We start from the raw sequence: 72,089 nt of genomic DNA, 5'->3' as shown, positions 1-72,089 counted from the left end.
ATTAAAGCTTGAGAAAGAGAGAGAGAGAGAGTCTTCTTCCTTCACACATGAGCCTATGTGAGTGTGTAAGTGATAATGCCTTTTCCAATCAGCCCCCTCTCTCATCTTGGTCGACCCCTCCTGCTAATTCCTCCTCATGGCTTCCCATTGGACCTTTCCAAGCTTAGCCAATAGGAATTAAGAGGCATAAGTGATAGCCTTCTGACATGTGTTCCCCTTTACCCTTTTATGAGAGCTTTAGGTGATTCATTAATGCAACTAAACTCTCATTGGACCCCTTTTTCTCCTGGAAAATAGGAATCAGGCAAGCCATTGGGCTGCTGAATGCTCATTGGACCCCTTGGGAGACTGTCCAATAGTCTTCTAGAGAGCTTAATTCTTATTGGTTCTTTTATTAAGTGTTTTTAAATGTACTAAACTAAAAGTACTCTAACCTAATTCTCATTGGTCCACCTCTATGGCCATCCAATAGGATTTGAGTGCACCTTGGGAGCAACTGGGCTAAGGAGTTGACATGTGTCCCTTATTCGCTTTGTGTAAAGGGGCTTGCATGAGTGTGTGTGTGTGTGTGTGTGTGTGTGTGTGTGTGTGTGTGTGTGTGTGTGTGTGTGTGTGTGTGTGTGTATGTGTGTGTGTTTCTCTCTCATCCTCTACTAAAAGGGCTCGCCCCCATCAATCTAGTACCACTTGAAGACTTTTTGTACACTCATAAAGCATCCAATTCCGCTAAGCTTGACCATTTGGACTTACTTTTAATTGTTGGAACCTTACTTTTAATTGTTGGCACCTTAGCATTTTGGAAGTCTTAATGGGCTGAACCCTAAGGTCTTTGGAGTCCATTGTTGCACATTGCTCTTTTGCAGATGCCCCCCCCTTTGGATCCCTATTTTCATTCCTTTGGATCCCTACTATGGCCGGTCTCCCAGCTTCACCAATATTCTAGCTTTTTCTCCCCTGGCACTTTCCCATATTAAATGATCAGTTTAACATGAGAAAATCATTTAGGAGAATTAGATATTAGTTATTATGACATTACCTCTCTCTTGAAATCATAGTCGTCCTCGACTATGGGGTAGAGAAGATAAAGCCTATTCATTAGTCCTTTTTCTAGAGGGTAGAGGATCCCTATCTTACCCTAGAACATCATTCCAGAATGGATGACTAATCCATTCTTGAACGAGAGCCTAAGCTGCCGCAAGCATGTCTGCACATTAGTCCTATCAATCTTCCATAGTAGAGTGACAAGCTCTACTTGGTGCTTGCGGCTTGAGAGCCTAAGCTGCCGCAAGCATGTCTGCACATTAGTCCTATCAATCTTCCATAGTAGAGTGACAAGCTCTACTTGGTGTTTGGAAGACGTCATCTCCACAAACTTGATTCTAAGCATGCATACTACTTAACATTTGGGCACAATAAAGAAAAAGAGTCTTATAAGACAAAAACTTTGTTCTTTTTAAACATTTGTACATTTGCTTACTCTAGGGAAGCATTGTAAGCATTGACAAGGTTTAGGTTATCCTTTAATTGTATGCCTTGCATCCATCTAGCATCTTCAAAAGGATAATTCTTAAACTTAATAAGATATCATCGAATAGTCTTGCCGCCTCTTAATACCTTGTCTTCATGTTGGAGAATGGACTTGGGCTGCAGCACCTCTTCCTGGTCCTCAATCTCCAGTGGGTCTTCAATAGTTGGTTCTTGAGGTGGCTCTTCTTTGTAAGGCTTTGATAGGCTCACATGGAAAGCATTATGTATAAGCCAATGGCTGGGCAACTTGAGTTGATAGGCCATCTCATTGATTGGTCTAAGAATTGGAAGCGACCATAGTACCTTTTTGCTAACTTAGCATAGTACTTTTGGTGTCCCGTAGGATTCTTGCCCGTCGTATGCCTTAATCAAGCCTTGGGAAATTTAAGTAAGACCCAATAATTTTCTTTAAAGGCTTGGGCTCTTCTGTGCTTATCAGCAGTAGCCTTTTGCCTTTGCTGTGAGATAGAGATAACATCCTTAATCTTTTGGAAATATTCTTTTAAATCTTGGCTATACTCATCTGCACGAAGATCTTCCCGTGTACCTTAAGTAGCAGGGGACTTTTTGATCTTCCCTCAATTAGCTCAAAAGGTGCTTTTCCCATGGAAGTATGTACAGTGTTATTGTAGGCATACTCCACTAAGGGTAAGTACTTCTCCCATTGGGACCTTTGATCTACTTCCATTACATAGGCTTTTAGTAGATCAAGAATTGTTAGGTTAGCTATTTCACTTTGGCCATCCGTTTGTGGGTGATAGGCCGAAGAGAAGTTTAGCCTTGTCCCTAAATTCTCAAAGAGACCCTTCCAGAAATTACTGGTCATTCTAAGATCTCTATCCGACACTATGGACATCGGCAAGCCATGGTACTTGAAGATTTGTGATATGAAGAGGGTTGCCATTTGATGGGCTTCGATAGTCTTTTTGACAGGTATAAAATGAGCTTGTTTACTGAACCTGTCTACTATCGTCCATATTCCCGTATTCCCATGGATAGATTTAGGCAATCCAAAGATAAAATCCATGGATATCCTCTTCCGTGGTGAATTAGGGATTGGCACTGGTTGAAGCAATCCAGGTTGCTTCCCTTTATCACACTTCGTCTTTTGGCATACCACACATTTAGAAACATACTTTTGTATCTTTTCTTTCATGGTAGTCCAATAGAAATATGTTTCAATCCCTTTTAGGGTAGACTGAATCCCTATATGCCCTTCATAAGGAGGAGCATGAGATTCATACATTGCTTTCTCATGTAGTGAGTTAGTAATGTATAGTCTATTGTCATAGAGAAGATAACCATCTTGTAAAGTAAATGGTTCCTCTTTCTTCCCTAATGCAAGGACTGAAATCACATCTCTAAAATCGGGATCAATAGCATACTCATCTATCATAGAAGATAGATCATTGTGAGTTTCTATGGAAACCGCATTCACTCTTGGTCGTCTTGAGAGTGCATCGGCTACTTGATTATGCTTGCTAGCAATGTGAGCAATATGAAAATGAAATTGCGAAAGAAAATTTTCCCACCTCATTTGTTTGTAAGAGAGCTTGGTCTACGTCATGGAGTACTTAAGACTTTGGTGATCCGTCCGCCGCAGAATGAAATGAGTCCCCAGTAAATAGTGCTTCCATGGGTCTAATGCATGTAGAAATGCGAGGAGTTCCTTTTCATATATGCCTTGAGCTTGCTCAACAGGGTCGAGCCTTCAACTTTCATAGGCTATGGCGTGCCCTTCTTGGAGCAAAACAGCTCCAAGTCAATCACCACAAGCATCACATTGGACCTCAAATGGCTTTGACAGATCCGGCAATGTAAGCATAGGTTGAGAGATAAGCTTTTCAAAATCATTGTTCTCCTTGGCAGACCATGTATACCTAACATTTTTCTTTATTAGGTCATGTAATAGTCCCACAATTTGTGAGAACTTTTCTATGAAGCGTCTATAGTATGCACACATACCTATAAAACTTCTTAGTTCATGAAGATTCCTTGGTTTAGGCCATCCTTTTATTACCTCTAACTTTGATGGATCCATTTGGATGCCATCTTGAGAGATAAGGTGATCTAAATATTGAATCTCTTGCAAGAAAAACTCACTTTTCTTTCAATTAACAGAAAGTTTATTCTCTCTTAAGACTTGAAATATTACTTGGAGGTGCTGCTTGTGTTCGTCTAGTGAATTAGAGTAGATGATAATATCATCAAAGAACACTCCAATAAAGGTTCGGTGAGGCCTGAATAGCTTCTACATCAAGCGGTTGAATGTGGCTGGTGCATTGGTCAAACCAAAAGGCATGGCAATGTATTCATAAAGACCAAATGTAGTGCGAAATGTGGTATTTACAATGTCTTGATCAACTATCCTTATTTGATGGTAGCCACTTTTAAGGTCAATTCTACTGAAGTAGGTGGACCCTTGTAGCTTATCAAATAGGTCTTCTACCCGTGGAACGGGAAACTAATTTTTGATAGTGATCCTATTTAGTGCTCTATAGTCGACACACATACAATATGTGCCGTCTTTCTTTTGCACTAATAACACAGGTGAGCAAAATGGAGATGAGCTAGGCCTAACCATGCCCTTCTCAACTAACTCATGCACTTGCCACATAATCTCCTCTTGTTGAGCTTGAGAAACTTTATAAGGAGGTTTATTAGGCGGTGAACTTCCTGGAAAAAGTTCAGTTGCATGGTCATCATTGCCTCGTTTAGGAGGTAGTTCACAAGGGATGTCATCAATAAAGACATCTTGAAACCCCTTGAGAAAATTGGATAGCTCTAATTCTTTGTGATTGTTTATATTTTCTTTTGCTAAAGCCTTAGGTTCCTTTTGAGAATCTTTAACAAAAATCATGTACATGGAAATAAAGCTCTTTATTGAATTATTGAAATCTTGTGTATGTACAATGGGTACGGTGTTACCCATCTCCTTAGCGTCTATGTACATATCTTTTTCCCTGAACCTAAAGTAGATTCTCCTTTCAGGGAATTTAACATTGGCAGCCATGCGATCAAACCATGGTGCCCCTAGGATTACATCCTCATGCTTGAGAGGAGAGATAAATAAGTCCTCTTTGTCCACATAGCTTTGGACATGAAGCCTCAATTTCCCAATTAAGGGACTAACTGAAGCTTCTTGCCCCTTGAAAGCACCATATGCAGGTAGGACATCTCCCATCTCATAGGCTTGGATGCCTAGCTTGGTGGCCAACTCTGTGGATATGAAATTGTGAGTAGAACCAAGGTCAAAGAGAATAAAAGCATCATGTTCTCTTACCTTTTCCCAAGCATGGCATAGAGGAGATCCTTTGTGGTGAGCTTCCTCTTCTTGAATTTTGACCAAGGTAGCTCTAGGAGGCTCATGGCGGTACGCATGCCCTTGCTCGCCGCACTTGAAACAGCGGTTACCCTTGCGATAACGCTCAAGCTCTTCAGGAGAGAGTTTATTTTTGCATTTGTAAACTCCCTTCTCCTTAGCTTTGTTGTTATTGGAATTGCCCTTAGGAGACTTTTGGATATTGTCCTTCCCCTTAGGCTCATTAGAACCCTTGTTTTCCGTGGGCTTAGAATTTCTCTTAGCCCCCTGTTTGGAAATTGATTCAAGAAGCCACCATAGTATGGTGTATAACCGTAGATATGGTGCGTGGCCTTTGGGAGTTTACATACTCCGCTATTTCTTCAGTTAAGCTTGCACAAAATTGTTGTTTTTGCTCTCCAAAGTCCATCTTTGTGAAGACAGTGGCTTTGAGATGTAAGCCCCAAAACTTGTCTACATATTTATGAATGGATTCGTAGGGAGAGAGCTTCAAGCTTCGCAATTCAGTGAGTACTTTGTCTTTGGCATTGGTGGCCAAAAATTGCTTCATGATGGAAGCTCTTAAAGCTTTCCATGTTCGTGGAGCTTCACCATTTGCCCATAGGCTAGACCACCATTGTCTGACGGACTTTTGAAAGTGCATAGCTACATATGGCATAGCTTAGAGGACTCCGTGAAGCCCTCATCTCCAAATGCCACATTGAATTGTTGGATAAAGGCCAAGACTTTGTCCGTAGCACCAAAGGTGCCATCGTAGATAATGAAAGAGATGCTCTTTCATCCCTCTTTGAACTTCTTGAGCTTGGATGACCTCTTCCAAGCGGCATAGGATTTCCTATGGCCTCTTCTTTTTTATGGTTCAAAAGTTGCACCATCGCTTTCTTCAGAAGATGAAGAATTTGAGGAAGATGGAGAAGAGGGTGACCTATTTCACGCCTTTCTCTTGCCTTGGTTCTCTTTGTCCGCACCATCCCTCTTTGAATTATGGTGTGGAGAAGTGTGCAATGGTCTTCTCCGTTTAGGAGGTGATGGAGAGCGTTTTGCCTGCCGTCTTCGTGGAGCCATCTCCGCCGAGGTGGCATGAGACTCACTTCTTTCTCGTTCCTTCGGTGGGGGCTCTTGAGTTCTCATTTGTAAAGGAGATGCGTCATCAAGAAGCAAATTTTTGAGCCCTTCGTATGGATCCTCTTCTTCTTACCGAATTGGAGAGAGGCCTCTTTTGGAAGTCTCATAAGGAGGCTTCCTACGTACGCTCTCTTCATGGTGGGGAGCTTGCAGAATCCCATGAGCACGTAGCTGCTGTTGCACTTCACTTTGGAGGGTTGGATTTCCCATGGCCTGTTGAAGCCTAGAAACACGGTAGTTAACAAGCATAGGGGCATCATTAGTAGCCTGCTCTCATTAGCAATATCAAAGCTATCAATATTAATTTCACTCTCTTTACTATTGTCAGCCATTCTAACAACTTTTCGGTATAAAATTTTTTAGGTGTACTTTGGCACTTCAAACCCTAGACGCTACTCCTCTTTACCCCTTTAGAAAAGCACTCAAGCTATTGTACCCATGGCTCGAATACCATTAATTGCAAGGAATAGAAGAGAGGGTCTTTCAACACCAAAATAGCACCGGCTCCTATCAAGCTTCTAATAGCTCAATAGTGGTAAGCCGTAGGCAAGCCCCATAGGACTCCACTATTAAGACCATAGCTCTCGACGGTGATGCCCCGTTATCTGCACGAAGACAGGCGCACTGCAAGGCTGAAAAAATCCCTATTCTACTTACTCAATTGCAATTAATAATACCAACCATTTATATCTAGCTTGAGGGCCTCCCTTCTTGAGCAACAAAAGAGAAACCTTGTGCTCTGATACCAATGTAACATTTAATGGCCTAGTAACTTGTGTGTAGCGGAAAATAACATGAACATAGTGAGCATTTTATTAGAATAGATTCCTAATGAGCATAACAAGAGTGCTTGGGTGGAGAGAGCTACAAAAAGCATAACACGTAGTTAGATAGGCATGAACAATACTTCAAAAGAGAGAGAAATTAAGCTATTGACAACAGTTGAGGACCGAATTTACATGGAGCCGGTCCTCCCTCCAAAAGGCTTTGTATTATAGGTTTCCCCCATCAAGGGAGACATTTTACAATACAATTCTTTGTGTTCCTTCAATAACTAGCCAGTGCAATGAAGATGGAAACTTCAAGCACTAAGCAAACACTTATAAAACACAACATCAATTACCTCACGGTCTCAGGCCCAAGACCTCACACACCTTTGAAGATGGTGAGAGCTAGCGGGGTATGAGAGTAGATTGAGAGGGAGAAGGAGTAGTCTTACGAGAAAGAAATATATTTCCTCACATAATCACTCATAAAAGCTTAGCATAGCTTAGTAATTAGCATGGTAGAGGAGATGAGCATGCATTGAAGCTTGGCTCTTGGTTGGATTTGCATCACAAAGCCAAGAGTTGTTGGTGTAGGTGTCCCTTCTCACAAGCTTGGAGTAGATGATGAGCTTTCCATTAAAGCTTGAGAAAGAGAGAGAGAGAGAGTCTTCTTCCTTCACACATGAGCCTATGTGAGTGTGTAAGTGATAATGCCTTTTCCAATCAGCCCCCTCTCTCATCTTGGTCGACCCCTCCTGCTAATTCCTCCTACTGGCTTCCCATTAGACCTTTCCAAGCTTAGCCCTTGGACCACTTGAAGACCTTAATGGGCTGAACCCTCAGGTCTTTGGAGCCCATTGTTGCACATTGCTCTTTTGTAGATTAAATGATCAGTTTAACATGAGAAAATTATTTAGGAGAATTAGATATTAGCTATTATGACCCCGGTGGATGGAAGTCATTGGCCGGTGGCTGGTGGTGGAATTCAGTGTGGTCGGTGGCCGAGAATTCAAGACGGGCTTGTTTTCTCAAGGGCGGCCACACATGGGCACATTGGAGAGTCCAACTTGGACTTGTTTACACAAGGGCGGCTACACACGGCTGCCTCTCATGAGATAGGGAAGTTCTTTTGGCCTATAAAAGGAGGTCTTTTCTACACACATTTTGTATTGTGAAGTTGATGCAACAAGGTGGGTGTGAGGTGGTGAGAGTGAAGCAAGGCGGGAGCTCTATTAAGGGAATAATCCCTTTGTAACCTACTTCTTGTTTGAAGTATTAAAGCCATTGAGTGGCTGCTTTCCCGTGGATGTAGCCCACATTGGGTGAACCACGTATATCGTGCTCTCTCTCTCTCTCTCTCTCTCTCTCTCTCTCTCTCTCTCTCTCTCTCTCTCTCTCTCTATAATCTCTCGTGTGTGACAAATTATCTCTCTCAATTAAGTAAGCTACTCTACTATCTATTCAGCTATGTCCTATTTCCTAACAAGAGAGAGGATAGAGAGAGAGAGAGAATACAAAATAGGTTTGAACTTCAAAATCTTTCAATTTTAGGCCAAAATTTAAAGCACTGGATGGGATTACACTTAAACTTGTTAAAAATTTTCAATTTTCTTCAAGGCAAGCTAAGAATCTAGCTGAGATTTTGCAATTTTGAGCCAATTCAAAATACATTTCATTCTGTCTTTTGCAAACATTGCATGAGACCTCACCTTGTTATGTTTTAGAGTGCCAACGTGAGTCTTCACTTTGTTAGAATGTTTTTCTTAGTTTGTAAAATATCTTTCGTGCAAAAGCCTCATAACTTTCGTTTCAACGTTTTGTTGGCACTACCGTTAAGGTAGGGTATATGGGGAGAAATTTTGCAAGTATGGCCATAGGGGCTTCGGCCAATGAAGATTTGTTGTGGAATGGTCTAGAGGGTAGATTTTGGGTGTGAAGATTTAAAAATATGTTTTTGTGTTGTAGTTTTTGCACGGCTTTCTCTCAGTATTGTTGTGGGTGCTCTCTCTCTCTCTCTCTCTCTCTCTCTCTCTCTCTCTCTCTCTCTCTCTCTCTCTCTGGATTTTTGTTGCTTATTTGAGCAAGATACACAGTAGGAGGTATGTGGGTATCGTCCAAGCTTCATCATGGGTTCAACACTAGGAACAGGAGGGTGAGCTGCCCTTTGTTGCATGTTTTCACTCAGGGGGGACATAAACTCTGGTAGCAATTTGTTTATTTGCTTCCTCTCTCTCTCTCTCTCTTCTTGATAGAACATAAAACTCTCGTAGCAATTCATTTGTTTGATCTCTCTCTCTCTCTCTCTCTCTCTCTCTCTCTCTCTCTCTCTCTCAACATATGGTTTGGGGTCTTCTTTAATAGCTGAATTTTTTGTGACACTATTCTCCTACTAACATAAGCCTTGGGAAGAGGACTACCATAGCAAGCAGAAGCAAGCCCTTGAAGGAATTCCACCAAAGCTGGTACTAGAGTTGCAATAGATGAGAAACCTTGGAAGTTGATGATGATGACCATTCAAGTTTACCCCGGGATGAGATGTTCTTGAATAAAGAAAGCTTATGAAGAGGCCACACATCATGTTGTTACTAAGGTTTGAGCTAGCAAGATAGGCAATACTAATGCACCTCTACAAGATGCTTTTTTACATCAAAAATCATTGTTTACGCCATTGAAACTGATAAAAAAGAGTTATGTCTCTTTGTAGTTAATCTTCATGATTGATCTTTTGTTGTCATCAAGTCAAGGCCTACGCACACTACGCACGTGCACGTGTGTGTGTGTGTGTGTGTGTGTGTGTGTGTGTGAGAGAGAGAGAGAGAGAGAGAGGTACTATTACAATTTGGAAGACCAAATCTCATGCCAAGAATCTATACCCGAAACGATGAGCTTCCTCCTCAACCGTGGACTCCAAGGTGAGAGTTCATCAAAGCGCTGAGAGTAAAATTTTAACCTTTTGTATGTGCTTTGAATAAGCGCATTCACTTTCAAGTAAATGTGTTGATGAAAGAATTCATTCAAAAGTATCCTAAATGTTCAAAAACAAAAATGTTGGCTTAAGGAAAGTTTTGTGTTTTTATCTCTATCAAGTATATGGGGTACCCAATCATATTAAATGTAAAAATAATGAGAATATGAGTTGATCCTTCTGGCAATGATGACAGCAAGGCTTGAGGCAACAAACACGAGGGGTCGCTCACAAGGGAGCCAAGAACACTCGTGCAAGACGAAAGTGTCACAAGCAGGTGGCAGGAATTGGCAGCAGACGAACGGGAGCCTGGAGGGGTCGTTGGAATGCTTCGCTCTTTTTTTTAATAGTTAGAGAGAAGCCATCACCATCACCGAATTGGGAGCACTGCAGTGGTGTACGACAACTGAACATTGATCAAAATTCTGTACTGACTGGGTTCGACTCTCACTCAAATGATTTTTAGAAGCCCTAAGCCTTCAACTAAGGCTATCACGTGTTGGGAGTGACAGCATCTCGCTATTGAATGAATAAAATTGGAACGAGCCAGTATGTATGTAGTATTATCAAGTATGTTGTAAAATGTTGTCTTTTGCTTAATACTTTTTTTTTTGCAATGCTCACATTAAGTGAGCTATTTGTAAATTAAAAACCAAAAAAGAAATCATGGTTGCGCATGGGCTCGGTGTAATTGTTGAATACTAACAACCTTCATCTTGCTCGGGGCTCTCTCTTTCGTTTTCAAGGTTCATCTATGCATGTCGAATATATCCCTTTATTGAACCAATTTCTCTGGGTTGTCTTGCATTTCACTTTAGATGTGTTTACGGCATGATAATGACCATGCTACCTCTTCATTTTACAATGACAAGACAAACGTGCATCCTTGGAAAACATAAATTCAACACTTCAATTGTTAAAATTTTCACAAAAAATGATGCTTTTTTATGACACGATAATGACCATGCTTCCTCTCTTATAAAGTGACATGATAAACATGCTTTTGTGGAAAACATGAAATCCAATACTTCTATTTCTAAAACCTTCACAAAAAAATTCCACGTAATGGGATTTTGAGGGCGCTTTGGCAATGACTTAAAGGGGCTTATCAGAGAATTTGCCTATGATAACTTGACAACTTAAATGTTGCGTCAAAAAGTATTTGTGTAGTGTGGACAAGAGGTTTAGGGATGCTAGATGACGATGGATCTCCTAGAGGTAGTACAAAGTGGAGGAGTGAGTGTGTCTACTAACTATATATCAAGGTGGTATACATGATGAATGCAATATGAACCATCCTAGAGGTGCATAGTGAAATGTAATGTATCCTCAATTCATATTGAAAAGTATGTGTCTCCTCTCCTGTGTTGCCCTAGAGGAGCCTACATAGACTACAATGCTTGTGAAGTGTATGCAACAACTCTGAAGATATAGCAATCAAGGTAGTAGATGCAAAGGAAGGCTATGAGCACACCAATCCTTCCACATACTACACTGCAAACCTACCGGGGGTGTCCACCTAAAATCTGTCAGTGTAGCACAAGGAAGGAGTTTTATAAATTTTGAAGAGTTACTATAATACATTTATAAGAGGGGTTTAAAAATAGAAAAGTGAAGAAAAGTTACGGGTTTATGAAGAAAGAGGGACCTTTTAATTCATGTTGAAGTATGTGTATAGAGAGGCTTTATAAATAGCTCTTGAAGGCCGTGCTATAGGTATTTTTGAACCCCTTGGGATTGCAAAAGGTACCAAATTGGAGGAAAGATTGTAACCCATGCATGGAGACCAAATTGATGCATAAAATATGGGTCTATTGCGCTTGCATTAATTAATTACTTTGTGAGATTCCTCTACCCGGCTACGTCAAAATCAAGCCTTTCGTCTTTGCCCGCGTTCCTGCGGGGCAGTCATCCTTACCCTTCCTGGTCCTCCCACTAGCGTTCGCCCTCTGCCTTCCTTTGCGCAACCTTGCTCCGACTATGCCCTCCCACCTAGCTCGACAGACACCGAATCTGTGCAAGACAACGACAGTACTCAAGACACAGCAACTCTCTACGCTCAATCGCTTGCAATAACCACGCTGAGTCCATATGGGCAATAGAGGAAGGCCATCGACTCTCTCTCTCTCTCTCTCTCTCTCTCTCTCTCTCTCTCTCTCTCTCTCTCTCTCTCTCTCTCTCTCTCCTTCTCGGTCTCTACCTCCCTCTCTGTTAGTGCATCCACTGATGCTCCTCACACGGGTTGGACCATCTGTAGCTGCACACAAGCCCTCTGCGATGCACGGAGACACGCCGCGTCCACCTGCGGCTCTATCCCATGAGGCAGACAAAACTACCCGCCTGCGCCACGCGTGCAAAAAAAAAATCCCTGCCTCTCAACGAGCTGCTGACACGCGGCGTTCCTCCCTTTTTTTTTTCCTCTCGCTTTGTCTCCACGTCGCTCCACTTTTGAGGGTATATCATCAGATACCCTCTAATTTGACGTGCTTGCAAAATCGTAGCAACATACTGGATAAAAGCCCAAAGCCATAAACATGAAGACCAAATCCCTCATACACTATATGTGACCTTGAAATTCGAAATAGAAATGCAATCACCCACCAAGTCACAAACCCATGATGTTGCCCGATTCTCATAAGTAAACAACACACCACACCCCAAATACGTTGTGCATAAGGACACATCAAAGGTCTAGAAACAATCTTCAATAGAAGTTATGGAAGCGTGAGGGTTTAGACAACACACCACACCCCAAATACGTTGTGCATAAGGACACATCAAAGGTCTAGAAACAATCTTCAATAGAAGTTATGGAAGCGTGAGGGTTTAGATTTATGGATGTGCCCCTCCGCCCAACCACCTTAGTTCATCACTACTTGTTTTTTGGGATAGAACCATAAGAATCATTATATATTCTTACTTAGAATACACAACTACCAATATTCTCTAATCCAGTTACTTTTGCTGGTCAAAGTTTAGTATTTTCCTAAACCACACCTTATATTATTTGTTATTTTCGAGACCACCAAGCATGAATTACATCTATCTGATTTCTCGCAGGTATAGTTCAATAATATTTATGACCATCAATTCCAATTTTTAATCAAAGGCATTGCCCTTGTCTATTGTATATGACCTTGTTGGCACTACCTACTTTTGCAAGAAGTGATAGAGGCGTGGTGCCTATCAAATCTTGTACACGTTTTTTAGGCTTCGTAATAAAAATAGCCAGGTAAAAAAGGGTTTGCCGATCTTTCTCTCTCTCTCATCTGCAATGCCGTTCAAAGCTCTCTCTCTCTCTCTCTCTCTCTCTCTCTCTCTCTCTCTCAACAGGTCTTGAGTTCAACTCTCCTCGTGGGCTAGATCTTTAAGGTCTCTTGGGATAGTTTCCTACGACGTTAAAAATCTCTTCTTCTTAGGTGTGTGTGTGTGTGCGCGCGCGCTAATAAAAAGAGGAAAATGGTATAACCTTTCTATCACCCAAGTGTGGTAGATTGGTTATGCCATTTCCCTCTTGAATAACAGGTCTTGAGTTCAACTGTCCTCGTCGGCTAGATCTTTAGGTCTCTTGGGATAGTTTCCTACGACATTAAAACTCTCTTCTTCTCGTGTGTGTGTGTGTGTGTGCGCGCGCGCTAATAAAAAGAGGAAAATGGTATAACCTTTCTATCACCCAAGTGTGGTAGATTGGTTATGCCATTTCCCTCTTGAATAACAAGTCTTGAGTTCAATCTCCTTGTCGGCTAGATCTTTAAGGTCTCTGGGATAGTTTCCTATGACGTTAAAACTCTCTTCTTCTCGTGTGTGTATGTGTGTGCGCGCACGCTAATAAAAAGAGGAAAATGGTATAACCTTTGTATCACCCAAGTATGGTAGATTGGTTATGCCATTTCCCTCTTGAATAATAGGTCTTGAGTTCAACTCTCCTCGTCAGCTAGATCTTTAATGTCTCTTGAGATAGTTTCCTACGACGTTAGAATTCTCTTCTTCTCGGGTGTGCGTGTGGGTCTGGGTGTGTGTGTGCTAATAAAAATAGGAAAATGGTATAACCTTTCTATCACCCAAGTGTGGTAGATTGGTTATGCCATTTCCCTCTTGAATAACAGGTCTTGAGTTCAACTCTCCTCGTCGGCTAGATCTTTAGGTCTCTTTACTTGGCGAGCCCAAGGCTCTTTTTCCGTGATCTGAACGCAGCAGCCACCACGTGGCATTAGATTTAAATTTTAAAAAAACATCGCTGCCAAACTTTGTCGTGAAAAGCTACCACGTGAATAAAATAAAAAGCCCACTCTGCGTTGTAGTTGTGTTGCAGTCGCAAATCATCAAGCTAAAGGGTACGTTGGATGCTTGCCAACGTGATGAGCCCTCATATATTTCATGCGATCAACCCATGGCCGAGGTCTCTGTTCTAGTGCTACTAAAACATAAGATATCATATTTCAATCAATGATCAATTGGACTAATCTGGAGTCGAATCACCAACACTCATTGCCTTCCCAAGCCCGTTCACCACATTTTTCTACTGATGCTATCAAGCTATTTGCGATGCAAACGGCAAAGGCAGAAGAAATGGAACGAGTAAACATCAAAGTGGACACGAGATCAGAAAAGCATAGCAGGATTGATCACACCAAAGCTTCTGATGGTTATCCTCAAGTAATTATAAGCCAATGGCTTTAGTGCTAGCTGCTTGCACTTTTAGCAGAGTGTGTGAGGGGATTAGTGGCAGACAACTCAATGTCGAGGGAAAGGCATTGGGGAATATTGCCACTAGTGCAAGTCATGGTCTGATGAGACGTTGGCTTCAATTACACTCCTCGTGCAACTCTGTTGATAGCCTATTTGAAATTTTGATGAGGCAAGCATTTTGAAACAATCTGCACAGCAGACAAACAGAAACATCTCTCATGACCAATTCTACACAGAATATGGTGTGTGCTGGAGTTGGTTAATGTGTAGCTCCAAGGAGATGCAACATCATTGCAGTGGAAGTCAAGTAGTAAATCATGTGGGTGCCTACGCTACTGATCATGATCAAAAGAATAGTCAAAGAGCAGAAGCAAAAGCTAATTCTTTTTTCCACACAAAGAGATTTGATGTTGGAGAAGCTGACGAACACGGACTGCGGAGTAATGGCATTTCTGGAGACAAGCATACCAATATGTCAATACCTATTAGCCTCCAGGAGCAGTTCATTGCTGTCCATTCAACAACTCGGTGGGATAACAGAAACTCTCTAAACAATATGGCCAATATTGCGGTATGTAATAACCATGATTCGGTGGTGGATCCTACGAGCAAAGGTCCATGTACGCAGAAGCTATCGAATTAAGTTCACATGGCTGCAGATGACAGACATTAGTTTAGCCAACACAAACCCTCATTTTTCCCAGTGATAATCTATTCACATCTTCTCAAAGGTCTTTTGTGCAACAGGCGGTTGAGGTAGAAACCACATATACCAAGCGCGACTCCAGATCGACAACACTGCAAGGTTTGTTATCTGCATCCAATTTTCCACGCGCATGCATTTGCTTGGCGCAATACATAAATGCTACGGGGCAAGGCATGGCTTCCATTTCTTATAATTTTTTGGAGAGGCCACAATACCAACTCTCCACCATACTTTCGTATGGCACCCCTAGATGACGTGCACTGTATACTTTGCACTTTCAATCTATGACATTTCATTGCAAGACGATATGTGTAACTATTCACATTTCTTTTTTGTAGCTCGACTCCAAAATCGGCCTATAGATTGGACAATCGAAAAGCAGCATTACAACATTGTAGGTTAGTAAAGCACCTCATTTATTGTTGCAGGTCATTTATGCTTTATCTATATTTGCTTGTTTAAAAAAAATTGCATTGAAAAAAGGCATATATTATAATTATAGAGGAGATATCCATGTTATAAAGGCACATATTATAATTATAGAGGAGCTATCCATGTTAATCCAAACAACATTTTACCTTATCGTAAGACAAAATGTTAACGTAACAAGGAATACATTGGCAGATCCCTTCAACAACAAATGTGTTCTCTTTCTCGGTGATCTTGCCCAACTACCCCTAGTTTGTAGTCACGCACAAGAGCTTTGTAACACATGCCATATCACAAGCTCGGTCCACTTTCTACTGCCAAATTTCTATAGGATGTCATGCTTTGTAAGACATGCAACAGACCCTGAATTGCTTTAGTTCTTGACCATTATTCGTGAAAGAAAACCAGTTGTAGATGAGATCAATTATACCTTGGGTATATGTATTATAGATGAAGCACATATGGATGACTGCATCAACAACTCTGCTCCGATAATTTGTACTCACATATGAGACTTCCAATACTATAAAAACCTGGCCTTGAATAAGTTGTACAATCAAACTGACATTACAAAAGTTGAAATAAAGACAAACGGGGGTAACATAGATGTCCTTTAGTAGTGGCTCCTAGAGCCTAAGTTCAATGAGCTAGATTTGACCGCAATTGGCATGTGCTGCATGATCACTGAAAACATTGACTTGACAATCAGTGTGGCAAACGGTGCAGCATGCGTTGTCGATGCCATAGCACAAAACAAAGAAGGTGAGGTTACATGTATCGCTGTCCTCATTCATTTGTACTCATAATAACTACAAAAGAAGAAAGGTAAAACACAAATAACTACAAAAGATGGAAGGCAAAACAGAGTCAACATCCACCTTCTATGCTACCAACCATTTGATGAAAATTTTCTTTTTGAAATATTTTTCGTTTGCAAGAATTTACATGTAGCACGTATGCTAGAAAAAAACATTCATCAGTAGACAACCTCACTTGGATATAATCTCAACTGTAATTATCCCTATAATCTCGAATAATTGATGCACTTAACTTTGTCTCCTCCCATAAGCATTATTTCAAATGTATATCCCTTTCACGCAGTGGTGCCCTTGCCAAATCAGTCATGCTCTTGTTTCCTTCAATGCTAGATACTAAGTGTCAATTTGCATATGTCCTGTGTATTCTATAGATGTTATATAGCAAGGCCCACCAAGCAAGACTAGTTCCTACGACGATAAAACTCTCTTCTTCTTCTTCTTCTCTCTCTTCTTCATTCTCCCTCTTTGGAATATATGGAGAATGACCTATCTATGGTCTTGCTGGACTCAGAGAATTCAAACCATTTTCAATGGCAAAAAGGAGGACAACACCTCAGAGTTTGTCTATCAGATGAAGAAAATTTATACCTCTTGTCTGGACCAAATGAAGAATGTGGGTAATGGTCCTCTGTATCTCATTTAGAGAGAACACAGATGGCAATCATGGAAAGACATTATGTTGAGAACCTATTCTAAGGAAAGGTTTGTTATGGCCTTTTCCTCTTTTGATTTGTAATTTTTCTTTTTGGGCCTCTCTCCCCACCTGTGAGGCAATGTTGTAGTTTCTTTTCTTAATACATTTCCTGTTCTATTAAAAAAAAAAACAACAGGCAGTGCTGGCGTCTGCGCATTATTGACGGCTTTGTTTGAAAATGCCAATCAATGGTCATCGTTAAAATAGGCAAAATACCCCCGGGGACCGGACCACCTTGATCCGATTGTTCCCTCGGAGCGGTAGGTTGAACTCGTACGTAAATCGCAGCAGCGTAGTACTAATTACCAGGAAAAGCGGACGGCATTCGCCGCGAATACTGACAAAGCTATGGCGAGCTTCTGCCCTGTCGTGCAATGCCCGCAATCACTTTCTGTGCCCACCTCCGCAACTAGCTTCTCATCGGCAATCTCTCTGTACGGAAGCGTCTTCACCCCAGGCGTCCACTCACCTTAACCACCTGGTAGACCCAGGTTCTTTCTCTCTTTCTCTAGACACACGCGCGCGGATCAGCCTCTCTCTCTCTCTCTCTCTCTCTCTCTCTCTCTCTAATTCTATTGTTTTCTGTTCTCTTGATCAGCTCCTCACGCTTGGCAGCTCGTCTATGAGGCCTTGAGCAGGTCTTGTTGGGTTTTGCTTACGTTTGTAGCTCTGTGGAAGTACGCATGGCTATCTATGAGCCTGACTTTCAATGTGTTTCTCTCTCAGTTCAAGGATACGGGAGCATGATTTTGTAAGGCCATTCAGCTGCAGGTATTGCTGACGACAGGCTCGAGTTTGTATCATTTTAAGTACATTTTCTGTGTTTTACTTGAGAGAAGAGGGGCTACAAGGCCTAATACAAACAAGGGTCTTTGGTGGTTTTGGGGGGGGGGGGGGGGATAAGCATGTTGCTTCCTCAATAATCATGTATCGGTCGATGAATGACGTGAGCATTCTCATTCAGTCCTAGATCTATGCAAATGGACATGGCTAGACAGATTCATCTCCGTTGTAATGAGGCCTCAAAGGCTCGATTGGCTGCACATATGATACCGGTTACTTGAGGGGGCTCATGCCATTATTGTGATCCATTAGATACGAAGCAGCTTTTTTGAATAACTGGACTAGCAACTTCTGTACTTCGCCATGTTTTCACAGTTGTCTCATTTTAGAGGCAATCATTAGTCTTCACATTTGGCTGTGATATGTCTCTCTTTGCTATTGTTGATATGTATACTTGGCACTCTCTAAACGCGCATAGACATTACATCCTTCACATTTACATTCCACAACAGCATACTGGCTTCAAGGTTCCTGATTTTATTAGCATGTAGCTTTTGGGAGGTTTCCGTCTATCTTTTGGTGCTCCTTGTTGGATAGTTTCAGGTTTTGGTTTTAGACATCGGACCAGGCTAGTCTATCTCTTGGGATGGAATCCCCTAGACTTTAGAGAGCTCACAGTCCATTTGTACAAATCGAGACAAGGGATAGATCTTGCTAGCTTGGGCGAGGGACTTGCTGTCACAGTCAGATTGCAAGGTTCACCACTAGAGTTCCAACTAAATATCTCAAGAGATTGGTAGTAGTTAGGGCGTGGTGTTGAGTAAAGGTTGATCACTGTCTGATGGTGCTCTTCTGGTTATTCTTTACCACTCTGTCGTGAAGAATTGACCTTGCTTTATCTCTTTCTCTCTTTCTTTCTCTACGATCCATGGAGGGGATAGTCTTCTTCACTGGGCTTCAAGGTCATTGCTTTATTTTTTATAAGAGCTGGGCACATGGCAGTTGGATGTACACAACGTGTGGATAGCAGACGTGTCCAAGAGACACATGACTCCAGAGGTAATCGGAGATTAGAGGCAGAGAGAGCTACAAGGAGGGAAGCAAAGAAAGTAGACAAAGGCGACAGAGGAAGGTAGAGGTTCCTCAGATTACAAAAGTTTACACGAGCGAGGACCCTATTGTTTCCTCCTCTTTGGCAGCTGTACTATGTGTTTCTGTAGTGCCTAACAAGGCTCCTGAGGATATTGCTCCTTCATGCAGTTCAAATAGAGAGGAGATTCCTCTTGCCATACTCATGGAAGAGTATGAGGAGAATTTTCCACCTCTTCAAGTTTATAAAAAAGGAGGTCCGAAAAATTGAGATCCAAGAATAGTCTTGGTATTTGGATTGTATGTTTTATGGATTATGGGAATGGGCTTACTGCCCTCAAGATGTCTATTCAATGGAAGATACTTTTCTTGGGGAAAAAAGAAGGTGTTCTGTGAGATACAGATGGGTATTTGCGTATGTGCCTGGATTCTATCTTGGTTATGGCTACGGACTACTGTTTTGTCTACACCGATGCCAATCACAGAGGATGTGCTGTGTGCGTGGGAGGAGATCTGGGACCCACCAGTTATTCCTCTCCTGAGCAATATGCTGATGGCACCTTTCACTATACAAGAGATGCATGATGCTCATGTTGGTATTGATGCTACTTCTTGTCCTGGAGATGGCCTGCTTAGACAGTTCGTTCTTGAGGATTGGGATGTATACATGCCTCTGTTGCAGGGTTTCCAGCATGTATTTGACACTGGCCATATGCCATCTTCGCTTACATCTTGCTTGATTACTTGTATATTGAAGAGGAAAGACTGCTTCCTCATTGGCGACCTATTACTTTCCCTCTCCTCCGCGTATAAGATTCTGGCTAGGACGATCAGTGCTCGATTAAAACGTTCTTGCCAGATTTGATACATGCTTCTTAGATAGGTTCGGTCCATCCTCGTGGCTTGTGGGGGAAAGATACCCTCACTTCTTTACACACGAGACAGGCAGTGGTGGAGCTCCACCCCGAGAGAGAGCAGTGGGCCCAAACGTTGGCGCCCCTTTCGGTATTTCTTTATATTGTTTGAACTCAATACAACTCCCATGGCTCTGCTCTGGCAATTCAAATAACAAGAGATAGACGACACACGAGACGGGGAGTGGCGGAGTTCCACCTTGAGAGAGAGCACTGGCCCCAAACGTTGGCGCCCCTTTCGGTATTTCTTTATATTGCTTGAACTCAGTACAACTCCCATGGCTCTGCTTTGCATCTCTCGTGGGTAGATTGCCAGAGAGAGAGCACATGGGTCATATTTGAAGGGGCCCTTGGGCCTTGGCCTCTAAAAGCAGTTTACATGAAAAGCAATCAAACTCAAAAGCTTCTGGTCCAAAAGCAAGTGTCCAAAAGTAGCCAACGCCAGTTGCAGAAATCCGTATAGTTGCCACGTCAACACATGCAACGTAAAATGCGGAAGCCATGTCATCAGCTTCTATGCAAGAGATTGTGTGCGCGTGTGATCCTGCTTTATTTTAATGCCTTTAGGTCACTTGGGCCCCATCGGACAGGGTCCCATAAGTTGGCGGGAACTTCTCTTTAGAAATAGGCCACTCGACAAGACTTAACTTATTTTGTTGCTTTTGCTTCTTCTATTGCTTTTTCTAGGGTCTAGGCCTCTCGGTTGGGATGTGCAAGTTGGCTCTGTTCTTCAATGGCTTGACACGTCAGCAGTTTGTGATAGGGACCCAATACAAACTCACTTCCTAAAGCCCCTCGACCCATATAATGGGAAACTTCAAGAAAATGGCAAAAACTAGGGCACCCAACAAAAAGGGCCTAGGATTTGGCTGGATAAAATATGGGAAAAAACCCCACATGCCTAGAACCTGGAAAATCTTACAAGACCGGGCACAGCCACAGAGAAGTCCTCCCTTAGAAGATCTAGTTGGGGAAACTCAAGAGACGACCTCCAAAACTCTAGCATCCCCTCTCAAATTTTGGGTACACAACAAGACTAGGGCTTTGAGTGAAGAAGGAATCTACAAGTCTAGTCTATTATTGCATGAAGAAAACCTCTCTATAGACTATCATAGTGCCGAGGATAGATAATCCTATCCACCAATGGTAATAATTGCTACCAGCAGCCACCGACGTCTTCTAGGTCCATGAAACTTGTGTTGGTTGTCACGTGACACATCCCAACCCTATGTGTCTGTGGACAAGCTACACCATAGCAGGGTTTCCGTCAGTCAAGTCAGTTTAGATTAGCAGCGATCTGGCACTTTCGTGAGCCTATTCGTAGACCGTGCATGCCCAGTCACTTAGCATAGATGCATGCCCAGTCACTTAGCATAGATGCATATCCTCCGGTTGCACACAACATGATGGTCGGAATTCCCATCAGAATCCATTAGCATCAGTTAGGGGAATTTTCTAGTGCATTTAGCCTATTTTCCTATTTATTGGTATTTTCTCTTATTATTTTTAAGTGACTTTCCAACAAAAGTAGGTAGGGCAATTTTGCTAAGCTAATATATAAGCAAACCCAAGTTAGCACTTTCTGGCAGAAGAGGCAGCAGGAGCTTCCCGCTCAACAGGCAACTTCTCAGCAGTACCCCCTGAGACCACCCCTGGCGTTTTTGCATCTTCAACCATCCCCTGGCGTTTTTGCATCTCACCCCAGCCTGGCGTTTTCCTTCTCTAGCAGCAGATCCATCACCTTGGCGCTTCCCCACATCAGCCTATCGCCCTCAAGCATCTCAGATTTGCTAGCGTTTTTGTCTCTACAGCCCAGCGTTTCGGCAAAGGGAAAAGCAGCTCTAGCGTTAGTGAATTTCAGCCCAAACCGCATCAGTTCCAGCCAGCAGAACCTCAGCCTTTGCAGCGTTTTCAGCAGGTGCAAATCTGCCCAAAAACGCAGCCTCACAGGTACAGAACATCAGCGTTTTCATCTTCAGCAGTAACCCCGACAAGAGCCATCATTTTCAGCCATAAGCACAGCAGTCAAGCAATCCATTTCAGCCCCGAAAACAGTCCACGAATTTCAGCCAAAGAAGATCACAGATTCAGCCAATGTCGTCGTCGTCGTCATCGTCGTCGTAGTCATCGGTATAGTCCCATTGCATCAGTCCATTGCATTCGCATTGTACACCTTTGTGCAATCAAAGTAGACCACTCTCGCCGACGAGAGTGGGGCCTTCGAAGGAGGGTTTTACAACCTCTCGGTGTCGTATCTCTTCTCTCAGTCTCATTCACTTGCACGCACAATATCCACTCACTTTGTTCGTGATCATAGCACTCTCCATAAGACGGAAAGCTCTCTCTTTCCCTAAGAACTAAAAGGAACCTTGAGCAATAAAGATCACTAATCTTGAGAAATATAACATTCATTCCGCTGCACCTTACATTGGTATCAGAGCTTTGGAAGTGTTATGCATTACTCAAGAAAAGAACCACAAGAACCACAAGAATGTTTTTTTGCTTGTTGCAATCGCACGAACCCAAGTTTACTTGGGCGTGGCGATTCCTAATCGTGTTTTGAAGAGTGACAGGAATCCCAAGAAAGAAGGGCTTGTCCAGCCTCCCCTTGTGTCTCTTTTCACTCATTGAGAGCGGACCGTGCACTTAGCGGCCGGCCAATCGACGTGAGGTGGGAAAAAGCAACCTTGGTGTGAGCGCAAGGCCGCCAAGGGGTGCGCCTGTAGAAAAAGGTAGAACTCGGGTGAAGAGAAGATCCTTCTCCAACGTGATTTGCAAGCAAAAGAAACCCTCAAGAACCTCAAGATCCTCAAGAACCCAAGAACTCAAGAACCTCAAGAACCAAGTTCCTCGTGAACTTAAGAACCAAAGATCCTAGTGCATGGTCGTCACCCGAAGCGGCATGGATACTTCGCATTCAGGTGATGAGCATGAGAGAGGCGACCAAGGATTCTCTCCACCAGGAGATTTTTCCAACCCTTCCCCTTCGCCATCTACGCCACGAGTTGTCCTCACTCCTATGGAGATGATGGTCAAGTCGATGTTGGATATGATGGCACAACAACAAGAAACGAATCGAGTTGCATTGGCACAACTCGCAAGCAAAGCAGAAGAACAAGCAGCAAAGGACCGTGCACAAGAAGCCAAGGACCGCGAGCGCGATGAAAGAAACGCCACACTTGCCGCAAAACAAGAAGAAAATCGCCTTGCTCAGAAACGTGAGCGCATTGCTCTTGCCGCAAAACAAGAAGAAAATCGGCTTGCTTTCGAACGCGAGCGCGATGAACGAGAGGCTCAAAGGGAGATTCGTCATCAAGAATTTATTTCCCACATCCTAGCCTCGAAGACCGAACCACCCAAAGATCATGGGAGTTCGTCAAGTGGCGCAAGCCACGACGCGGATTCCAATCATCTAGTCACAGAAAAGTTGACTTTCAGTAAGTATGACGGAAAGATGGATGCGACAGTTATTCATTCATTCTTGGTTGCATCAATTTAATGCTTATTTTGCGACAGCTAAGAAGACAGGAAATAGAAAAGTTTTGACGACAGCTATGTACCTTGCCGGTGATGCCGTTAATTGGTACCACGCATGGCAAGAGGCACAACTAGCCGCGTACCTAGAGGCAGCCGACGATTTCACGCCCCTCTCTTTTAGTTGGGCTGATTTCCAAGACAAGCTCAAGGCGCGGTTTATGCCACCTCAGTACCTTGCACGATTGAAGGACGATTGGCGAGCTCTCAAGCAAAATGGTATGCCGGTTATGTCTTTTTCTAATCGTGTTTTGCAGCTAGGTACCCAATTACGCATGTCGGATGATGAGCGCAAAGAGGCTTTTCTCTTTGGATTGGACGAGTATGTCAAGTACGATGTCGAGGTATTCGATCCAATCGATCTCAACAAGGCAGTAGCGATTGCTCTCGCACAAGAGATGAAGCACAACAAGGGAAAGCCTAAGGAGAACAAGACTTCCCGAAGTACCTCGCAGACTTCTCAGAAACGGTAAGAACGGTAAGAATGGTAAGAATGATAACTCTTCTAACCAATCTTCCAACAGTCTCTCATCAAAGAATTCTTCCAATGAATCTAAGGGTAAGGCTAACACAACTGCTAAACCTAAGATGAAAAGGTAGCACAAGGAATTGTAGGAGGATATATCACGTCGGAAGAACAAAGCACGTATTTTAAGGAAGGTCGTTGTTTTCATTGTCACATTAAGGGTCACATAAAACGAACATGTCCTAAGCTTAAATCGAATGATCTAAAAAACCCACATCACCCACTACATCTGTCAATGCAATGAATGATAACACGATTGTGCCCAAAGTTTCTCACGACCCTCCCATTGATGATTCTCTCATTAAATATTATGGTCGCACGTCGGGGCACCGTTTTGTCATATTGTTTAACCTAGGTAGTATGCATGATGTGATTAGTTCCTCTCTTGTTGAGAGAGTCTGCCTCGAAGTTAGTCCGAGATTTCCTATCGAGGTCTCTGGCTTTCGTCTTGGTATGGACGCTCTCATCACCGAGGAATGCCTTGATGTGTTGTTTGCAATCCAACAGACTGCCTTCAATAGGAGAATCACTGTCAATGTCGACAGTGATTCTCCTATTGTCATTCATGGAGAGGACATTGCTCCTTCTCCATCTCTCCTTGCTAATATGCAGGACAAGGTTGAAAGGATTTGGGATAAGGAGATTCTCTCAATCTCTTTTTCTCCACAACATGACACACAGGACTTGCATGATTATGCGAAGCATGATGATTTGAATGATAATGATTTGCATGATGATTTGGATGAAAAAGACAAGCATGATGAATTGCATGAAGAAGATGTGATTGTTCACAAGGATGATGTGTTAGTGGATGCTTTTCCTAGCGAAGCTAACCTCGTTGTAGATTCGATCAATTACCAAGAATCGATCTTGGCTTTCGAGTCAAGGTCCACAGATCCCCCACAAGAAGATTCGATAGATCTCGAAGAACCGATCTTGGCTCTCGAGCCTTGGTCCAAAGAACCCTCACAGGAAGTATTGTGTGTTCGCATGATTGATACGCACGTATTGTTCGAGTGTTTCATTCGTGAAGGTTTCCTGTATTTTAGTCAGCATTGTTATGTGATCCCTTTTCCTAGTCATGACATATTGTATGTTGAGCACGTTTCTATCATGGATGAGCACGAATGTATGTGGATTGTTCATGAAAAGCTGAAAAGTTTGTATGTAAGGAAGTCACATTCCATGTCTCTTCCTTGGCATGACACAGTTTCCGAAAGAGCACATGATAGTATGAGCACCAAGCATGGGCATTTCCATTGTGATCTGCCACAGTTGATTGATTTCGATCAAACAGAAAAGATACAAGCGCATTGTTTGCATTTGTTTGATGAACGGTTTGTCACTCCGTCTATATGTTCATCTACATTGCATACACAGTCTTTAGAGAAGATAAGATTTTTTTCCTTCACTTTACATGGAATGGGTATGTTCATGGTTTTGTGTTGGAGATGGTTTCATGAATTTTCAGCCATGGAGATTCTTGAAGATGAAGGAAGCAGGACTCTCAACGAAGTTGAACCAAGGAAGGAGCCACAGAAGACTTTGTGTCGCTTTCGGCGCGGCCCAAAGAAGCAAGCGTTGCAGACTTTTATGAAGTTCAAGTACCGCACGACCCACACAGCAGAGTGGGCCGGCGAAGAGTCCCTTCCAGGCGATCTCCCTCGACGCCATACAGTTCGGTACCAGTACATCACTTTGAAAAGGAGGGGATGTCATGTGACACATCCCAACCCTATGTGTCCGTGGACAAGCTACACCATAGCAGGGTTCCCGTCAATCAAGTCAGTTTAGATTAGCAGTGATCTGGCACTTTTGTGAGTCTATTCGTAGACCGTGCATGCCCAGTCACTTAGCATAGATGCATATCCTCCGGTTGCACACAGCATGATCATCGGAATTCCCATCAGAATCCATTAGCATCAGTTAGGGGAATTTTCCAGTGCATTTAGCCTATTTTCCTATTTATTGGTATTTTCACTTATTATTTTTAAGTGACTTTCCAACAAAAGTAGGTAGGGCAATTTTGCTAAGTTAATATATAAGCAAACCCAAGTTAGCACTTTTTGGCAGAAGAGGCAGCAGGAGCTTCCTGCTCAACAGGCAACTTCTCAGCAGTACCCCCTCAGACCATCCTTGGCATTTTTGCATCTTCAACCATTCCCTGGCGTTTTTGCATCTACACCCCAGCCTGGCGTTTTCCTTCTCTAGCAGCAGAGCCATCACCTTGGCGCTTCCCCACATCAGCCTATCGCCCTCAAGCATCTCAGATTTGCTAGCGTTTTTGTCTCTACAGCCCAGCGTTTCGGCAAAGGGAAAAGCAGCCCTAGCGTTAGTGAATTTCAGCCCAAACCGCATCAGTTCCAGCCAGCAGAACCTCAGCCTTTGCAGCGTTTTCAGCAGGTGCAAATCTGCCCAAAAACGCAGCCTCACAGGTACAGAACATCAGCGTTTTCATCTTCAGCAGTAACCCCGACAAGAGCCATCATTTTCAGCCATAAGCACAGCAGTCAAGCAATCCATTTCAGCCCCGAAAACAGTCCACGAATTTCAGCCAAAGAAGATCACAGATTCAGCCAATGTCGTCGTTGTCGTCATCGGTATAGTCCCATTGCATTCGCATTGTACACCTTTGTGCAATCAAAGTAGACCACTCTCGCCGACGAGAGTGGGGCCTTCGAAGGAGGGTTTTACAACCTCTCGGTGTCGTATCTCTTCTCTCAGTCTCATTCACTTGCACGCACAATATCCACTCACTTTGTTCGTGATCATAGCACTCTCCATAAGACGGAAAGCTCTCTCTTTCCCTAAGAACTAAAAGGAACCTTGAGCAATAAAGATCACTAATCTTGAGAAAATACAACATTCATTCCGCTGCACCTTACAGGTTGCCTACAGGCTAGAGATCTGAGATCCACTGTCAGTACACCATGCTATGTGGGCATGTCATCAATATCTATAGCTCATAGGAAAAGTTGGAGATCGATCAGACCTGCTTCGAGAACTAGTCGAGGCATCTTGCTCGAAAGTCGGGCTTACAATCTTAGAAGCCAACATATATGTATCCGATGATCGATAATCACAAAGATGAATAACCTTTGACTCTGTAACTATAGAGGGCACCACTTGTCGACATAAAGCACAAGATTGAAACAGAACGTGGCTCTTCAACACAACTTGAAATTAAGAGAGAGAAATTCCAACGGTAGACACGGAGTGGCGTAGTTTCACTACCAAATAAAATAACAACAAGCTTCTTCTCTCTCAATCAAGTCCAAAACGGCACATACGAGGATCAAAGGTGGTCGTGACACCTAGGGCTCTGATATCATGTCAAAGGTGGCAGCGAAAGATGCAATGAAGACAAGAATTGGCTTGTGATCTTGTGGACACTTGGACTCCAATCTAGAACACCTGCAATGCCACACATCAACAAGGCACACCTGTGGAGAAGAGAGATCACTGAGGTAGAAAGAGACATGGCATTTGAGAGAGAGAGAGAGAGAGAGAGAGAGAGAGAGAGAGAGAGAGAGAGAGAGAGAGAGAAATGAAATGTTATATTAACGTCTTCAAAAGGCCAAAATGATCTATGAGACCAAAAAGTTACAATTGGTGAATCTGATACCATGTCTGAGTACGGAAATTACAAAGTTACAAAGAACTAGCACTAAAACACTAAGGAGAAAGGAAAGGGGGGGGGGGGGGGGGTTTGTGGGTTTAGATGAAATCTCTCATCGGTCGTTGTCGGATCTCATCGACCTCCTCCATGGTCAGTACTTTGGTTGGGCGTCTTGCATGTCGAGCTAGAGTGATCTATATCTTTTGTTGCAGCCTTCGTCGGTAGTGGGAGACCCCCCGAGGTCGTGGACATCTGGATTTGCCAAGCTCCGTGGCTCGATCAAGCAGTGTACCTCTAGTATGAGTAAGCTCTGAGATCTGCTGTAATGACTGCTCCGTTGGCTCTCCTCTTAGTATGAGTAAGCTCTGAGATCTGCTGTAATGACTGCTTCGTTGGCTCTCCTCTGGCTGGTGTAAAGAAATCTGTGATTTGTCTCTGAGACTGTCTTTCCTTTGATGTCCTCAGCAAGCTCTCCCTAAGTCTGCGCAGCTCTAGGAGGAACAATCGGAGACATCTTTGATCCTTGTATCTCATGACTCTAGAAAAAGGTCCGAACCCTTCTCTGAACAGGCAGTGGAAGCGGCTGCGTATCTCATAGTATGCCGGGCAGTGACATGTGTAGTGCAGCTCTGTCTCTGGCTCTAAGTTACATAGGTGACATATCCTAGCTCGTGCCGGCACCCCTCGAAATCGGTTAGTCTCGATTTGGAGTTGATGTGAGGATGTGCGTATCTGTCCAATAGCGCATCTTATCCCATGAGATAAGTGTGTGTCCATGTATGCAGGCCTAGTCACAAAGCCGTCCTCCGTGAGTTGGAGAAGATGCTCTCTGTAGAAGGCCATCTTCGTGCCTAACTCCTGTGTTGGTTGTATCCATGTGCTCCTGGTATTTAGCTGGTATTTAGCGGCTAGCTCGGCTCGGATAATCTCATGTGGTATTGAGGCCTTAGCCCGAATCATTCGAGCGATAATAGAGACCAGAGGCCTCTCCATACATCTCCATCTATCTGTGTTGCCAGATCTCCCATGGTGGTCTACTGAGGGTCCCCATACTTGAACTCCATAGACCATAGCTGGAGTCACTAGAGTGTCAAAGAGCCAAAGCTTTGTTCGCGGTTCCTGAAACTGAACCTGTGAACACATCCTCTCCAGTCCTCCTAAAGCTGCATATGCTCTCGTCAGTCTTGTCTCTGATGCTCTCCTTAGTGAAAACACCGGTCCATCGAAGACTACCCCAAGATAAGTATATGCATCTGTGTACTCCATAGTCTCCTGGCCATACATAAATGTGGGTGCCGACCTCTTGACCCACTGTGGTGTGGTGTTGAACACCATAACCTTTGTTTTTCCCAGATTGACAAACAATCCACTGTCACGAGCAAATGTATACAGAGCATCCAAATGACGCTGCATCCCCTCTGGAGAGTCAGAAATCAGCACAATATCATCAGCATATAGTAACAACGGAATCCATGTATCTGCTAGCTGAGCCCCCTTGTCCCCCTGACGCTCTACATAGTCCGAAAACTCATCCACATACATCTCAAAAAGAGTCGGGGATAGGGGGCATCCCTGCTTTACTCCAATAGTGGAGAGGACCATGTCAGACATTCCCTCAGTGTTGCGTACCCGCCCCATCACTGTCCTGTATAGAGCCTAAATCCCCCAAATCAGCTCTGTAGGCACACCCATGTCCTGTAATCTGCGTATAAGTCTGGCTCTCGGCACTGTGTCGAAAGGTTTGCGGAAATCCACAAAGCTACAATAGATCCTCTTGCCATGGTGTCTACCCTCCTCAATAATAGCTCTGAGTGTCAGAATCTGGTCAACAGTGGAGAAACCTCTCCTGAAACCTGTTTGCCCTGGTGCTCTTATGCCCTCTCTCTCTGCCCATCTACTCAACTCCTGTTCAACAATGGATGCATATAGCCTAGCTAATGTGTGACCAACCATGATGGTGCGATAATTCCCAGGAATCATGGGATCTCCTAACTTGAATATAGGCACAATCGTGGACATACTCCAAGTCTCGGGGAAGCCTTCATACATTGCTCGATAAACATCATAGCCAGGAGCTCTGCAAGCATATCTCTCGCATGGATGAAGTGCTCTGCTACCAGACCATCATGATCGTATGCTCTCCTTGTCTTCATCCTGTCAATAGCTTTCCTTACCCTCTCGGCAGTAAAGAAAGAACATGTCTCCGGGCATGTCTCTAGTGGGTCCGGCAGAGGTGGTTGTCCTGATACTGTGTAGAGAGATGTGGCATATTCCCCCCATGTCTCAGTGAAGGTGACCGATGGTGGTGGTGAATGTTCGTGGAATAGCCTCCATGCTTCGCCTGAGTCCTGACTTATAAATAACTGATACAGATCTTGCTCTAGCTGGGATAAGTAAGCCCTTTTCTTTCGTCGCACTAGGCGGCGAAAGATAATCCGTGACTGTCTATGTGTGGTAATACCCATGAGCACTTCCCTCTATAACTTGATCCTCATCTCTCTACACTCCTCATCATACCAACTATTCTGGGGCATTTTTCCAGATCGTCTCCGTGTAGGCTGGTTGTGGGGGTATGCTTCTGATGCTGCATCATGGAGCGTCTCTGTCAGTATCTGAGTGAGTTTATCTAGTGGCCGTCCTGGCTCCTGGGTGCATAACTTCCTGTATATCTCATCCATATACACAGAGTTCGTCTCCCCCATGAAGGTATACCGGATGTGTGTAGGGACCTCTCCTAATGGAGCTATGTTGAATTGAAACGTTAGGGTGAAGGACAAGATAGCATGATCAACTGCTACTCCAACTGGCCTAGTGCCCACCATGAAATCTTGAAAGAATGGAATGAGACCTTGCTGGGCCATAACATAATCCACTGTGTTGGCACCATGTCGGTGTGGAAAGCAAGTAAAATCTCCAGCTGTCGAAAATCTTTGTAGGCCATTCTCGGTTCCCATATCTATCAAGTATCTGCCATATTCTGTGTATTCCTCATCTTGTGATAATGTGGATAGACCCATCTCTGTAACGTCCAGCTCCCTAAGCATTTCCTCGGAAGTATCATAAAATATTGTCTGTTGGTGGGCAGTCCTAGCATTGAAATCCCCTAGTATGATAATGTCACCATCCTTGGAAAACTCCCATATGTCATTATCTAAATTAGCAAAGGGGGATTGTCCCCTAGGTGATGCATATACTGACGTACTAGGAGGAAAGTAACAAATAGCAATGTAGAGGTATCTGCCCGTCTCTGCCCTGAGCCTCACCCACATGTACCTAGCATGCTCATCCTTGCGCGCTATATATATCAATGGCTGCAACTCCTCCCTGAATAGTATTGCCACTCCCCTTGAGCCTGGTCCTCGGTGCTCCGATTTGGTCTCTTGTCTGCAGGCTGTCTCCCATCTATACCCGCTCACCTGTGGCATGGATTGCCCAGGGGCTTGATGCGTCTTAGAGTAGAAGATGATGTCTCTCCCTGTGAAGCTATCCTCAAAGGCCCCTACATCAAGACGAAGTGACCCGTTACAATTCCAGGTTGCCATCTTTAGTGTGGTTCCATAGGTCTCGCACCGTCATGCGGGACGTTGCTCCAATATCACCACCTTTCCATCTCTGTAAAAAGCAATCTTCCCCTTTTCCCTTGTTGCTCTAATTTCCGGCATTACTTCTTGCATATGAGCAATCTGCGAGAGGGTGAGGTCATCTCCAAGAAAGATGCCAGTCTTCTTTAGGGTCTGTCTCTTCTTCAGGAAGTCCTTCGCTTCCATGGAGGGGAAGCGGAGAATGAGTGCCCTTTCCTTACAGGTTTCTCCGTTGCTCCCGCTTTTCTTTGTGCCCACTCTCCAGGCCCTCGTATGCGTCTGCTCGTTGACCCCCACCAGAGTCATGACCTCTTCCTCCACATTATCTTGGTCTTTGAGGCCACACATCCGTACGTGTAAGGCCCGCACAAGTCTCCTTTGCTCCTCTTCTAGTGTCAAGTTGATGATGGTTGGTGTGGGGGTGGGGGTTATTTCCTTGCCTTTCCCTTTCTTGACAATCTCGATCCATTTTTCGGCCTTTTCTGCTTTTTGTTGGGTCTTTGTGATGACATCTATCCACGAGGTCGTCATTTCTTTTTGTTGCTCCCCACCTTCTTTGATGGCCCGCACTTGTTCCTTAATCGTGTTAAGCTCTTCAATTACTGAGGGTTGAAGCTCTCCCTCTTCAAGGACATCTTGCGATCGCACCTCTGCAAGCTCTTTCTTGAGTAGTGGGGTTTCCTCATCTTGGGCCTTCACGCGATCCTCGAGTGTATGTATCGTGCTTTCCTGTGCTGCCACGCACGTGTCGAGTATGTTGATAGTACCTAGGAGGTGGCGGTTGATCATTCTGATGGACTCGCTCAACTCTTCTTTGCATTTTTGGATGGCATCCTCCACCGGGTCATCTTTGCCATTCTGCTTCCTCATGGTCGGAAGGCCGCCACAGGAGGAGGAGATGGGTATAGGAGTGAAAAGGAGAGGCACGCGGCTAGGCTTCTCTCTCTCTCTCTCTCTCTCTCTCTCTCTCTCTCTCTCTCTCTCCGTGGCTAGGCTTGCTCTCTCTACGCGGCTAGGCTTGCTCTCTCTACGCGTGCAGGTTAAAAAAAAAAACCCTTTCTCTCTCTACGCTCGCAAAATTTCTCTCTCTACGCTTCTCACCTCTCTCTCTCTCTCTCTCTCTCTCTACGCAACATTTTCCTCTCTTTCTCTCTACGCAATTTCTCTCCTCTTTCTCTCTCTACGTCCTTTTCCCCCCCTCTTTCTCTCTCTACGCTACTTTTCCCCTCCCCTCTTCCTCTCTCAACGCGCTAGGTTAGGGAGGGTGCAGGGGCATCGGGAGAGCAAAGGACGGGGGCATGGGTGCATGGACAGCGCGAGAGCAGGGGGCGGGTATAGGGGCAGCGGGAGAGCGGGGGTAGGGGGCTGGGGTGCAGGGACCGCGCGCGAGCAGGGGGCGGGTGCAAGGGCAGCGCGCGAGCAGAGGGTGGGGGTGCGGGGGCAGCGAGAGAGCAGAGGACGGGGGTAGGGGTGCAGGGACAGCGCGCGAGCAGAGGGTGGGGGCAAGGCAGTGGGAGAGCGGGGGCCGGGGGCAGGGGGCGGGGGTGCAGGGAGTGGGACTCGCCGACGATGAGGACGGCGACGAGACGGGCTGAAATCTGAAAATGCTAATGGCTGAAATCTGCAAATCTTGTATCTGCTGAATTCTGACTCTATGTCGATGATGACAGTGATGGTGACGATGCGACGACGACGCGCTGAAAACGCAGATGCTGAAATCTTCATTTTCCGGGCTGAATCTGCAAATTCTCGTTGATTTGATCGTGCGGTGAGGATCTGCTACGGAAAGGTGAGATCTGCGAGGTACGGGACTTGATCTGTGGTGTCTAGGTGCTGAAAACTGAAAACACTGATGCAGAGAAGGTTATGACGCCGGAAATCTGCAAAAATGTTAGGTTGAAATTCGGGTCCAAAAACGCTAGGGCTGAATCTGTATCTGCAGCCAAAGCGCTGTGGAGTCTGCTGTCGCCAGGCTGATCTGCAAGTGCTGAAAACGCTAGGCTTCTTCTATTGTTGATGAAAAATGCTTGCTGATCTTGGGTGGCTGAAAACGCTATGTCTCCTTGCCGGTCTTGCTGAGAAGGTGCACTTCAGTTGTGGTCTATTGCCTCTTTTGCCAGAAAGTGCTAGCGCTAGGTTTTCTTATATATATGCTAGCCAAATTGCCCTACCTAGTTTCCCAACAAAGTCACTTAATAATAATAAGTGAAAAATGGCTAAAAATAGAAAAAATTGGGTCTGTGCACTGTAAAAATGCCCCTGATGGGTTCTGACTGGAATCTGATGATCATGCTATGTGCAACCAGAGGATATGTATCTACTCTAAGTGTCTGGACATGCACGGTCTGCGAACAGACTCGCAAAAGTGCTAGAACACTTCCTAAGCTAGGCTGATTGAACTGAATTGAACCCTAGTCATGTAGCAGCTTGTCCACGTACACATAGGGTTAGATGTGCACGTGACATCCCCTCCTTTTCAAAGTGAGGTAGTACTAATACCGAACTGTATGGTGTCGAGGGAGATCGCCAACAGCGTCTGGAAGAATACTGGGAAGGACTCTTCGCCGGCCCACCCTGATGTGTGGGTCGTGCGATACTTGAACTTCATAAAGGTCTGCAATGCTTGCTTCTTTGGGCCGCGCCGAAAGCGACACAAAGTCATCTGTGGGTCCTTCAATGCTTCAACTTCGTCTATAGTCATGCGTCTACCTTCTTCAAGAATCTCCAAGGAGGAAAATTCCTGAAACCACTTCTAACACAAAAACATGAACATACCCATTCGATGTAAAGTGACTGGAAAGATTCTAGTCTTCTCTAAAGATTGTGCATGCAATGTAGATGAACATATAGACGGAGTGCCAAACCGTTCATCAAACACACGCAAACAATGAGGGCGAATCTCTACTTTCCAATCTAAATCTCTCAGCTGTGGCAAATCACAATGGAAATGCCGACGCTTGATGCTCAATGCTTCTTGTGCTCTTTTGGATATTGTGTCATGCCATGGAAGAGACATGGAATGTGAATTCCTTGAATGCAAATTTTTCTTCTTTTCACGAGTAATCCGCATACATCCGTGCTCATTCATGAGTGAATCATGTTCAACGTACAATATGGCATGCCTATGAAAAGGGATCACATGAGGACGGTGACTAAAATACAGGAGTGAATCATGTTCAACGTACAATATGGCATGCCTATGAAAAGGGATCACATGAGGACGGTGACTAAAATACAGGAAACCATCATGAATGAAACACTCGAACAATGCGTGTTGACTAATCATGCGCACACATAATACTTCTTGTGGGGATTCTTGGAACCTCGACTCGAGAGCCAAGATCGGTTCTTCGTGATTGATCGAATCTGCAATGAGGTTAACTTCACTAGAAAAAGTATCAACTAAACCATCATCCTTGTGAATAATCACATCTATATGCTGCAAATCATCATGCTCGTGAAGAATCACATCTTGATCATGCAAATTATCATGCCTATCATTATGAAGAAAATCATGTGTGTCGTGTTGTGGAGAAGGAAAGACTGGAAGAGTCTCCTCTTGATTCTTTTCAATCTGCGCCTGCACATTAGAAAATAGTGGGACCAACTCTTGCATGTGTTGGTCTCTCTGCGCTGCACGCTCCAACTGTCTTCTTCGGCCGCCAAGCGTGCTTGCTCGCGCTCACGCTTTAAGGTTGCCATTCTTTCTTCGACCGCCAAGCGCGCTTGCTCGCGCTCACGCTCATAGGCTAACCGTCTTTCTTCGCGCTTGCGATCCAATTCGGCTTTTCTTTCTTTGTGCTCGCGATCCAATTCTGCTTTTCTTTCTTCGTGTCACGATCCAATTCTGCCTTTCTTGCTTCGCGTTGTAACTTCCTGTCCGTCATCATCTTGACCAAAGCCTCCATAGGATTTGGTGCAATCCTTGGCGTAGTATCCATTCCGCTCATCACCTCCATGCGAAGTATCCATTCCGCTTCGGGTGCTGACCATACAATGAAGTCTTGGGTTCTTAAGTTCACGAGGAACTTGGGTTCTTGTGGTTCTTGGGTTCTTGAGTTCTTGAGTTCTTAAGTTCTTGAGGTTCTTGAGTCTTGAGGTTCTTCTTTAGCTTGCAATCTGTGTTAGAGAAGGATCTTTTCTTACCCGAGCTCTTCTCTTTCCCGTGGGCGCACCCCTTGGCAGCCTAGCGCTCACACCAATGTTGCTTTTTCCAACCTCACATCGATTGGCCGCCGCTAAGTGCACGGTCCGCTCTCAATGAGTGAAAAGAGAAACAAGGGGAGGCTGGACAAGCCCTTCTTTCTTGGATTTCTTGTCACTCTTCAAAAACACGATTAGGAATCAACACGCCCAAGTGGACTTGGGTTATGTGCGACCGCAACAAGCAAAAAAATTCTGTGGTTCTTTCTTTGAGTGATACAGAACACTACCAAAGCTCTCATACCAATGTAAGGTGCAACGGAAGTGAATGTTGAACTTTGCTCAGGATGAGTTCTCAGAACTGTGCTCAAGGTTCCTTTTACTTACGGAAGGGAGAGCCTTCCGTCCTTGTAGTGAGAGAGTGCAAATGATCACAACAAAGTGGTAGACATTGTGAATGAAGGTGCTGAGCCTGAGAGATAGAGAGAGAAGAATACGACACGAGATGTCACGTGACACATCCCAACCCTATGTGTCCGTGGACAAGCTACACCCCAACAAGGTTCAGTCAGTTCAATCAAGTCTAGATTAGCAATGATCTGGCACTTTTGTGAGTCTCTTCGTAGACCGTGCATGCCCAGTCACTTAGCATAGATGCATATCCTCCGGTTGCACACAGCATGATCATCGGAATTCCCATCAGAATCCATTAGCATCAGTTAGGGGAATTTTCCAGTGCATTTAGCCTATTTTCCTATTTATTGGGATTTTCACTTATTATTTTTAAGTGACTTTCGAACAAAAGTAGGTAGGGCAATTTTGCTAAGTTAATATATAAGCAAACCCAAGTTAGCACTTTCTCGCAGAAGAGGCAGCAGGAGCTTCCCGCTCAACAGGCAACTTCTCAGCAGTACCCCCCTCTAGGACCCCTAGCGTTTCTGTTCCCAGCAGTAAACCACCATCTCTGGCGTTTCCTCTCTAGCAGTCATCGCCATCACTAGCAACACACTAGCGTTAGCAGATTGATGCCGCCGCAAAGACCATCAGCATTAGCGTTTTTCCCAGAGTCAAGCATACCAGCGTTTTTGGATTTCAAGTGCAGAACTGCCTGGTGTTTTTGACCAGCAGCAAGAAGCCTCAGCGTTTTTGATTCTCAGCCATACCGCAGCAGAAAACGCAGATTTTCAGCCTTATGAACAGTAGCAGATTCCCCCAAAGTTGGTTGCAGATGCTTCCCCATTTTCAGCCATAAAAACGCAGCCAAAACAGTCATTTTCAGCCACCGAAACAGTCCCCGAATTCAGCGATTAGAAGCCTACAGATTTCAGCCATCGAGTCGTCGTCGTCATCATCGTCGTCGTCATCGGCATAGTCCCATTGCATCTGTCCATTGCATACACATTGTACACCTTTGTGCAATCAAAGAATAGACCACTCTCACCGACGACAGTGGGGCCTTCAGAGGAGGGTTTTACAACCTCTGGGTGTCGTATCTCTTCTCTCTCCTTCTCTCAATCTCATTCACTTGCACGCACAATATCCACTCACTTTGTTCGTGACCATAGCACTCTCTATAAGACGGAAAGCTCTCTCTTTCTCTAAGAACTAAAAGGAACCTTGAGCAGTAAAGATCACTAATCTTGAGAAAATACAACATTCATTCCGCTGCACCTAACACGAGAATGTTGTCAAACCCTCCTCCGAAGGCCCCACTCTCTATGGCGAGAGCGGTCTACTATTGATTGCACAAATCTCTACAATGCAATGGACTTGCCGATGATGAGACGAATGGCTGAAATCTGCTAATCTTGTATCTGCGGAATTCTGACTCTATGTTGATGATGACGGCGATGGTGATGATGCGACGACGACGCGTTGAAAACGCAGATGCTGAAATCTGCGTTTTCCGGGCTGTATCTGCAAATGCTGGCTGATCTGACCGTGTGGTGAGGATCTGCTGCGGAAAGGTGAGATCTGTGAGGTTCGGGAGTTAATCTCTGGTGTCTAGATGCTGAAAACTGAAAACGCTGATGTAGAGAAGGTTATGACCCCGGAAATCTGCAAAAACGCTAGGCTGAAAGTCGGGTCCAAAAACGCTAGGGCTGAATCTATATGTGCAACAAAAACGCTGTGGAGTCTGTTGTCGCCAGGCTGATCTACAACTGTTGAAAAGCTAGGCTTCTTCTGCTGTTGATGAAAAACGCTGGTTGATCTTGGGTGGCTGAAAACGCTATGTCTCCTCGCCGGTCTTGCTGAGAAGGTACATTTTAGTTGTGGTCTGTTGCCTCTTCTGCCAGAAAGTGCTAGCGCTAGGTTTTCTTATATATATGCTTAGCCAAATTGCCCTACCTAGTTTCCAAACAAAGTCACTTAATAATAACAAGTGAGAAATGGCTAAAAATAGGGAAAATGGGTCTGTGCATTGTAAAAATGCTCCCGATGGGTTCTGACTGTAATCTGATGATCATGTTGTGTGCAACCAGAGGATATGCATCTACTCTAAGTGTCTGGACATGCACGGTCTGCGAACAAACTCACAAAAGTGCCAGATCACTTCCTAAGCTAGGCTGATTGAACTGAACCCAACCCTAGTCATGAAGTAGCTTGTCCACGTACACATAGGGTTAGATGTGCACATGACAAGCAACTTCATAAATAAACCTGTGACTGGAATTTAACTCTCAAAACACTTCACGACTTGGTAGCTAGAGCGTCCCCAAGTAGACAATGACAACCTGTAGGCCCCAAAGACTGGCGCCCCTTTCGGTATTTCTCTATTCAATTAGAAACTTCGGAGAAAACTTGTAAATTTCTACGAGCTGTACCACTTTTATCGGGCTGAAAATGACCTACTCTAGCCCGATTTTGGCAGCACAACCGCAGTAGGAGGCTTCACATATAAAATCCCCAAGCAAAAGGTGACTTTCCGGGCGCATTCGAACACTCCCCAAACCTGGCGAGAAATTGCAGCACGCTGAATTCTCTGTTTTCTGCCCCGAAAATGCACAGAACACCTGTACAGCGATCCCCTCGCTTCCTCGAAGCTCTTGGGGGTATTAGGGATCAAAAGGGGTTAAAACTCTAAACCTGCAAAAATACACAGCAAGCTGTAATTTACTGTTTCAGGCTTCGTTTTGCGTGTCGGTCACATCCGTAGCAAGCACTCGAGCTCCGGCACTTGTAGGGCTATTTGCCCTTTGAATTGGACATTTCTCTCGTGAAATCTCTCCGAATCCACCTGTACCTACGGGGGATTAGCAAGTAGCTAATCCAGTACCTGTGCAAGAGGCTCTTGTCCCGGCAAACGTGCATGAACCCACACAACTGTACAAACAGATGGAAAGCTCTTGAGTTGGGCACGAGAGAGGTGCACAAGAGCGGAATCATCGTGCTACATAAGACAAGGAAGAAGGCAAGCTTTCCATTAAAGCTGTGAAACTTGCATCCACTACTTACACACACTGTGGAGTACTTAATGAAGAAGAAAGGCAGCTCCCTCTCTCAAAAATGGGCGCCCCGAGCTGGGATGAGTTTGGCAAATTGATCTAGTGCCGCCATGTGTCCAATTTTGTAAGGTGCAGTGGAATGAATGTTGTTCTTTCTCAAGATGAGTGTTCCATATTGTGCTCAAGGTTCCTTTTTGTTCTTTTGGAAGGGAGAGCCTTCCGTTCTTAATGAGAGAGTGCTATGATCACGAACAAAGTGAGTGGACACTGTGCGTGCAAGTGTATGAGATTGAGAGATAGAGAGAGAAGAGAAATATGACACCAAGGATGATGTAAAACCCTCCTCCGAAGGCCCCACTCTCGTTGGCGAGAGTGGTCTACTATCGATTGCACGAACTCGTACAAAGTGGATGCATGTGAATGATGCAATTCGAGGCTATGTCGGCGATGACGACGGGGATAGCGAGACCGACCTAAGGGCTGAAATCTGCAACCTTTTATATGCCGTCCAAAAACGCTGCTGGCTGAATTCTGCTCCGCTTGAAAACACAATGGAAAACGCTGATTTGATGGTCTTTTATGGCTGAAAATCTGCTGCTGTTTTGGGGCTGAAATGGCTATGGGAAAGGGGCTGAAATTCACCTGCTGAAATTGTCCAAAGGCTGAAATCTGTGGTTATCTTTGCTTGGATCAAAAAGTCTATGCCTGAGGACCTGAGGCGATGGCAAGGGGCTGAAAACGCTAAGGTTTGCAGGTTGCCGGCGGTGAGGCTATTGCTGAAAATGCAAGGCAGAGAGAGAGAGAGCCTAGGTGATTTGATGAAAACAAGGCTAGACTGCTTACTTGATGAAAAACGCTAGGCCTCCTTGATGGAAGCGCCAAGGGTTGGGAGTCTTGCCGAAGTCTGTTGTTCTCTTTGCTCATTTGCCAATTAGTGCTAACCTTGGTTTGCTTATATATTATCTTATCCAATTCGTCCTACCTACTTTCCAACAAAAGTCACTTAAATTAATAAGTGAAAAATGTCAAAAATAGGTATATTAGGCTAAATGCACTGGAAAATTCCCCTGAAGGATTCTGATGGGAATGCTTATGATCATGCTGTGTGCAACCAGAGGATATGCATCTACACTAAGTGACTGGGCATGCACGGTCTACGAATAGACTCACAAAAGTGCCAGATCACTTCTAATCTAGACTGACTGGACTGACAGAACCCTTGTTATTGAAGTAGCTTGTCCACGGACACATAGGGTTGGATGTGTCATGTAAGGTGCAGCGGAGTGAATGTTTGAACTTTATCTTTGCTCAAGATGAGTGCTCCGAACTGTGCTCAAGGTTCCTTTTTGTTCTTATGGCAGGGAGAGCCTTCTGTTCTTAATGAGAGAGTGCAATGATCATAAAAAAAGTGAATGGACACTGTGCGTGCAAGTGTATGAGACTGAGAGATAGAGAGAGCATAGAAATACGACACCAGAGTCGTTGTAAAACCCTCTTCCGAAGGCCCCACTCTCGCCGGCGAGAGTGGTCTACTTATGATTGCACAAACTGGTACAAACTGAATGCATGTGATTGATGCAAGTCTAGGCTAGATCGATGACGACGACGGGGATGGAGACCGATCTAAGGGCCGAAATCTGCTACTCTTTATTTGCTGTCCAAAAACGCTAATGGGCTGAAATCTGCTGCGGCTGAAAATTGATGTTCTTTAGGGCTGAAACTGATGGTCTTTTAGGGCTGAAACTGAAGTCTTCATTGCTGAAATTGCAGGTCTTAATTGCTGAAAATCGCCAAGGCTGAAATCTGTCCAAAAACGCTATTGTAGCAAAAACACTAATGGCTGAAAGTTGTTGGTGCTTGGTCTATTGGAAACGTTATGCAAATGGTTGCGACTTGGGGGTTTTGGAAAACGCTAGGCTGAGGTGGTATGGCGATGAGGATCTTGCATGGAAACGCTAGGGGATCTGAGTGGCTATGGCGATGGGTGCTTGATGCAAAAAACGCCAAGGCTGTGGGGGGTCTTGCTTGAGAAGTTGCCTGTTAAGCCAAGCTCCTGTTGCCTCTTCTGCCAATTAGTGCTAGTTTAGGTTTGCTTATATACAAACTTACTCAATTTGCCCTACCTACTTTCCAGCAAAAGTCACTTAAAAATAATAAGTGAAAAATGTGGAAAATAGGCTAAATGCACTGGAAAATTCCCTGAAGGATTCCGATGGATTCTGGTGGGAATGCTTATGATCATGCTGTGTGCAACCAGTGGATATGCATCTATACTAAGTGTCTTGACATGCACGGTCTACGAATAGACTCACAAAAGTATCAGATCACTTCTAAATTTAGACTGACTGGACTGACTGAACCCTTGTCGTGCTGTAGCTTGTCCATGGACACATAGGGTTGGGATGTGTCACGTGACATCCCCTCCTTTTCAAAGCGAGGTACTAGTACCGAACTGTATGGCGTCGAGGGAGATCGCCAATAGCATCCGGAATCTTGGAAGGGACTCTTCGCCGGCCCACTCTGATGTGTGGGTCGTGCGGTACTTGAACTTCATAAAGGTCTGCAAAGCTTGCTTCTTTGGGCCGCGTCGAAAGCGACACAAAGTCTTCTGTGGCTCCTTCGATGCTTCAACTTCGTTGAGTGTCATGCTTCTTTCTTCTTCAAGAATGTCCATGGCTGAAAATTCCCGAAACCATTTCCAACACAAAACCATGAACATACCTATTCCATGTAAAGTGAGTGGAAAAAATCTTGTCGTCGTAATAGACTGTGCATGCAATGTAGATGAACAAAGAGACGGAGTGCCAAACCATTCATCACACACACGCAAACGATGAGGTCGAATTTTTCTCTTTTGATCTAATTCAATCAGTTGTGGCAATTCACCACGGAAATGCCCATGCTTGGTGCTCATACTTTCATGTGCTCTTTCTACAACTGTCTCGTGCAAAGAAAGAGACATGGAATGTGGCTTCCTTACATACATACTTTTCAGCTTTTCATGAACAATCCGCATACATTCGTGCTCATCCATGAGTGAAACGTGCTCAACATACAATGTCATGCCTAGGAAAAGGGATCACATAAAGATGCTGACTAAAATACAGGAAACGATCACGAATGAAACACTCGAACAATGTGTGCGTATCAATCATGCGAACACATAATACTTCTTGTGAGGGTTCTTTGGACCGAGGCTCGAGAGCCAAGCTTCTTGAAGGGGTTCATTGGACCTAGGCTCGAGAGCCAAGATCAATCCTTCGTGATTGATCGAATCTGCAACGAGGTTAGCTTCGCTAGAAATAGCATCAACTAACACATCATCCTTGTGAACAATCACATCTTCTTCATGCAACTCATCATGCTTGTGAGAAATCACATCTTGATCATGCAAATCATCATGCTCATTATTATCATCCAAATCATCATGCTTATCATTATCATTCAATTCATCATGCTTCTCATAATCATGCAAATCGTGTGTGTCATGCTTTGGAGAAGAAGAGACTGAGAGAGTCTCCTTTTCTTGAAACTGTTCAATCTTGTCCTGCACATTAGCAATGAGAGAGGGAGAATGAACAACTTCCTCTCCACGAATGACAATGGGAGAGTCACTTTTGGCATTGAGAGTGAAAGTGTTAGCCTCCCAATCAATGAGAGGGTTATGCTCACGAAACCATCGAATGCCCAAAATCATATCACATCCTAAGAGAGGAGAGACTAAAAATTTTCTACGGAAAGCAGCTTGTTGAATTGTAAACAACACACCAAGACACTCTTGCGTGATGAGAGAGTCCATACCGGGAACAAAGCCAGAGACCTCGAGAGGAGATTTCTCACTAACCTCTAGGCGGGCTCTCTCAACAAGAGAGAGACTGATCACATCATGCATACTACCTGGGTCAAACAATATGACAAAATGGTGCCCCGTCATATGACCATAACATTTAATGAGAGAATCATCAATGGGAGGGTCATGAGAAACTTGGGACACACTCGTGTTATCATTAATTGCATTGACAGAGGAAGTGGGTTCTGTGGTTTCTTTAGATTCATTAGAGTCAAGCTTAGGACATGTTCTTTCTATGTGACCCTTAATGTGACAATGAAAACAACGACCCTCCTTAGAATAAGTGCTTTGCTCTTTCGATGTGATGTATCCTCCTAAAATTCCTTGTGCTACCTTTTCATCTGGAGTGAGCTTAGGTTTAGCAATTGTGTTAGCCTTACCCTTAGGTTCATTGGAAGAATTCTTTTCTGAGAGACTGTTGGAAGATTGGTTAGAAGAGTTACCGTTCCTACCATTCTTACCGTTCTTACTGTTCTGAGGGTTCTGAGAAGTCTGCGAGGTACTTGTGGAAGTCTTGTTCTCCTTAGGCTTTCCCTTGTTGTGCTTCGGGACTTCTTCACAAGCGTTTTAGAACACTACATAAAAATGCTGCACTGTGGGAGCCCTTTTGACTTTGCTTCTAAAAACGCTGCAAAATCCGCTCTGCACTTCCTCGATGCTGCTTCTACTTCTTCTCAGTGCAATGCTCCCACGATTACTGAGGCACCAACTTTGATACCATGTCAGTCGACGTTGCGGAAGCGTAGAGCAATGGGAAGAATACATGAGAGAAAGAGAGAGAGAGACTCTGCTGAACCAACCAACTGGGCAATGAATTAGTGACTATACAATGGGGGCCAGCTGTTCCTTATATACTAGCTTTGGGGCCCTTAAGTACCCCCCTCAACAAATTGCCCTACCAAAGACTTTGACAATAAGTAAAATAAATTACTAAAGCCAAAATAAATAGCTCTGTTAAGAACCTCCTCAACCAAATAGACCCATGAGACTGTCAGAGTTTCATCTTCTCTCCGGTGGCGGCTTCAGTATCTCCCAAAAGCAGATTATGGAGTGAGGGCTGTTTTGTGGCTATGCTTGGCCACATTTGAGGTAGACGTACCTTTCTAGCTGTGCGAGTCGTGTATGTGCCCACTGGTAGATTGCATTGTTTCCTAGTTTTTTCGGGGTCAGAGTCTTTGTATATTGCAGTTTTCCCTTAGGTCATCATGAGGTGGCATAACTATACCAACTAGCACAATTATGGGAGGTTCTTAGTTTATGATGATATGGCATTTCTAAAGCGCCCCCATTTATATGGGTCAACATGATAGAACCAGCATGAAACAGATGGAGACTGCTTTAAGAAGCTCTGTTTGCAAATTATCACTATGATCTAGACATATGGATTCATATTCATGCTAACAACAGTCTTTTGTGTATGGTCCTTTTGAGGATTTCAAGGGCTTATTTTACCGTCTGACCAAACAGATTGCACCCTAGGTATTTTTTAATAAGCTCAGACACAAGCATTGATGGACTAATAAATTTTGACTTAAACAAAGGATGATCCTTCCTCTTTGAAGCAAGATTTAGGGAGTGCCCACCTATTCGTTTGCAAATGTTCTATGGTAATGAAGAAGATATTATCTTTTCTGACATTGATATCTTAACTAAAGGATGCCTATGTTTATGTGAAGTAAGCAAACTTTTGGCTTGCATAGTTTTTGTTTGCTTACAACTGTCACAATGGTTCTGGCTAAGCAGACTCTTGGTTTGCATAGTTTTGGTTTGCTTACAGTTGTCATGATGGTTCTGGCTAAGCAGGTAAGGGCCAAGGTGATGGCCTTGTCCAGACACTTTCGAGGAGAAAGAAAGGTGTCATGGCACTTTTGGGTCATAGGAGCTGTTTTGGGGTGTTTTTTGCTTAGTTTCTGGTTACTTTCCCCGTCTTCTGAGGTAGTTCAAGAAGAGGCTACTTTATCGCTTGAAGAAAACTCCAGCAAAACAGTGCATGATAACACCAAAACTGATGAGGAAGTTGCGGATGTCTTGAAAAAGGAACACTCTGAGCCTGAAGATACTCACAAAAATCTTGACCAAGATTCTCCAAAAGATGAGGACTCTGCAGCGAATGAAGACCTCGAGCTGCAGAGAAAGAATGGCCCTGGGCTTGGAAAGGATGCGAAGTCTGATGATACTGAACCTACTGAGGAGAAAGATCTGTTCAAGGAAAGCTGGGACAAGCACAAGGAAAATGGGACTGCTACAGCAACTGGGGACTCCAATGAAAACCTTCCCCTGACAACTGCTGCAGAGTCAGAGCTTAGTATGGAAAATCAGGAGAAGTCACGAAATTGGAGCACTCAGATTATTGAATCAAAGGAGGAGATAGCCCTTAATACTGAAGGAGAGAATGATGAAACTGATACTGCACCTACAGTCAATGCCAGTCAGACCGAACCTTCAAGGAAAGATAATGGGGGTGTGGCTAGTTACAAATGGAAGATTTGTAACCGGGATTCTGCCATGGACTACATCCCCTGTCTTGATAACAAGGAAGCAATAAAAAGACTTCCCTCTAGGAGACGTTTTCAACATCGAGAGAGGCACTGTCCTGATGCAGACCAGTTCCCTATGTGCCTTGTTCCACTGCCTAAAGGTTTTAAAGTGCCCATTAGATGGCCGCGAAGTAGACATGAGGTAAGAGTGTTGTTCTAGTTTGTCTAACGAAGTCAGTGCTATTGTCTTAAACGTCTCAAGAATAATGTTAAAATGGCTGCAGGTTTGGCTGGATAATACTCCTCATACAAAGCTTGTTTCATACAAGAAGGATCAAAATTGGGTGAAGCTAGAGGGAGATAAACTTGTTTTTCCAGGAGGTGGTACTCAATTTAAGTATGGAGCCTCACAATACATAGATAGTGTGGAGCAAGTGAGCATGCCCTAACCTTTTAGCTACTTCACTTATTTCTCTATATGGTTACACCTGAATTGTTTTGGTTGGAAAAGCAAGTTGGAACCTGAAAGTTCTACTCTCCTTACCAGTATGTTGCTGATGTGTCATGGGGCAAGCATACTAGACTGGCTCTTGACATTGGATGTGGTGTAGCAAGCTTTGGAGGATTCCTTTTTGACAGAGAAGTACTCACGATGTCATTTGCACCGAAGGATGAGCATGAAGCACAGATTCAGCTTGCCCTGGAACGAGGCATACCTGCCATTTTAGCAGTGATGGGGACTCAGAGACTTCCATTTCCAAGCAATGCCTTTGATTTAGCTCATTGTGCCAGGTGCAGAATACATTGGCATGGAGACGGTAAAGATCAAACAGCTTTGAGTTTCATCTTTGCATTTTGACTGAATAGAAGCCAAGGGGTTTGAATATTATTATTTGCATTCATAATTATAGGTGGCAAGTGGCTGCTAGAGGTGAATCGGATTCTTCGACCTGGGGGTTATTTTGTATGGTCTGCAACTCCAGTTTATCGCAAGCATCCAGAAGATGTGGACTTCTGGAAAGGTTATTTCTTATCTCCTGCCTTCCTTATCTCAGGCATGCCTGCACACATGTAAGTAGGACTAATATATACAGGGTGATAAGCAAACAGAGAGACTTTCAATTTTCAGTCATTAACTTCTGTGGTTAGTACTTCTTACAGCCCCATAGTGGAACGTAAAATACATATTAGCTGTGTGCGCACACACGCGTACAGTGTTTGGTGTCTTATGCACTTATTTAGCATTTGGATTAATTATAAGTCAAAAGTAGTAATATGTTTCTGTGTTTTTAAGTGTGAACAAAGTGCTTTAAATTGTTTCTTACCTCATGTAGACTTTCCATTTGCAGCGATGGTAGATTTAACGAATGCTATGTGTTGGAATCTTACAAGCATAACTAAAGATCTCAGTTCAGGGGTTGGATTTGCTATCTACCAGAAACCGATGACAAACTCGTGCTATGAAAGTAGACCCATCGATCAACCGCCCTTATGTAATGAAGATGAAAATCCAGATGCGGCATGGTAATTTGAGCAATGTTGAAACTTTTGAAATTAAGTGTCTGCATGCTTCTTAAATGCTTTTTGTTTTTTAGGTATACTCCCTTGGATGGTTGCTTGCATAGGGTTCCTTCAAATGTGGACACCCATGGAGCCACCTGGCCTGCCCCTTGGCCAGATCGACTTGATTCAACTCCAAAGTGGCTCCATAACTCCCAAAAAAGTCTCTTTGGACAGCCGGCTGCTACTGAATTTGAGAAAGACACTGAACATTGGAGAAGAGTGGTGGCAAAGTCCTACCTTACAGGTTGTGGCATTGATTGGGGAGGGATCCGGAATGTGATGGACTTGAGAGCGGGATATGGAGGGTAAGTTTGGTCTTCATGTTTCTTTAAACAGCTCAACCTGGTGTAGGCGTTTAATCTGAGTGTTGCAGGTCAGTCGCCCTATGTTGTTTCAAAGGCATTTAGGCTGGCACAGGTTCTCAAGCTCTCCTTTTGCCCAAGGCTGATATTCATCATAGTCACTATCATGGTATGCCTCAATTGTCTTAGCCAATATGAACTCATCGTGCAGCCTACAGGGTGACCTGGCAAGGAATCGTCATGAAGAATCCAGATACAAGATTTAAATAATTGTACTTTTTTTATGCAAAACGGAAAGAGTATACAAAGAGCAGCTGCAGCCAAGCATGCATTTCTAGAGTCGTTCCTGCAGAGGCTCAATCTTTTAGTGACCTCACAGTGTGTAGGCATTTGATAAGAACGTTGTTGGGGTGTTTAAAGAGAAAACAGAAGGCCAAATCTGTTTTGTCCTAAATAGCATCCTGAGGTTTTACAGTTGATTACTAGAACAATCTTCTATCCTGTTCAACCAGGATGAAGATGCTTACTTTAACAAACCACGTATGCAGCATGCTGTCCCACATTTTCTCCAAATGTATTAAACTGCATGCTGACAAAACCTTTGCATTAGTCTACTTTCTTGTCCTAGAGGTCAATGTACTATGCTCAACATCAAGAGTAATGTTTATTACCACCACATCCTAAGTAGGAGGGACTTTCCTATTTCTTTCCGCGCCGTTCACACCCATTAAGGATCCTAGAACAAAGTTTTCTCTTCTTCCAAAATGGAAGTACTCCAATGCTGAGGGTCAACAGGGCAGATCCCATATTCCTGTCTTCAAAGCATTATACGGATTACAACTGTCAATGCGCCTCAAGTATGCTTGGAATCTCAGCCTTGAGTGTACTTGAAAGTTTGGCAAACAAAGCTCTTATTTTGTACCCAAGTTTTGACATTGCAAATCCTTACAGACTGCTCAAGGTGTGGGATTTGCCTGCTTTATATAACTATTAGATTTTGGAAACAGTGAAGCATAGCAAGTGGGTCAAGTATCTATAGCACATGGTTTTATCTGGTGCATGTGGAGTCAAACTTCTAAGTGCTCACCGTATATGCAATGTAAGTGTTGTCTTAGCAATATTGCATCGGATTCCAATACTAGTTATAGGTCAGAGATATCCCTGAGCTTCAACCATTATAGAAATATCATAGGAAGTTGATGAGATATTTATAGTGGACATCAAGAGGGAGCCTTTGTGTTATTTAGCAAGTTTGTATTTTTATTCTTCCTTATAAGGTGCCACTTTTTGATGCTCACTATTGATTCAGATACCTTGATTCATGCCTCCTTATTTTGTTACAATGTACTTCACTGCTCATTTACTAGTATACGAACGTGCAGATTTGCAGCAGCCTTGCTGAGAGTTCCAGTGTGGGTAATGAATATTGTTCCAATTGATGAGCCAGATACTCTTCCTGTCATTTTTGATCGGGGGCTATTGGGCATATATCACGATTGGTGCGAATCTTTCAGTACTTATCCTCGCACCTATGACCTTCTACATGTGGATCATCTTTTCAAACAGCTAGTTACAAGGTAATTCATTTGCTTTTCTTTAAATTTAGCTGACCCTTAACAAGAATTTGTTTGTCTTCTTATTTTAAATTTGGAGACTAAGGTTGGTGAGAGGATGCTTTGTCTTGTTGGTTTAAAAAGAAAGAAAACAGCAGAGAAAAGAAGGTAAAAGTATCATTTGGGCATTCTAAAAAGACAAAAAACTCTCATGGCCCATTGATTATTAGACTAAGGTTGGTGAGAGGATGCTTTGTCTTGTTGGTTTAAAAAGGAAGAAAACAGCAGAGAAAACAAGGTTAAGGATCATTTGGGCATTCCAAAAAGACAAAAATCTCATATGGCCCATTGAATATTAGAGGGGCCCTTTAGCAAGCCAAAAATACATACACAAAAGAATGTACGCCTATCTCTCTTCTTTGCAAAGGCATGTTTTAGCATGCCAAACAAAAAGATAGTTTGTCATGATTAGCACAGTTCTGTCATAAGGAGGGGTTATTATTGGTTACTAGCTCAGTAGTTGGGTCATATTAAGTGTTATCTCCTGTTTTTGGCAATTATTGACTCTATTGTGTTACACTTTCTTTTCCTGTTTTGAGAAAAGCTTAAGGTTGCTAGCCGTTCGTGATTTCTGCAAGAGCAAAATTTTATATGGAGTTTTGGTATTGACTGGGCAAAGTATTCGCAGATGCAAACCAGTACTCCCATTGCTCGAGATGGACCGCATACTGAGGCCCCAAGGATGGGTAATTTTTCGAGAAATGTCGAGTACAATCAATGAGATACTTCCTATAATAGAGACCCTGCATTGGGATGTACGGTTGAGCTATATAGAGGGAGGAGAACAGCTTTTAGTGCTTCGAAAGAGCTTCTGGAGACCAGATTCCCTTGAAGAAGGAACCCAATGATTTCCTTATACTGGGCTTTATTGGTTTTGTGTGCAGTTCACGGCCGGAGCGGCTCCCCTGTTGTGCTCAAAAATCAAAACCTCAGCTTATCTTCAAAATCATGAGGCAAGCTGCTTGTAGCGAAATGTCCGGATATCTGTCTGACGACTTTATCTAAATGGTTCAAGATATGAAAGAGCCTCTTGGCAGGCGAAATTTCTTCCAGTCTATCTCTGCAACTCTGCGTATGAGATTGACTCATCTCCCATTCCATTTAAGGTCATCTTAGTAGCAATATTTGATTGTACTTCGTACCTTTTTGATGCAGAATTGTCTCAGAGAAATTTTTGTTGGAGGATTCATGAAAATCCCCTAATTACTGTCAAGGATCATAACCAATCTTGTCAATTTATGGTTCAATTTATATACAAATAGCCCTGAAGTTTGAGGAAATTCCCAAAATATTCTGGTATCAGTTTTGAATGGATTGCTCCAAATTTTGCTTAGTTTAGTCTTTTCGACAGTAAATGTCTATCTTTAAGTGTCATATATGGGCATTTGTGTCTAGTGATAATAAGCCTTTCGAGCTTGAGAGCCCATACTATCCAAAATCGTAATTCTACCCTCTTTGGCTGAGGGCAAAAAGGAAAGTGTTTGGGAAAAATTTAAGGAAATGTTTGGCAAAGCATGAGGGGTATTTTGGCAATTTTCCCCCATAAATAAATAAATAAATAAATTTGAATGTATGTTTGTATATACAAATGTGTATGTGTAAAATATTGATCAATGTACAAGATCAGGTTGGACAATGGGCCTTTCCCAAGTCTTACACATGAAGTGTAAAATCTTGTAGGAAAGGCTTTAAACGTGTGTACGGAAATTGAAGAGCTTGTGCTAAAAGCTAGGTCATCACCCATAAAATAGAGGCATGGTGGTAGTAGAGAATTTTCATAAATGGTTGGAGCTTTTAACGGGGTGAGTGTTTTGAGAATGAATGTCTTCACATACTCACAAGAAAAATGTGATACCTTCTTCAAAGATTGTGTGAAGGAAGAACGTATTTACTGTTTCCAACAACGTTATCTTTGAGTTGACAAAGTGTCATAGAAAGAGGTCTAGATATGAGAAGGCTTGAGCTAGGTGTTAAGCATGAGGTACCCAAGTGACACAAATTATGCTCACACCTTAGATGGAAAGGAAAGTGCTGCCAACTTAGCTTGCCATTTGAAAGATGTTTTTATTCTGGTAGAAATCATTAGTAGACCATGGGATTCTTTTTGGCCTCCTTGAGGCCTTAGTAAAACATGGAACTCTTGGAAGTAGTGGACCGTTGGATAAAGCTTGTTGGTTAGTGCCACATGGCAAGTTAATGATGACAAGCCTTTTTTTTTTGTTGGTAAGAGATTGCATCAACTAAGCATCTTCTTATGTATTTGGACTTTTCACCTTGTTTCAGTCCAGTGAAACCTGGCTAGTTTGTAGTATGGGACAATGAGCACCCACCTTCATGCGGCATGTATGCACATGACCATATGGAAGAGTAAAAGGTTATCGAATAAACTTTACATGCGGGTTACATGTTATACACATACATCATTAGGTGAAAATCATGATTGTGACGATGTATCCCTTTTTCTTTAACACTAGTTTGGTACCAAAACAGGACACGTAAGTGTCTTCTTTTTACAAATTTAAATTCAATGCTACTTGCATTAGAGAGTTTATTTAAGAAAACCCTCTTGATATTGTTAAATATGTTAGCTAGAGGGTCTTTTAAAAATATAACCTTGCATTTTAGAATCTACCATGATAAAAAAATTATACTCATCAAGTTGACCCTCGTAAGACTACGATGGATGGTTTTAAGAAATCGACTTTATAAGCTCAAGAAAAAATAAAGTAACGTTGTAGAAAATTTTAGGTGTCTTTTCCACAATTTTGCTATAGATAATTGAAAGTTTCATACGCAAAAAAATTGACTTGGGAGTATATAAAATAATGGAAAGTTTTATGTGTTTGATATAGCCATTTCAAGCATATCGTTGTATACAAAGAAAAATACGTTTTTGATGTATTTGTGAGTTTTAGAAAGTGATGCATTGCCCATCTAAGACTCAAGGTGGCAAATAGAAGGGCTTTGGTATACAACAATTATTGGATTATTTCAAATATTCAAAACAGCATAAGAGAGAACTTTGAAATTTTCATTCTTGAGACAAAAGCATTCAAAACCTCAAATAATATCAAACTTTCTATGTAGATCAACTAAATGTATCAAAATACATGGTACATACACAACTAGGGTGCCCAAAACCTTGGTTTTAATGTTATTATGAAAAACTCAAAATTTTCAAGAGTTTTTCCAGGATAAAAAATTCAAGATAGAGTATGTTGATGTATTAGATGATAGGATGACCTGCTGCGTATGCATACTGTTCATTTTTTTTTTTTTTGCGGGGTATGCCCAGGTTGCTTATTGTCGTTGGATTGTTACTAGCTGTTGCCTCTAAACATGATACAGGTCCTGCAATATTTAATTGGTTCTCCTAGAAGGGTGTACCATTGCGGGATGGTTTGGTAGCAACTCAAGTGCTTGATGTTGCTTGTTAGAAATCTATACGCTGTTTTGATGTGTTGTTACATTACACTTTTTTGGCATTCATTATTTCGGATATTGTTGAAAAGAAAAAAAAGCCCCAAAGGGCAACTGCTCTTTTTTGCTTCAAGGTTTAAACCTTCGTTCTAGCTAAATATCACGTTTATATTAGGAGTTTGACTAGTTGGTGGGCTAAACAACAAGGCACAAGATTTTGTTTCGAAACTAAGAGAAGTGTAGTTAGTGTATTCTTCCGATATGGCATACAAGCATAGGGTGGTTGGACTCCTTAAATCCTAATGAGCATATACTATTCAAAGTCTGTCCTAGATAGACAAAAACAAGTTTGATATTCTTAAAAATATTAATGGAATTTTATGTTACTTTATGGCTTCATATAGCAAATGGAAATGGAGCTTGACTAACTCGCAAACAAAAAAACTCAAAAGGCTGATAAGCTTTTAATAGGGATGAGACACTTGCATTAGAAGGGGTAGTGGCCTTTTGATCAGAATAATATGTATGCTATTATGACAAAAAAATGAGGAATATAAACTTTGGGATAATAAAACATAAGATTTGGAACACATGAGCACTTTGGACTATGCGTTTAAGTTAAAAAAGTTGTAAGATGGACATGGATAACAATTGGTATAGTCCACTGATACTTGTAAAACACATCCAAGGCTAACGTATCTGTTGTCTTGTTTGGATGGATGCAGGTAAGGACTCTATCTTATCTTGGAAGTTTTTTTGGTTTAAAGCAATTGACTACACATGATTACACTTACACCTATTATTGGGGAAGTACTTTTGATATCTGTATACTGGAATGAGGCTTCATTCTTATAAGAATTTTACAAAGATAATTCTAAGAGTAAGTTGTTTTAGTACTTATCATTTTCCTTTCTTTGGAGGAGTCAGCTGTCTTTTGAATGTAAAAGTTCAATTATGTCTCATTATTTATGTAAAAACAGCTACACACACGTCCTCTATATAAGGTTTTTCCATTCTTTTGGATAAATTGGGACGCTGGCTTTAGAAACTAATTTTGAATCTTATTTCCAAGTTGGACCCACAGTCTATAATACCTTGACTGGTTGGCTGGCGTTAGGAGGTCCCTCATAGACTGATTTCTTGGTTACCTGCTCACGGCTATTATAGTCTCTGACTTTGCCGGTTTAAGATTTGCATGCCCAATCTACAAGACTAATTATACTTATGTTTATACATTTCCTTTCAGGATCACAAACACTTTAGAATGACTGCTCGCATGAAAGTAAAATACAACCCAAAGAATCATACAAGGATTCTAGAGCATATTAAGTTTTACCTAAAAGACCAAACTCCAAAAAATGCCTTAGCAGTTAGAACTCGGCCTTTCTTGGCAAGAAAGGCCAAATGTTGTGTTACTTACTACCATAGGTAGTCATAGCCTTACTAACTATTTTGTATATTACAGATCCTTTCTCTCTCGCAAGGCTTGGAATTATCTTCTGAACCCCTTTCTGTGGCAACATCTCTTGTCCTCAGATGTATTCGCAGCTTGGATGCTTCGCAAGTAATATATGATTCGGCTCTTACCACAGACAAAAGATGTCTATCTTGCACATGTTATCTTTTAATGATTGGGTCAAGATTTTGGCTACCTTGGACAAGGATTCCAAGGATGGTGTTAGTTTGATTCCCCAGTACATAGCCCAGCTACCTATACTCTTTGTACAATATCTGCATGAGTTTGAGCTATTTTCCTCTTCTGGAGTTGATCTGTCTAACTTTCTAAAAAAACTTTGCGGCCTCAATCCCTCTTTTATTAGTATCCTGACAACTCGTACTATCCCTCAAATGGGTGGTGTCTTTTGTAGAGATAGTCCAGCTCTTGAAGCCGTCAAAGAATTTCAAAGTAATCTTTGCTCCCTCAATGACTCTAACCTCTTAAAAATGGTACCAAAAATTGATTTTAGCAAATTTTGTTTCCATGCCACTTAGGCCAAAAAATTGACATGGGAAAAATTGAATCGTAAATGCACCTTGCACTTTCTAGTTAAAATGTGTGCGTGTGTGTGTTTCTATTTTAAATTACTTGGACACAAAAGAACACTATGTTCAAAAGAAAGGCTTTATACAACAAAAAATCATTTGCAGAAAAACATTTTTGTATTCGAATAACTTTTTTACTACATATTTAGAATGATGAAACATTTCAATTATCCTATACATCAGGACAAGAAGTGAGTCTTTATATGAGCTAAATCTTCATCTTCAAGGTTAAACTAAACATCTTTAAGAAAGGATAAAACCCTCGCTTGCATCCATATAAGCAAGAAAACAAAAAGGGTTGCAAGAATGCACACACAGTTTGGAGATGGAGAAGAAGCTGAAGACACACAACAAAGAATGTATTACTTGGTGTGAAAATACAAGATAAGATAGCCCTAGAATGATGGACACATATACTAAAAACAATTCCTAGCGAGGCAAAAAAGTGCCTCGATGTCCTAAGTGTTCACACACATCACTACCATATATATGGTAACAAATCCCCCCTTGGAGTGATACAATAAACAAGAGCTAGCACATAAGAGTATAGGGAAGTGCCATGCCCTATGGACATGATGAGTCCACAAACAGATGCAAGCCCAAAGGTTTGTAAAATGCTTCAAAATTTTCAAAAGGAAATGCCTTTGTGAATAGATCTACAAGTTGAGGGTCTCTCCCTGACATAGTGATGATGCACCTGAATGTGCTTTGTGCGAGTATGAAAAACTCGATTCATTGCAATTGCCAATGTGCTCTAACTATGATGAGAGTTCCCCAACACCCAAATCAGCCATAAGGATTCTGAGCCACACACACTCAAGCGTAGCTATGAAAGCTACCATGTACTCATCCTCACAACTAGAGGTGACCGCAATTGGTAGTTGGACCATGAAGTCCAAATGTGTGTGGAAACGTTTGCACATACTTTATCTGACATAATGCAATGACCTCATCACAACACTTAAATTGAATGCCCAAATAATGTTGCAAAAGCCCCAAATCTAACATCTTAAGTGTGGCATTCAAATTAGCCTTAGATTTAGCAATATGTGTCTCATTCAAACCAGTCAGCAGTAAATTATCCATAAACACAACTACAATAAGATATATATATCATCAACACAATTTTACATACGAAGTTACTCTATAAATAGCTTATACTCCTACATCTAGACATTACTCATATATTAAGCATCACTCGTAGTCGAATTGAACATGACTACCTTCTTCTATTTAAAGAGGTGAGGGCGCATTCTGCCTCTCATTTAGCCTTGTGTGTATTCTACTTGCATAAAAAGTTTGAACTGTGTGTGTGTGTTCACTTTCTGATGCACCAATCATGGAGCTTGCAACACAACCGACACAGGTTGGCTACTGTTTACTAAGCTTGGTATTTTGTTTTTTTCTCTTCTTGTTTACATATTTAGCTTTGGATGATATATGCACTTGGGCTTATGGTTTGGTGTACCTTATTGCTTAGCTTGGTAAGGCCCACTGTGTGGGTTGGCTTTGCTTGACAGTACGTGGCGTGATTGTTTTTTGGTATAACACTTACATGATATTTGGATTCCGCTACTCGGTTCTGAGTAACTCTGCAAAAATAGTTCACTGTTTTTTTTGTTTTTAAGTTGAACCTTAGAAATACAGGTATGTTATATTTGTTTATTGACCGGCGTGATAAAACACTACTCTGTTGATGTATTAGATGATGGGATGACCTGGTGCGTATGCATACTATTCATTTTTTTTTTTGGCGGGGTATGCCCAGGTTGCTTACTGTCGCTGGATTGTTACTAGCTATTGCCTCTAAACATGATACAGGTCATGCAGTATTTAATTGGCTCTCCTAGAAGGGTGTACCATTCCGGGATGGTTTGGTAGCAACTCTGGTGCTTGATGTTGTTTGTTAGAAATCTATACGCTGTTTTGATGGGTTGTTACGCATTCATTATTTCGGATACTGTTGAAAAGAAAAAAAAACCCCAAAGGGCAACTGCTCTTTTTTGTTTCAAGGTTTGAACCTTGGTTCTGGCTAAATACCACTTTTATATTAGGAGTTTGGCCACTTGGTGGGCTAAACAGCAAGGCACAAGATTTTGTTTCGAAACTAAGAGAAGTGTAGTTAGTGTATTCTTGCCTTTTGGCATACAAGCATAGGGTGGTTGGATTCCTTAAACCCTAATGAGCATATACTATTCAAAGTTTGTCCTAGATAAACAAAAACAAGTTTGATATTCTTAAAAAGATTAATGGAATTTTATGTTACTTTATGGCTTCATATAGCAAATGGAAGTGGAGCTTGACTAATCTAGCAAACAAAAAAACTCAAAAGGCTGATAAGCTTGTTGGAATTAGGGTTGATACATCTTGGAGAAGATGAAGGAAGCTCAAGGCACACAATAGAGAATATGTTACTTATTGTGCAATAGAAAGATAGATAGCCCTAGAGTGATGGGCGTATATACAATGCACGAGGAAAAAAACCTCCTAAAGAGGGGAAAAATGCCCCGGCGGTCCTAGTGTGTTCACACACATCACTACCACAGGGTTGCAGAGAAACACACACAGCTTGGAGAAGACGAAGGAAGCTCAAGGCACACAATAGAGAGTGTGTTAATTAGTGTGCAATAGAAAGATAGATAGCCCTAGAGTGATGGGCGTATATACAATGCACGGGGGAAAAAACCTCCTAAAGAGGGAAAAAATGCCCCGGCGGTCCTAGTGTGTTCACACACATCACTACCACATGTATATGGTAACAAATCCCCCCTAGAGTGATGCGGTGAACGAGAGCTGGCACGTGAGTAAAGGGAAGTGCCATGCCTGAGGACAGGATCAGTCCACAAAGGGGAGTAAGCCCAAAGCTTTGCGGAAAGCTTCAAGCTTCTCACGAGACAATGCCTTTGTGAAAAGATCTGCAAGGTTGTCTTGTGTTGGCACATAAGCCAAGCTGATCTCTCCTGTTGAGAGACTCTCCCTGACATAGTGGTAATGCACCTCAATGTGCTTTGTGCGAGAATGAAAAACTGGGTTCCTCGCAACTGCCAATGCACTCTGATATTCAGTGTAGATAGTGTTGGCAGTGTCCTGTCCAACGCCCAAATCAGCCATAAGGCGTCTGAGCCATACACACTCAATCGTAGCTGTGAAGACTGCCCTGTACTCAGCCTCACAACTCGAAGTGGCCACAGTAGGTTGCTTCTTGCTCAACCATGATATACATGAAGTGCCAAGCATGAAACAAAAACCACTTGTGGACACGCACGTGTCAAAACAACCAGCCCAATCTGAGTCCGAAAAAGCATGTAAGTCTGGCGGCAATGATCCCCCCTTGGGATAAAACAAGCCAAGGTGTAAAGTGTCACTAAGGTAGCGGAAAATCCTCTTGACAGCCTGCCAATGCTTAGACCTTGGGCTATGCATGAATCTGCTGACCTGTGAGACTGCAAACTGAATATCTGGCCTTGTGTTGCATACATAAATGAGGCAGCCAAAATTAGTTTGGTAAAGAGTGACATCAGCAGGATCGCCAGCATCATGTAGACTGAACTTCAAACCTATTTCCATGGGAGTGGCAATAGGTTTGCAATCCTCAAGTCCAAACTTACATAGCAATGTCTCTATATAACTTTTCTGACACAAGGCAATACCACCATCACACTTCTTAAACTGTATACCCAAGTAATGATGCAACAGCCCCAAATCTTTCATCTTGAAAGTAGCATTCAAATCAGCCTTAAATTCAGCAATATGTCTCTCATTTGGTCCAGTGATCAGCAAATCATCAACATAAAGAACCACAATGAGAAGTACATCACCCTCACGCTTTACATACAACGTGCTTTCTGTTGGACTGTTACGAAAGCCTCATTTAACCAAATGAGTGTCAGCTTTCTCATACCAAGCACAAGGAGATTGCTTCAACCCATACAAAACCTTCTTACATCTGCACACTTTGTCCTCTTGTCCTTTTATGACAAAACTGCGAGGCTGCGTTACATAAACTTCCTCAAATATGTCACCATTCAAGAAAGCAGTAACAATGTCTGATTGATGTACATCCCAACCAAAATGAGCTGCCAATGCACATAGAAAACGTACAGTAGTCATACGACAAGTGGGAGCAAAAGTCTCTTCATAATCTATGCCTTTTTGCTGTGCATAACCTTTTGCAACAAGTCGAGCCTTAGGGCGATCGATCTCACCATCCGGCTTGCGTTTCAACTTGTAAACCCACTTCGTACCAATGGCCTTTTTGCCAGGAGGCAAATCACATAAAGTCCATGTGTCATTTTCTATAAGTGCATCATATTCTGATTGCATGGCAGCCATCCAATTTTTTGAATTCTGTGCTTCATCAAAAGACAGAGGCTCCTCAACATCATGTAAGCTAGACACAGCCAAAGCATAACAATTTGATGCATAAGATGCATGGCGAGAGCCTGAATGAGTACGACTAGACAAAGGTGCATCCAATTTACTGTCATGCATAGTGTGCACCAGCCATTTTGGCATACCTCTAGCCTGCTCATTTTCAGCCCTTTCCTCATCAAGTACATCATGTACATCTGCATCAGTAATAGGCTGATCTAAAACATTTTCAGAAACCCCCATAGGCTGTACATTTGTCTCATTGGAACTTACATTCGTATTTCCACCATTGAAAAGAGGCAACAAAGTGTCATAAATGTTTTGTGAGCTTACATTACTGTCCTTAGTACATGACAGCAAGGGCTGAACAGAATCTTCCACAAACACTACATCCTGTGAAACCAGAATACGTTTTGTTTGCGGATGATACAACCTGTAACCTTTGCTTTCAGCACTATAACCAACAAAAATACATTTGACAGCCTTATCATCCAATTTTCTGCGCTGCACTTGTGGCACCAAAGCATATGCCAAACAACCAAAAACACGCATGTGCTCAATAGAAGGCTTTCTATCATGCCATGCTTCATATGGAGTAATAGACTGCAAAGCTTTTGTAGGAAACTTGTTAAGTACATAAGTGGCACACATGATGGCCTCAAGCCAAAAAGAATGCGGCAAAGCTTGACTTTTGACCATACATCGTGCCATTTCCGTCAGTGACCTGTTTTTCCTCTCAGCAACACCATTTTGCTGAGGTGTATAAGGCACTGTACCTTGGTGTTTTATCCCACGACTAGCCAGAAATGCATTAAATTCATGAGACATATACTCCCCCCCTCGATCAGAACGGAGGGTGCCCATAGTACATTTCGAGACATTTTCAGCCATAGCCAGAAATTGTTTGAAGCACATAAAAATTTCGGACTTCGCTTTAAGCGGAAATACCCATGCATGCCTGGAGTAATCATCAATGAAAGTCACGAAGTACAGGTAATTGCCCAAGGACGGAGTTTGCATGGGCCCACAAACATCACTATGCACAAGCTGCAACCTGCATGTGGCCCGAACTGAACCATCCTTTGGAAATTTAGAACGCTGCAACCCAAAATACAGCCTTCACAAACATGTTTGACAGGTGCTTCAAAGGCGGCAAAGAAGAAACCATATCAGATTTCTGCAAACGCAGCAAACTGGCAAAATTCAGATGACCAAAACGTGCGTGCCAAAGTTTTGCATCTGAAATAGCCCTCGAATCTGCAACAGCATTTGCAAAATTTTTTCCACACTTGTCATACAAAGTGAGCTTATACAGCCCACGGCACAAAAGCCCAGATGCAACAATTTCATCACCAAAACTGAGATCATGAACTGTACATCTGTCATCCACAAATTTGACTACAAGTTCAAAGTCTAGCAAGTGCGGATACAGACAAGAGATTCTTCTTGATCCCAGGTACATAAAGTGCATCAACAAGTGTGAAGGAACTTCCATTAGCAGCAGTGAGCACAATCTTTCCAACTCCCTGAACTGGATAAGAGGAGTTGTTGGCACAAGTGACTGAATTCCCATGAGGGACAGACTCGAGAGAGGTAAACAATTCACGGTGTGAGGTAATGTGCTTTGTAGCACCACTGTCGAAATACCACACATGTGAATCTGCAGCAACTGACAAGCATGCATCATGGACAACAGGATTGTAAGTGCACTCTGCGCTAAAAGCCCATTCTGCATCAACATCAGCATCACAGTATCCTTTTACAGAAGACTCAACAATGGATGCATTTGTAGTGGAACGAGCATTTGCAGTGGAACCACCCTCTTTCTTCTTAGCCTCTTTAGCCTTCAACTTAGGACACGACTTGATCAAGTGATCATTAGCTTTAGAATAATGGCAACGCATCTTCTTTTTGCCCTTATCACCAGAATTGCCAGCAGAAGCATTAGGAACAAAATTTTTGCCACTCGTAGTAGAACCATAAGAAGTGGTTGCATTACTGTTACCACCCTTTCTTTGAGAAGCAATAAAAGCCTGTTCAACTGCACGCTGCCTAGTCCTGTTTTTTCTAGAAAGTGACTCTTGCAACAGCAATGTGCATAATGCATCAAACTTGACAACTTCTGGATTTCCTTGGGTCATAAGTCTCCAAGTACTAGCAAAAGTCTAGTAGGAATCTGGTAAGGCATCAAGAACAGTCTGCACAAGGGAACTGTCTGAAATGAATTCACCTGCAGAAATAAGTTGCTCATTGATATCCTTGACACCAGCAAGAAAAGTGTCCATATCATCTTCCTCATGCATAATCTTCGACTCCAGCTCTTTACGCAGCAAAGCAATTTTAGCCTCATTGCGGCTTGCATAAAGACCTGCTAGAATATCCCAAGCCTGTTTTGCAGATTTTGCTGAATGGATGTGAGGAACAATGGTGCGCTTCACAGACAACGCAATCAATGCATGAGCCTGCACATCCTTAACATCCCAACGAGCTTGTTCTGCCGTAGGCAAAACAACTCTAACAGCTGCAATCCTTGCAGCAAGACCTACAACATCCTCAACATCGCCTACATCCTCAAATCCAGGACGTACATCAATGCCCTACACAATGTTCCAGACACCCTTTGACACAAGAACATGTTGCATCATATAAGCACACATAGGGTAGTTGTCCCCATCCAACGTGTCCTCAGCAACAAACATCTTGAACACATCTGTGTTGTTGTTGTCAGCCATGGTAAATGATGCACCTGATGTGAAAACTGCACGAAAATAGGAGAAACGGAGCGGGAACAACCTGTGCTATATAGCACAAACCGTAGAAGACTATAAGGCACATGTTATGCAGAAAACGGCACTGACAGAAATTCTGCACAAAATGGAAAAATAGTCTGTGCAGTACTAGTAGCCTGTAGTGGAAACGAAGGCTGAAATGAGCCCAAAATATTTGTTGACCTGCGAACGCTTGCCAAAGCTCACTGAAATTGGAGAAAGTGAGCAGGCGTGTGCTGGAGCAGCTGGCGACTAAGCCCAGAAGGATGTGACCTGCTTTGATACCAATTGTTGGAATTAGGGTTGCAGAGAAACATACACAGCTTGGAGAAGACGAAGGAAGCTCAAGGCACACAATAGAGAGTGTGTTACTTAGTGTGCAATAGAAAGATAGATAGCCCTAGAGTGATGGGCGTATATACAATGCACGGGGGAAAAAACCTCCTAAAGAGGGAAAAAATGCCCCGGCGGTCCTAGTGTGTTCACACACATCACTACCACATGTATATGGTAACAAAGCTTTTAATAGGGATGAGACACATGGATTAGAAGGGGTAGTGGCCTTTTGATCAGAATAATATGTATGCTATTATGACAAAAAATTGAGAAATATAAACTTTGGGATAATAAAACATAAGATTTGGAACACATGAGCACTTTGGAGTGTGCTTTTAAGTTAAAAAAGTTGTAAGATGGACATTGATTACACTTACACCTATTGTTGAGGAAGTACTTTTGATATCTGTATACTGGAATGAGGCTTCATTCTTATAAGAATTGTACAAAGATAATTCTAAGAGTAAGTTGTTTTTGTACTTATCATTTCCCTTTCTCTGGAGGAGTCAGCTGTCTTTTGAATGTAAAAGTTCAATTATGTCTTATTATTTATGTAAAAACAGCTACACACACGTCCTATATATAAGGTTTTCCATTCTTTTGGATAAATTGGGACGCTGGCTTTAGAAACTAATTTTGAATCTCAGGTCGAAATTGGATCCACAGTCTATAATCCCTTGACTGGTTGGCTGGCGTTAGGAGGTCCCTCATACACTGATTTTTTGGTTACCTGCTCACGGCTATTATAGTCTCTGACTTTTCCGGTTTAAGATTTGCAGGCCCAATCTACAAGACTAATTATACTGCAAGCTGAGAGTTCTCCATGACATAGTGATGATGCACCTGAATGTGCTTTGTGCGAGTATGATAAACTCGATTCATTGCAATTGACAATGTGCTCTAACTATGATGAGAGTTCCCCAACACCCAAATCAGCCATAAGGGTTCTGTGGCACACACACTCAAGCGTAGCTATGAAAGCTACCATGTACTCATCCTCACAACTAGAGGTGACCGCAATTGGTAGTTGGACCATGAAGTCCAAATGTATGTAGAAATGTTTGCACATACTTTATCTGACATAATGCAATGACCTCATCACAACACTTAAATTGAATGCCCAAATAATGTTGCAAAAGCCCCAAATCTAACATCTTAAGTGTGGCATTCAGATCAGCCTTAGATTTAGCAATATGTGTCTCATTCGAACCAGTAAGCAGTAAATCATCCATAAACACAACTACAATAAGATATATATATCATCAACACAGTTTTACATACGAAGTTACTCTATAAATAGCTTATACTCATACATCTAGACATTATTCATATATTAAGCATCACTCGTAGTCTAATTGAACATGACTACCTCCTTCTATTTAAAGAGGTGAGGGCGCATTCTGCCTCTCATTTGGCCTTATGTGTATTCTACTTGCATAAAAAGTTTGAACTGTGTGTGTGTGTTCACTTTTTGCTGCACCAATCATGGAGCTTGCAACACAACCGGCACAGGTTGGCTACTATTTACTAAGCTTGGTATTTTGGTTTTCTCTCTCCTTGTTTACATATTTAGCTTTGGATGATATATGAACTTGGGCTTATGGGTTGGTGTACCCTATTGATTAGCTTGGTAAGGCCCACTGTGTGGGTTGGCTTTGCTTGACAGTACATGGCATTATTGTTTTTTGGTATAACACTTACATGATATTTGGATTCCGCTACTCGGTTCTGAGTAACTCTACAAAAATAGTTCATTGGTTTTTTTGTTTTTAAGTTGAACCTTATAAATTCAGGTATGTTATATTTGTTGATTGCCTGGCGTGATAAAACACTACTCTGTTGATGTATTAGATGATGGGATGACCTGCTGCGTAGTCATACTGTTCATTTTTTTTCTGGCGGGGTATGCCCAGGTTGCTTACTGTCGCTGGATTGTTACTAGCTGTTGCCTCTAAACATGATACAGGTCACATGTAGTATTTAATTGGCTCTCCTATAAGGGTGTACCATTCCGGGATGGTTTGGTAGCAACTCTGGTGCTTGATGTTGCTTGTTAGAAATCTATACGCTGTTTTGATGGGTTATTACATTACACTTTTTTGGCATTCATTATTTCAGATACTGTTGAAAAGAAAGAAAAGGCCCAAAGGCTAACTACTCTTTTTTGCTTCAAGGTTTAAACCTTCTTTCTAGCTAAATACCACGTTTATATTAGGAGTTTGGCCACTTGGTGGGCTAAACAGCAAGGCACAAGATTTGGTTTCGAAACTAAGAGAAGTGTAGTTAGTGTATTCTTCCCATTTGGCATACAAGCGTAGGGTGGTTGGATTTCTTGAACCCTAATGAGCATATACTATTCAAAGTCTGTCCTAGATAAACAAAAACAAGTTTGATATTCTTAAAAATATTAATGGAATTTTATGTTACTTTATGGCTTCATATAGCAAATGGAAGTGTAGCTTGACTAATCTGGCAAACAAAAAAACTCAAAAGGCTGATAAGCTTTTAATAGGGATGAGCACTTGGATTAGAAGGGGTAGTGGCCTTCTGATGAGAATAATATGTATGCTATTATGACAAAAAATTGAGAAATATAAACTTTGGGATAATAAAACATAAGATTTGGAACACATGAGCACTTTGGATTGTGCTTTTAAGTTAAAAAAGTTGTAAGATGGACATGGATAACAATTGGTATAGTCCACTGATACCTGTAAAACACATCCAAGGCTAACGTATCCGTTGTCTTGTTTGGATGGATGTAGGTAAGGACTCTATCTTATCTTGGAAGTTTTTTTTGTTTAAAGCAATTGTCTACACATGATTACACTTACACCTATTGTTGGGGAAGTACTTTTGATATCTGTATACTGGAATGAAGCTTCATTCTTATAAGAATTGTACAAAGATAATTCTAAGAGTAAGTTGTTTTTGTACTTATCATTTCCCTTTCTCTGGAGGAGTCAGTTGTCTTTTGAATGTAAAAGTTCAATTATGTTTTATTATTTATGTAAAAACAGCTACACACACGTCCTATATATGAGGGTTTTCCATTCTTTTGGATAAATTGGGACGCTGGCTTTAGAAACTAATTTTGAATCTTAGTTCCAAGTTGGACCCACAGTCTATAATCCCTTGACTGGTTGGCTGGCGTTAGGAGGTCCCTCATAGAATGATTTTTTGGTTACCTGCTCATGGCTATTATAGTCTCTGACTTTGCCGGTTTAAGATTTGCACGCCCAATCTACAAGACTAATTATACTTATGTTTATACATTTCCTTTTAGGATCACAAACACTTTAGAATGATTGCTCGCATGAAAGTAAAATACAACCCAGAGAATCATACAAGGATTCAGAACTAACATAGTCCTGGATGCTTTTTTGCATATAATTCCAATAAATTCCAAGCCTCATTAGCCTCTGGTATGTGTTTTTGCATTGTGAAACCCCGTCGTTTGTACGTGAGCTTGCCTTAAGTACAATTCTCTCATGTCTCTATGCATAGCGTGAGTATTTTGTTGTTTCCTTGCTTATACTATTAGCAACAATGAGCAGGATTTCTCAATGAGTGATGGTTGTCGTTCAATCTGTAGAGAACCAATGGTGATCAATGGTATCACATGTTTGCTCCACCTTGTACCATCTAGATGTTGAAAAGATATAAATCAGGCAATTCATCATCAACCCCCAGAGGTGCTTCCCCGTGTGTCATTTGTGATAAATGGTCTGCCCTCTGATGAGTAGTCCCTTTCTTGACCACTACAGTGAAATCAAACTCTAGCAATATTATGAGCCATCAAAAAATGCAGCCAGTATTGCATGGTTTGTTCACTAAATACAATAGTGCCTGGTGATCTACGAAGGATACAAATTTGTTTATGAGAACGTAATGTCTAAAATTTTTTAATGAATAGATCATTCCCAAGCCTTCTCTTTCTGTGGTCATGTAATTTTTCTCTGCACTTTTGAGCTGTCTAGTGGAGTAATAGATTGGAAAATCCATATAGTTCCCTCCAGGTTGAGCTAAGATGCATCCAATACGAGCATCTACACGAATGTGGAAGATCTTGTTTTAATTAGGGGCCTTCAGAATTGGAGCAATAACAAGTCGCTGCTTTAATTTTTGAACGCTTTCTCACTTATGGGATTGGGTAGCTAGGGTGGATGGAAGACAAACATAATGAACACAAGTGTGTGTGTGTGTGTGTGTGTGTGTAGGGTAGATTGTTACTCAAGCAAATTAGGTTCCAAGATAGATTAACTTGGACTCATAAACACGATCCTGAGTAGTTTTCTAATCCATCACAAGATCACCATAAACAAGAGAATGTAATGCAAACTTTGGAATGGATTTTTTATTCATGAAAGAAGCCTTAAGTAGCTCTGCAGCCTTGCACCATTACATCTGGGATAATTCCACTCTTCTCTCATTCACTCACACTCTAGTGACTCTAGGATAAAGCTCATACCTTACACTCACATTCCTCATTCCACTCAAATTTTGTGATGAGAGCATAGAGAGGTTTTGCAACAACCGGATACATGTAAATAAATCTTTGACAATAGCTGCAATGGCCCATAAAGGCTTGTACCTCTCTAACTTTGGTTGGTGTTGGAAGAGCAACAATCACTTGAATCTTCTCAAGATTTGTACAACTGCCATTTTTGGATACGATATGCCCCAAAATCTTGCCTTGTCTTACCACAAAAACACATCTTTTAGGATTTAGATAGATGCAATAAGTTTTGCACTTCTCAAAGATCTTTTTTAAGTGTTCTACTTGTTCGTCTCTCTGGAGAGAATGCACACACAGGTCATCCATATACATCTCAAAGAATTGTCTTAGATATTCCTTGAATGCATGAATCATCAGCCTTTGGAATGTGGCAGGTGCATTGGTTAGGCCAAATTGCATCACCCTTTAAGAAAATATGCCCCATTACATTACAAAGACTATCTTTTGCTGATCCTCTGCCTTGATAGCGAGCTGATTATAGCCCAAAAATCCATCAAGAAAGTTGTAAGCTTCCTTGCCCACAACTCTCTTAGTCACATGATTTGTGATGGGTAAGGGACAGTTATCTCTGATTGTGGAATCATTGACCTATTTAAGATTTATGAACACTCGTAGTTTATCATTCTTTTCGAGCACTACCACAATCGGTGACACCCACTCTGTGTGCTCTATCTTGTAGATAAACTCGGACTCCTTAAGATTGTCTATCTCTTCTTTGATATTCTTTGCAAATGTTTCATTATAGGTATAGGGATGTTGTCTGTACGGCTTAACATCACTCTTAAGGGTATCGTATGTTGGCATATGCTTGGGTCTACTCCTTTAAAATCCTTATACGACCAAGCAAACACATCTCTATATTGCTTGAGAGTAGCTATTAAAAGCTGCTCTTCCTCTTCAGTGAGATCTGTGGCTATATAAGCCGATCTCAGTTCTCCCCCTGGTTCAACAAGATTGATTTCTTTTCATTCTTAGGCCCATCATATGATGTTCCCCGGTTCTTTACATTCTTGCATTGGTTTTGCAACCACAATACGTCAGTTTTGAATTGTGTACTTTTTGTAATGAGAGGGTGTATCAAACTTTTCAGTGTACTCTCCATTTCCGTTGTCCAAATAGGATGAAATTCTCACTTATCTCACTCACATCTCCCAATACCTCTCAAGGATAGACCTAGCAAGTCCTTGACTTCTAATCTCTACCAGGCTTGACTTCTAATCCAATCTGATTACTTTTCTTAACAATGCGAAGCTTCCACTTTCGTGGAATTTTCACTCACTTTTTCTATTTGGAGTGGATTTTAGATGAAGATGACAAGTTTCTATGCTACTCAAAGCATATGAAACAACAAGGACTATGACCAAATAGTCACTATCTTTAATAAGAATGAATCCAATACCATAGCTTGAGGCTGTGATCGATTGTTTGCAGTAAGATGAGAAGAAGGACATAAGAAGATCCCCAAGAACAAGAAGAAGGTAGCCAATGTAACCACCTCAATCACTACTAGTTCCAATGAAGATGACGTGGTTTTCACTAGATGGGCCTATGTTGCATCTTCCAAAGGAGAAGATGCCATGAATGTGGCAAGCTAGGTCACTATGCAAAGGATTCCTTCAATAGACACCCTTGCCCTCATTGTGGCAAAACCAACCATCCACAATCCAAATTATTGATTTATTTTATTTGATACAGCTTTATGCACAACTTTGAATGCACATGGTGTTGTTTGATTGCAGAGTGAGGATAATTGGTGCTTAGCACAATTATGCAAAGGTTGCTAGGAGGTGGAAGGTTTCCCTAGATTTTTGTGTGGCCTAGGGGTTTTCACAAAGTGCCACTTGGATGTGGACTCCTTCTATCATTTGTAAAAATACTATTAGGTCAACCAAACAACCAAATAACCAACTAAACAAAAAATCTTGAAACAAGCTTTCCTGTGTTTGTTGGCTCTTTGACAAAAGAAACTTCAAGACTTCACAGGGCATCCATCCTTCACTAGCATGAAAGTAGGCTTAACAAACATATCATTCCATTTCTTCCAAACACTTGTTCCTTTTTGCATGGTCAATGTTTGCTAAAGAAAAGGAGCTTGAGCAATACTAACGTGGGAGTGAATTATAGGTGTAGTTGCCAAACTAGCTATTGTGCCTCCAAGTTGGGAGAAAGCTAATATGCATCATGGAGGTGTGCCTCGCACTAAGTGTGTCCTAAAACACACATGCATCAATTGGAACCTGGCATGCCAAGGTGGGGAAACCCACCTTGTTAGCTCTTCAAGGGGATCGAATCTCTTATAACAACCCTCATCCACCAACACTTCAACAACCACTATTTCTACCTAGCCACGTACATGAAACCTTGGAACATGATGCCTCTTTGTCTCATTAAATTATAATGTGCCTATCTACCTAGGACCATCACTGAGCTTGTCCTTCCAAAGTTTCTTACCAAAGCTAGTTGAAGTTGGTGCACTTAGAACAATATCAAGCTCTCAAAGAAATGCAAGTATTGCTCTTGGACGGGACCTCTTGAGACCCTAGATAAGACAACTAATGAGTTATTGAGTCTATGTGTATGTATGGGGTGTGAGCACATAGCTCTCAAAAAGGAGGCATCTAAGATAAAGGCAAGAAGGAGCTAAAATGTGATTAATATAGGGTGAATGATCATCTCATGAAGTGATGTCATAAGCTTAAGGATAAAGAGGCTAGTAAGAAAGAGGTAAATTGTCATAAAATCTAATATCTAACCAACCTAAATGATTTTCTCATATTAAACTGATCATTTAATGTGGGAGAATAAACAGGAACAAGGGCTAAGATATTGACATGTGCTTATAGATCTATCTCAACACGAGGCCAATGGTAAAGGGATCCAAATGAGAGATGGTATGTCAAAGAGCAATGCTAACCAATGGAGCATAAATACCTCAAGGTTAGCTTCATTGAAGACCTCCAATAGTTAGTGTAAAAGTCCTTTGACCTTAGGTAAGTTAGGGTTGTGTTTGAGGTGGGAACCTGTCCCAAGCTTAAGGTGCTTGAGGTGCTTGTCGTGCTTAATGACTAAGGTGCTTGAGGTGCTTGTCATGCTTGATGAATAAGGTGCTTGATGTGCTTGTGGGAACACCACCCAAGCTTGAGGTGCTTTGTCATGCTTGCTGACTAAAGTGCTTCAGATAAGGTGTGCCAAAAAGTCAACACTAATCCCTACAAGGAGGGGGCGAGCCCTACAAGAGGGCAGATGAGAGAGAAAACACACACACTCACACAAGGCATGCTTGGTACAAAGAAAGCAAAAGGGACAATTGTCAAGTTCCTCTTCATGCTGCCCTCATGGTGTGTCTGAAGCCTATTGGTTGGCCACCCAAGGGGTTCAATGATAATTTAGAAGACTTAGTTAATAGTTGTGTGCTCACTTGGCCGCATTGGTAGGCATGCTGACATGAAATTTTTTGATCTGCCAAGTTTCTGGAAAGTTGCATGCAGTGGGTGGAGTTGGGCTAGATTCACGGCTTGTCGATCGGAGTCATGGGCATTGAGGCACGTCCAAGCCAAGTTGGCAGATGATCGTGACGAAGGTGAATTCTAATTTTTTTCCACTTTATGGATCTCCGTTCAAAAGCAAGAGACAGTCAGAATGCGATAAAGCGTTCAAGTTCTACAATCAATAAAATGGAGTTTGGTAGGGCAGGGGCCGAATGGGAACCTGGCAAATTTGGCCGTCTATGGGAACACTAATGGCATGGGAAACAGATGTTGAATGCTCCAAATGCAAAAAGTAAAGGGGCTTTAATAAGCAAAAGGAGGATTTTTCAATAAGCAAAGGGGAGTCCCCAACGTCGACTTACGGGAGAGAGGGAAAAAAAGAGGTTTTGTGTGGAGGTAAGGAGATAACACCAAAGAGAGTTTCTTTTTAGAAAGTTCAAAAAGAGGAAAAGGAAGCAACGATGACGTCGTTGTTGCTCCTGGGGGGGGGGGGGGAATGTGAAGTAAAAGGGGTTTTTTCTTGGGGGGCAAGAGAAGGTTTTGGAGGGTCGACTTCTTGAGCTTGGTCGAGAGGGAAGCAAGCCGAAGGAGGGACTCTTGGAGGGAGGTTTTTTTTGGGGGCAAGGTGAGAGCTTCTGGAGGGGCTTCGTCCTTGGAGCTCTTTCGTGTGTGGGAGAGCCCACAAAGATGTCTTTCATTTGGATCAAGGAGTCAAAGAGGAAACATTGTGTCGCTGCCATGGAAGCTGTGTGCTCAAGTGTGAAGAAGCCATAGAGGGTGTGTCGAGCCAGTGTTCTGGCAAGCCGAGGTGCGGATATGGTGTTGTGAGGAAAGGTTGTAGTAGTTTTCTATGGATGAACGGAAAAACCGCTTGAAGTGCGTCGTTTTTGTGGTGTCGATTCCCTCCCTCCCCCCCTCTTTTGCTCTTGTATATGGTGTTTTTGGGTGTGTGTCGGCATGTGCACCCCCGTAACGGTTATGTGTGCAAACAAAGAGAGAGTGTGTGGTGTTTGGTGCATAGGAATGAAGGAAATCATGGCACTTGCAGGTGTGTGTTGGATCGTGATCTGATACAGTGTGGTTGAGTTGAAAGGTGTGCATGCAGTGGTCTACTAGAAGGAAAGAAGATTTTTGAAGGTGAATCCCAGTGGATTGGGGTGCTTTGTTTACCTTGAGCTGTAGAGAGGCAGATTGTTGTGTTCTGGGTGTGTATCCCCTTCCCCCTATCCATCTTTTGGTGCCCCAACTGAGGAGCATGCTGCTTGCTCCCACGTGATGCTTTTGTAAGCAAAAATGTGGCAGAGTGCATGCCCAATTTTCAGTGGTGGTGATGAAGATGCAGACGAAATTCCTAGCTTGTTTTCACCCATATGTTCGAGAGAAGGTCAATAACAAAGAGCCGGGAAGCTATCCTTAGGCAGTCAGTGTTGCCAGGAGGAAAAACAAAAAAGTGAAGAAAAAGTTGGAGCTAGGATTATTAAAGCCTACAGATTATGCGCCTATGGCGCCAATAGGATGTTCTATGGACCAATGCTCAATGATGCCAAGTATGCGAAGTGCGGAGCCTTTTAGGGTAAGGCCTTTGCTCGGTTATGTTCCTTTGGAATTGCATGTTTGTAAGGGGTGTATGCCAATTGTGGAGGAGCTCGTCAACGAGGATGAGCCTTTTGTTAAAGAGAGCCTGTATGCGGAGGAGGTAGCAGATGCCAAGTGCTTAGTGCAACTTGAAGAGGTGAAACTTGTTCTTGTGGAGTGCTTGTACAAAAGGGTAACAAATCGTGGCCAAGTTGTAGGTGCCAAGAGCTTGAGGTTTGATGATGAAAGTGGACTGAACGGTGGTCAAGTTTTTGTGAAGCAGCTAGAGGATGATGATGCTCATGCCGAATCGGCCTATGGTGAAGATGATGAGGCTACAAGCCCGAGTTTTTGGGAAACAAGCGAGGAGGATAGAGATACAAGATGGGCGACAAAAGCCAAGGAGTCGGTGCTAGTAAAGGTAAAGTTACCTTTTCATATGCATAAAGATGTGGTGGTTGCCACTATGATTACAGAGCACAGAAGAGCGTCAGAGCTTGTGAATGAAGACATGCAAATGAGGGTGCTCTGCGGCACCATGCTGATGATGATGCTCGTCAAGGTAGCTGTGGAAGGTGCTTTGGTTGTACAACAGGTACAAGGGTTTTCCAAGAAGAAGAGAGATGTGGTGGCTAAGGAAGAGGAGCAGGTTGAAGGGATGGATCTACAAGAGATATTGTCACCTGATCAAAGGAAAGAGCATATGGAGTTCCCTGTGGATTGCATGAGAGATGCCTTGGATACAGGTTTTTTGGTCAGGAATGCATTGAAGATGAAGTTGACTGGGTGTTTGATGACCCGATGGGTGAGATGGAGTTGATTGGGGGTTTGATGACCCGATGGGTGAGATGGATGAAGGATCACAGGTGCTTGTTGAGAAGGCTTTAGCCAGGTTGCAGGGTAGGGGTAGCCTTGTGATTTGTTTGCAGCTAGATGAGGAGAAGCCTCAAGAGCACGTACGGGTGGTCAGTTTGCAAGAGAAGATGATAGACCCCTATGAGCAGGATGGTGCATGTATGGAGGTGACTACGGAAGTAATGGTGACCAGGGTGCCTATGTTGAAAGAGTTGCTTGCTAAGCGGAGTAG

The 72,089-nt window shown here is 42.6% G+C and overlaps 1 protein-coding gene across 4 annotated transcripts; it reads left to right on the top strand.

Moving 5' to 3' along the window:
- The first annotated feature begins 17,502 nt into the window (after positions 1-17,502).
- Positions 17,503-49,762, top strand: LOC147429405 (putative methyltransferase PMT23). Of its 4 annotated transcripts, none has more exons than XM_086495632.1 (11): positions 17,503-17,533; positions 17,641-17,680; positions 17,769-17,813; positions 44,331-45,206; positions 45,289-45,438; positions 45,552-45,822; positions 45,916-46,026; positions 46,354-46,528; positions 46,600-46,872; positions 48,252-48,446; positions 49,111-49,762. In XM_086495632.1, exons 4-11 carry the CDS (start codon positions 44,346-44,348, stop codon positions 49,328-49,330), a joined length of 2,256 nt encoding a protein of 751 aa, XP_086351758.1. In that variant the 5' UTR covers positions 17,503-17,533; positions 17,641-17,680; positions 17,769-17,813; positions 44,331-44,345; the 3' UTR covers positions 49,331-49,762. The 4 variants fall into 4 exon arrangements, with proteins under 4 accessions (XP_086351758.1, XP_086351759.1, XP_086351757.1 ...); XM_086495633.1 differs by having other exon boundaries at positions 17,505-17,523; XM_086495631.1 differs by lacking the exon at positions 17,503-17,533 and having other exon boundaries at positions 17,540-17,680.
- Positions 49,763-72,089: the final 22,327 nt, after the last annotated feature.

This window comes from Adiantum capillus-veneris, chromosome 22 (genome assembly GCF_014529385.1).
Source record: "Adiantum capillus-veneris isolate H3 chromosome 22, ASM1452938v2, whole genome shotgun sequence".
In the NCBI taxonomy this organism is placed as follows: Eukaryota; Viridiplantae; Streptophyta; class Polypodiopsida; order Polypodiales; family Pteridaceae; genus Adiantum; species Adiantum capillus-veneris.
Note: the sequence above shows the minus strand (reverse complement) of the source record. Positions and strands in the feature narration are given on the sequence as shown.

Coding starts and splice junctions, on each gene's coding strand:
- LOC147429405 (XM_086495630.1), top strand. CDS start 44,253: ATGGTTCTGGCTAAGCAGACTCTTGGTTTGCATAGTTTTGGTTTGCTT. Junction 45,823..45,915: donor AATACATTGGCATGGAGACG/GTAAAGATCAAA, acceptor TCATAATTATAG/GTGGCAAGTGGCTGCTAGAG. Junction 46,873..48,251: donor TTGAGAGCGGGATATGGAGG/GTAAGTTTGGTC, acceptor ACGAACGTGCAG/ATTTGCAGCAGCCTTGCTGA.